We start from the raw sequence: 71,504 nt of genomic DNA on the forward strand, positions 1-71,504 counted from the left end.
TCGTGACAGTACCCCCCTCCTGACGCGCGGCTCCCGCAGCGCGCCGACACCGGCCTCGAGGTCGCCCCGGAGGACGAGGTGCAGGGCGATCCCGATGGAGGCGATGGAAATCCCTCAACATGGATGGATCCAAGATGTCCCCCACCGGTACCCAGCACCTCTCCTCCGGACCGTCACTCCTCAGGCCGGTGATGACGACCGCCGAGCGCCACCTGCCCGGGAAGGGGAAACACCCTCGGTCGGACTCGTGACAATTACGCACACCCGTCCCCAATTCCCACTGATTGCATTTGTATATATATGCCCTTTGGTTTCCATTGGGCTGTTGATAATTGTTACTATGTCCGTTGGTCGTGTGAGTACCTGTGCTGTGTGTTTTGGCTTTCGTACCATTGTGGATTGCACAGATGATTACGGGTCTCGTCCTGTGTGCTAATCATTGTGCGCTTGTGTTATTTATTCGAGGTACTCCTCACCCTTTTGTTTGGGTTTCAACCCTGTGTGTTGAATAGGTGTTTGTTTGGTCTTCGTCCCCGATTTACATGGCACACTGTAATTTGGGTGAAATTAAAAACCCTATTACGTATTCCTGCGCCTGCCTCCCAAATCATTCATAACGACGTGACAATTATTGGAGACTAGGTCTTACCATTTATTTGAACTTGCCAGTGAAATAACTTTAAAATAACTTATTTGATGCACATGTTCAATTCTAACAAATGGGCGCCAACATTTTCGCGAGCAAGATGCACAATACATAAATGTTGTTTTGGTATTTTTAAGTAAGAACATCACAGCTACGATATCAATCCAATTTATCATCACGGTTTTCAGACCTGTTTCTCCCCACCAAATGCTATGAGAACCAACAGACGGGTACCTTCCTCCTCTACAAGAGCCTCCACTGAGCGTTCGAGGTCCAGGCTCGTCAGTGGGACTGTTGCAGCCGCCATTACGCTGTGTCCTGCAACTGTGGAGTGGCGGCCAGGGAGGGAAATGAGGTTGATTGATTCAATTTGTATTTTTATTTGACCTTTCATAAATTTGTCTCATTGAGATTAAACATTGATTTTTACAAGAGAGACCTCTTGATGAAAATTACAGGCCTCTCTCATCTTTTTAAGTGGGAGAACTGACTAAATACTTTTTTGCCCCATTGTATATATATACACATCAGTAACCACATAGAAGATAAATATTTTTACTATTTAATTATAGGTAGCCATTTTCTTTTATTCAATGCTTTATGTAAATATTCTGCAAACGGAAATACACAATGGACAAAAAAAACATTTCAATTTCTCCTCATCACTCAGCCACATAATGCCAGGGTAGAAATATCTGATGTGCTTTCTGGAATAAGAGCAAGCGTATATCGAGGTAGAAAGGGCAATAGAGGATCAAATTTGTTTCATTCTCTATTTCTTTGAGGTTACAATAATTACATAGTCTTTCCTCGTCCATTTCACCACAATACTGACCTGTTTCAATACGCAGAGGCAATATCCCTTATCTTACCTGTTTCAATACGCAGAGGCAATATCTCTGATCTGACCTGTTTCTATATGCAGAGGCAATATCCTTGATCTGACCTGTTTCAATACGCAGAGGCAATATCCCTGATCTTACCTGTTTCAATACGCAGAGGCAATATCCCTAATCTGACCTGTTTCTATATGCAGAGGCAATATCTTTGATCTGACCTGTTTCAATACGCAGAGGCAATATCCCTGATCTGACCTGTTTCTATATGCAGAGGCAATATCCTTGATCTGACCTGTTTCAATACGCAGAGGCAATATCCCTGATCTTACCTGTTTCAATACGCAGAGGCAATATCCCTAATCTGACCTGTTTCTATATGCAGAGGCAATATCCTTGATCTGACCTGTTTCAATACGCAGAGGCAATATCCCTGATCACTGATCTTACCTGTTTCAATACGCAGAGGCAATATCCCTGATCTGACCTGTTTCCAATATGGATTTATTTTCTCATTTTGTCTGTCATAGTTGAAGTGTACCTATGATGAAAATTACAGGACTCTCATCTTTTTAAGTGGGAGAACTTGCACAATTGGTGGCTGACTAAATACATGTTTGCCCTCTCAGCTTGTAAAAACAGTAGAAAACTATAAGGATAACACAATACAGTAAATTACCTATTTTTATTTTGTGGTCCTTAAGGTGGTCATGCTGGTCATGGGTAACGGTCAGCTTCAGGAGACCAGGCCCCAGCTCTCTCTGAAGAACCTGGGAGGATATAACAGTGGGTCCAGAGGGACCAGCGGCTCCAGTCAGTATCGGATAAAGATCCATGAAAATCACAGTAGGTATTGGTTCAGTTAAAGTGATTACTTTTACTAAGTAGGTTTACCCATTCAGTTGTTGGGAGCATATATAGCTTGTGTGACTTTGTTTTTGTACTGTTTCTTTCTCGGGTAGTCAGCACCTCTACAAGCATTTTTGGGTATGCGTCAGCTCATGCTTTTTTACTAAAGTCATTACCACCACTTTTATGGGCTGTTTCCTCCCTCACTGTCTAGACAGGTTTGGGGATGTGTGAGTTTGTGAGCCCACTGAGCCCAATATTGAATGAAACGACTTTTACCAGTCATGGGGAAAAAAAAGTTCTGCTAAGGGCAATCTGCAACACTGTACGATTGATGTAATGTAATGTCCAACACTAGTTCTCCAGATAGAAAGATTTGGAGATTGATGTTGTTGTTGTTGTTGTTGTTGTTGTTGTTGTTGTTGTTTTGATGGGTTCCTATATGTACTGCACTGATCCACACAAGAAAACTATGAGTGAACTCTTTATGTAATAGGCAGTTTGCATAAAGATCTGTTAGAATTGGCGTCCGGGGGAAATAAAGGTTAACTCTTATAATATTTTATAACATATTTCATTTAGCAGATGCTGTTATCCCTTTTTATTCCTTTTGTAGTTGATCTTTCCATCTCGGGCCTTTGTGAGGGCGGACGTCAGTGATTGGGGGATGAGCCTGTCAATCAGAGCTCCCAGTGTGGACTACAGCAGTACCACGGGACTCTGTGGGACGTTCGACCGGAACGGTCACAACGACTTCCATGGACCTGATGGGACCACCTATGGGAGCACTGAACAAGAACGCTTTGTGCAGGAATGGACGTAACTATTAATGATTCTATATAGATCTGAGAGGGTTCCCCTGAGCTTGTAACTGTTCAGTGTACATTCCCCCACCCCTTTCCTTTTGGTCGTTTAGTTTGTAAGTGAATTGTTGTTCTGTAATAACCTTGGGTTACTTTTTCTATTTTAGCTGGCATGAAAAAAAAAAGCCTTTATCAAATTCTGTGTTATCCCCAAGGCTTCCTCTAATTCAGAGTCTGATGAGATAGCTCGTTGTCTGATCCATATCCCTCTGTTTCTTCTTTGTCAGGCTAGCCGCGGGGGAGAGCTTATTTGACACCGTGCCCCCTGTAATGGAGGTGGAGGAACTACGGCCTTTCTGTCGGTGTCAGGAGGGCTACAGCATGTCTCTGCATTTCACCACGGGCCACACCGGGAAATAGTCACGATAACTTTAACCCCTCGTCGCCCCAGAAACCAGGCCCAGTGCCAGTCGCACGACAATGTGGATGTTCACCCCTGGTTGGACACTACCTCTGAGTACATTAGGAGCGCTGAACCAGAACAAAGTGACCACCAGGGAGTGTCCATTCGGAAAAGCCCAGCTCTGCCTATGGAGATACACAAACAGCCGAGTTCCCAGGGCTTGGGGACCACGTGGATAAGAGTTAGAGAGAGATTGACCGGGAGCTCAGAAGAGACTTCCTGGTTGCCGTAGACGACAGGCCCAAGACAAAGAGACAGGTGTTCTACCTTTGTATTTTTTCTTCTCTTTTTGTTTATCTTGTTGTATCGTGTCCTTGAGTTGATTTGAATGACCCTTGATATTATTTAATCATTTTTCTATTGTTATTATTGTCATTATTGCTATCGTCATCATTAGGCGCTGTACGAGTTCCAGCCCATCTTCACCACTCAGTCCCTGAGCCAAGCGGACCTGGAGAGCTTAGCCTATTTCTTTCCTGAGGACCACCACCTGTCTTCAGAGCGACCAGTGGCTCAGCCTGTGTGGCCCACCCCGTGTGGGCTTACCTCGGTCAAGGCCCTGGAGGTGTGCCAGCTAGCCCTGGGGAACTCCATGGTGGGAACAGTGTGTGGAAGGGCTGCTGGGCCGGAGGCTGGATGAGGCAGTGGACCTGTGCATGCTGGACCTGCAGCTCAATGTTTTTCTGTTTGTATCTGCTGTCTGAAATGATGCCCTATTCCCGATATAGTTCACTACTTTTGACCAGAGCCCACATGGCTAGGAAATATGGTGCCATTTCGGACACTACTGTTGTTGATTTTGTAACTTGCTAGTATAGGTCTTGTCTGCCCTTTTGTCAAGCCAGTTGTACAGTATGCTCATGGATTTCAGTTTCCATTGACCGCAATGTGAGTGCAGTTGAACTTGAACTTCTTGAACTTGATGTTATAGGAGGACCTGGCCTGGGAGGAGACTCTGGTGCCCTACCTGGAGAACGAGTGTGAGAGGAGGCTATTGGAGGACTGGACCCAGAGGGCCCTGGAGCTGGGGGAGTCCATGGCAAGGACCGGAATGGAGGGGGTTGGGGGAACGTTGGGACGGTACTCACCGCACTGCGCTGCCCCAACTTCTGCAACGGGAACGGCCAGTGCACTGAGTGGGGTTGTCAATGCTATCCTGGCCACAGCTTCTACGACTGCAGTCTGGCTATCAGTGAGTGTTCACTCGCAAGCTGCTTAGAGGTTGGGTGTAATTTTGGCGTCAAAACAGCTCATCTTAAAATTGGATTTCATCAGCTCATTGGTCATTCTGTTGTTAAGTCTACGACATTAGACTACTGCACTCCCAAGTTATTTTTTATATTGGATACAGTGAGTAATCCTAATCCACATCCACAAAGGAGTGCTGATTTTGAATCAGGTCCCTATGGTCCATATAATTATAATCTAAAATACAAAACTGGCCCTAGATCAGTACTCCTACTCTGGTATGCTTTGTGAACACAGATCCTGATTGAGAGATGGGAGATAGTAGGATGCTGTTTATCATCAGGTAGAAGTCCGGGCATCCATCCGTGACCTCTCTCTGTGTGTTGTGTGATTTATAGTAGCTGATCTGGGATCAGGGTCCTTGGGGAACACGGCAGGGCACGCCAATACATCCAGCTAATAGCTCAACTGATCACAGGCGAGCATCAAGTCTCCCCCGGGGCCACAGCACAGATCAGGGAGGGGACATTGAAGGGGAATTGTCTCCTCTTTTTGTGTTGATTGTTTGTTGTTATGCTGTGGGGATAGCATCTTACCTTATTCAAGTAAATGCCACTGAGTTTAATATCACTTATGGCATTGTATTCTGTAGAACGTCCAATCAAACTGGAATCAAAGACGGCAGACGTACTAGTACTGTACTTTATGCAGACAGAGTCAAAGTGACTCTTTCCAAATGTTAAACTCATTCTGGCGGGTATTATAAAACAGTTTGCTGCTTCGTGACAATATACTTGAGCATGACCTCCCAATGCTATGACTTTGGTGTCCGGCTGGTGATGTGTTTATTGCGACCGTCTCTGTGAATTTACTAACTGTGTTCTAGTCAAGGACAACGTGCCATTTTGTCACGCCATACGTTATGTACACATGAGTGCCCTTGAATTGGTGGATCTTCCATTGTGGTTTGTCAGCGAGTGGGCTTGTATTGCACTAGACTTGCATACTGAGTTTTTCTATTTGGAGCTTCCTCACTTATTCCACTCCGTCTTTCCTCCTCTCTGATGATCTATCTCTCCGCTCCCCTCTCATCCCTCTCTCGTCCATCCTCAGGTCAGCCCGTGGAGTTGACAGACCTGGAGAACAGTGGTCTGTCTGTGTGACATCAGAGCGTTCGACTGTCGCAGCGTCCGGGGTCTTCGGCCTCAGCTTCATCGACTCTCCTCAACCCGGGCTGTCACCTCACACGACTGATGGTGAGAGAAATAACTCAGACAATGGTCACGGTCGTACAAGGACATACCCCAAAGTGTTGCCGTATTCATGAACAGAGTGGGGAACACAGAGAAAACAGACGAGATGCTGGAATCTCTCTGAGTATTTTTTTTTAATTGAAAGAGTTCAGCAAAACTATGATGCTCTAGATTCTCTTTTCCGATCATAGGAGGAGGACTCATTGCAGTAGTCCTTGTGATTATCCCTCAGACAGACTGGTAAACTGCTAGTTCACACCAGGACTCCAATATCCCAAAGTTTATTTTTTCCTGTGCAGTATACAATTTTTTTATACAGTGCATTTCAATCCCAGATGAAGACAGTAGGTTACTTAAGACAGAAACAATAGGAGGGAGGTTGGTCAGGGAGGAGGGGTTGGCATACAACATGAATGGCTCGCAACCCAACGGTTGTGTGTTCAAATCTGATCGTGGATAACTTTAGCATTTAGCACTTTAGCATTTTTGCAACTGCTTACTACTTTTCAGCTACTCTGCAACTACTTAGTATGTTAGCTAACACTTCCCCTAAACATAACCCTTTATCCTTACTCATAAACCTAACCTGTTAACTACCTAACCTGTTAACTAACCTTAACCCCTAAACCTAACCCTAACCTTAACCCCTAACCCTTAACCCCTAGCCTAGCTAACATTAGCCACCTAGCAAGACTACCTAACATTAGCCACAAAGAACAATTATTTGTGTAATGTACACAAATGCGTTATGATGAATGAAAATTGTGTAATACACACAAAATGCGGTGTGATAAAAATTGTGTAATGCACTTGCCTGTCACAATTTTTGAATAAGTCATTTGTGTCTATTTCACAATAAGCTGTGATAGTGTGTTGGCCTAACAAACTACCGCTCTACAGGACTGGCCTTCAGTCATTATCAACATTATAATTACACGTTAGACACACATTGTTCACATGCTCTGATGGTTATCTATCTATCTATCTATCTATCTATCTATCTATCTATCTATCTATCTATCTATCTATCTATCTATCTATCTATCTCCTCTAGAACCTGAATGGTGAGCGGAGGACCAGAGCTACCTTCCTGTGCTCCAAGGTTCTAGACTGTTCCGTCCCCTAACTGAATGACAAACCCTACACTCTCTGGGAAGTCAAGGTAAAGTTGTGTACGGTATTTCCCATCTGGTAAAGTTACATCAATAAAGTTAACTTATTCGTTTTACTAAAGCACATGGAAAGTCACCTCATCTCCTTGCAAGAACCTGTGATTATGGCTCACTTTTTCAAAGACAACTTGAAGTCTTTCCGCTTTGCCCTGTTCCTGACCTTCTCCTTGCCTCGTATACAGCCTATATATCATGTTCCAGCATGTCCCTGAGTGGTTTGGGATCGCTGTTTGTTTACTGCTGTATTAGAAGACATTAGCATAAATCTCAATGTAGGAGACAGAGCCGTGGGGCTTCTCTCCACGCCCCCAAGGTTAGCCCAAAGTCAGGTCTTTCTGGATTAGGTGAGCCTGGGTAAGTGGGCTTAGAAGATGAGCCCGATATTACCTACCTTAGTCCAGGCTCTGCCATTAATCTACAAGGTTTAGGGGAGTTTGAGTCACCCGTCCCTTAGGAATGTGAGGTATATTTGTATTGGATGCTGTGAAAATGTCCAAGTGTACATAAGCGTGAGTTTCAAATTGTTCTAATTTTTCTTTACAGCATGTGAGCTTCAAGCTTCTGAAATCATATTACATGATTTACTTAGCTAAACCACCAAACCATTTGACCATCCAAACCAAGCTCAAGACAAGGAAGCCCTCCTGTATGATATGAATGTCTTGAACTGGTTAGCACTAGAGTGTGTTGAGTATTGGTTGGCTACAGTGTTGTTCCTTCCTGTCTCAGGTGACCAATGACGGCTCTCAGTACAGTGAGCCTAAGGTGCTAACAATCTACGATGGCGTGCGCCAGGTGTGTGAACCAACCCACTCCGGACTCTGCAAGTTAAACCTAACTACCAGACACCACACAAACACACGCACACATTCATATTTCCCCTAAAAGACGCAGCGTATCTCCTCAAAAACCATGCAAGTTTAGGAAAACTCTTCACCACTGAGAAAGACATAAGATACTCCTATAAAGAGAAGTGAAAAGCAGGCCGTCTCGTCATGTCTGCAGGGTAGTTGCTGCTGAACATGGTGTCCACACAACATCACTTTCAGAGCTCCCTCGTCATGTCTGCAGGGTAGTTGCTGCTGAACATGTTGTCCACACAACATCACTTTCAGAGCTCCCTCGTCATGTCTGCAGGGTAGTTGCTGCTGAACATGTTGTCCACACAACATCACTTTCAGAGCTCCCTCGTCATGTCTGCAGGGTAGTTGCTGCTGAACATGTTGTCCACACAACATCACTTTCAGAGCTCCCTCGTCATGTCTGCAGGGTAGTTGCTGCTGAACATGTTGTCCACACAACATCACTTTCAGAGCTCCCTCGTCATGTCTGCAGGGTAGTTCCTGCTGAACATGTTGTCCACACAACATCACTTTCAGAGCTCCCTCGTCATGTCTGCAGGGTAGTTGCTGCTGAACATGTTGTCCACACAACATCACTTTCAGAGCTCCCTCGTTATGTCTGCAGGGTAGTTGCTGCTGAACATGTTGTCCACACAACATCACTTTCAGAGCTCCCTCGTCATGTCTGCAGGGTAGTTGCTGCTGAACATGGTGTCCACACAACATCACTTTCAGAGCTCCCTCGTCATGTCTGCAGGGTAGTTGCTGCTGAACATGTCCACACAACATCACTTTCAGAGCTCCCTCGTCATGTCTGCAGGGTAGTTGCTGCTGAACATGTTGTCCACACAACATCACTTTCAGAGCTCCCTCGTCATGTCTGCAGGGTAGTTGCTGCTGAACATGTCCACACAACATCACTTTCAGAGCTCCCTCGTCATGTCTGCAGGGTAGTTGCTGCTGAACATGTCCACACAACATCACTTTCAGAGCTCCCTCGTCATGTCTGCAGGGTAGTTGCTGCTGAACATGTCCACACAACATCACTTTCAGAGCTCCCTCGTCATGTCTGCAGGGTAGTTGCTGCTGAACATGTCCACACAACATCACTTTCAGAGCTCCCTCGTCATGTCTGCAGGGTAGTTGCTGCTGAACATGTTGTCCACACAACATCACTTTCAGAGCTCCCTCGTCATGTCTGCAGGGTAGTTGCTGCTGAACATGTTGTCCACACAACATCACTTTCAGAGCTCCCTCGTCATGTCTGCAGGGTAGTTGCTGCTGAACATGTTGTCCACACAACATCACTTTCAGAGCTCCCTCGTCATGTCTGCAGGGTAGTTGCTGCTGAACATGGTGTCCACACAACATCACTTTCAGAGCGTCCCTACACCCATGAATGTTTGTTCTAAACCACAGATGTTATGAATGTCCTCCCCACACACACACACACACACACACACACACACACACACACACACACACACACACACACACACACACACACACACACACACACACACACACACACACACACACACACACACACACACACACACACACACTCCACAATGATACAACAAACTGCAAGCAGCTATGGTAATCGTGATCGGCATGTAAGGTTTGAAAAAGGATCAACATCTTGACAATTGGAGAATATCAATTGCATATCCTTGATTCCTTGCGTCCTCTCTCCTCCTTTTCAAAAAACATTTGATGAGAAGGTCAGATGTCCCTCCCCTCTGACCTTCTCACCCAATGGGTTTTGAGAAGGAGGTGAGGAGAGAGGACACGAAGGATCAAAGAAATGCAATTCAGATTCTCCGCAAGACCAAAGTGGGAAGGTGAACATCTTGAGGAATGAGAGAAGGAAACGATAGATAGCGGTGTTCTTGCCACGGTCATTCATTTTCACTTGGAGGAGGGCTGACACACTGGTATAGAGAGGGGAGACAATCTCTCAATTTTTTCTCTCTCTCTCTCTCTCTCTCTCTCTCTCTCTCTCTCTCTCTCTCTCTCTCTCTCACACTCACTCTCACACTCTCTCTCACACTCACTCTCACACTCACACTCACACTCACTCTCACTCTCACACTCACTCTCACACTCACACTCACTCTCACACTCACACTCACTCTCACACTCACACTCATTCTCACACTCACACTCACACTCACTCTCACACTCACTCTCACACTCACACTCACACTCTCTCTCACACTCACTCTCACACTCACTCTCACACTCACTCACACTCACTCACTCACTCACTCACTCACTCACTCACTCACTCACTCACTCACTCACTCACTCACTCACTCACACACTCACTCACTCACACACTCACACACTCACACACTCACACACACACACACACATTCAATTCAGAGGCTTTATTGGCATGGGAAACATATGTTAACATTGCCAAAGCAAGTAAAGTAGATAATATACAAAAATGAACTGTAGACATTACACTCAAAAAGAATAAGAATAAAGACATTACAAATGTCATATTATGTCTATGTACAGTCCTCACCCTCTCCCTCCCCCCACCTTTCTACCTCTCCTCGGGTATATTTACAGTCTGCCTGCCGGCCTGCAACACACCCACCCACCCACCCAGGGCTACAGATGCTTCCCATATCTTTGCGCTGCATGGTTCACTTCATTAACACTGTCTAATAGGGATTAATAATGGACAGTCGGACAAGATTGATCATGATTGGCACAGGGCACCTTTGATGGAGTGGAGAACTTTGGAGTTTTATGAGTTTTATGAAAAAGGGGGTGATTCTCTTTTAGTTGAGTTATGGGTCAGGAAGTTTCATGTATGGGCTTTGAACAGCTTACCTTTGAAGGTTATATTGTTGGATTATACTTGCAAACACACCCATGCGCAGGCACACACACACACACACACACACACACACACACACACACACACACACACACACACACACACACACACACACACACACACACACACACACACACACACATATACACACAAATGAGAAAATAGTCTCTTAGTAGGCCTTGAACAGGCCCTGTCTTTCTCACTTCTCAAGGGCTGTGTGTTTCTGAAGCAGCCTGTCCCAGTTTTACTGTCTATGTCATTCGGTCTCAGCTCTGAGGAAGATGCCTGGTCCCATTAGCTGTGTCATCAGTCTCTGTCCCAGTGTTAGATCAAAGGAGAGCAGGCCATCTGCAGGGGCTGTGTTTCTATACCTGTCAGGAACGGTCTAACAGCACTCTGCAACAGAAGAGCCTGTCTTCACATGTCTCTGTGTCCCCGTAGAGAGACTTTAACCCTCCTTCTTCCTCCCACCTTTCATCCCCTCCATCTTCCTCTCCTCTCCCTCCCTGCATCCCAACCCTCTCTCTCCCTCTATCTCTCTCCCTTTCTCCTCTCCCTCCCTGCATCCCACCCCTGACACTAACGTGTTGTGACAGCCTTTTGGGGCTTCACAGTGTCAGTGATGCTGTCTGCAGTAGACACCAGCTCCCCCTCATTCCCCCTGTGTGCCTGGAACTACCCTCTCAAACAGCTGGAGTACAATAATGAATACCGTCTGTCAGCCACAGTTGATAAAAAGAGAACACTTTATACTGTTTTATCTTTTGTCTCTACCTCTATCTCTATCTCTCCGTCTTTCTCTCTGTCTCTCTCTCACTCTCTCTCCCTCTCCCCTCTACCCCCAGTCAACCAGCCCCCCAACCTGCACCAGCCTCAGGGGGGCCTCAGCACCTTCGCGGAGGAGAACTTTGTATTCCAGTTCACACCGAAGGACCCCGAAGGCTCGGCGCTCCTCTTCCTCCTGGAGCAGGGCCCCTCCCGACTCCACGCTCTCCCCCGCCGGCCTCCTCATTTGGAAAGTCCATCTGGTGGAGATGCAAGGGAATACTCGGCAGAGCTTCGAGTTCACGCTGTCTGACGAGTGCAATGCCCAGGGCAGCTACACCGTGAGAGAAGAGGGGGGGGGGTTGACAGTTTATTCCTACCTCCCTCATTCCCTCCCTACCTCACTTGATGGGTGAGTTTAGCCCCCAACGACTGAAAACAGACCTCAAACAGACCTCAGTCAGCATATGCATTCATTAAGGATGTCTCTTTCCACCCCATAGCTCCACACATGCTTATCCTCTTGTTGACGAGATGTATGAGCTGGAGAAGAAACTGGTTACCATGGGATGTGTGTGACAAGTTGACAACCCAAGGTTTTCACATTCCCAGGCCCATGCTCATAGTTGGTTAAGTGGTAATAAAACAGTCTACCCAAAAGCTGTGAGACAACTAAAGGATCTGCACCTTACCCTGTGAGCCCAGGTCTGGCTTGGGATGGACAGCCATACAGAAGACATTGATATGATGCTGATAATCACCCTCAACTCCCGCGGTATAAACCAGTAATACAAAGATCTCTGGGAGCAGATGGTGGTTTTCGGTCTGAGGGTATCGTTGAGTCAGAGTGGGTATTCATCTCTTTATTAGTTTTGAGAGGAGTTGAGGATCTGGGGAAAGTGAAAACAGCCATACGCTGTGTGATTAAGCAGACCATATGAAGCTATTCGGTTCCTGTAGCAGGCTGAGTGTGATGACATTTAATTGGCTGCGTGGAAAGCTATGTGTGGAACAGCTGTTTTTTCTGTCCTTCTGTCTATCCGTCCGTCCGTCTCTTCTCTTCAGGTGGCTGTGAAGCCTGGTGGGTGTTTGTGTGTGACCAACGTGGCCTTCCAAGGCGGGCAGCGGAGAGTAACTGTGTGTGTGTGTGTCCCCAGGGGATAGGAGGGGGCCTGTGTCAGGAGGACATTGACGCGTGTCTGTCGGCTCCGTGCGCGGTGTCGATGGCTTCCTCTGTGAATGCCCTGCAGGCCTGAGAGGTAAGGCTACAGGAACACTGGCGCGCATGAACACACACAAAGACAGAGAAACCCAGAAGTGTGTATTGACCCTGCCAGAGATCTGATACATGTCCCCCCTCCCCGTTCACCACTAGCAGAAACCAAGAGCCCAGAGTCTTAGTGGTGTTTGCTATGTTTTCATAACCCCTGCTGAAAACACAGATCTGTGCTCCCGTGGGTCAACAAACAGCGGTGGGCTAGATCCACACATCCTGATCACTCCCGCTAGGCCGTGTGTGTAGCTAGTACGCGTTGAAAGGTCAGGGGTGAGGCGAGGAGAGGTGGGGGTCGGGAGTAGCTAAGGGCCGAAAACAGTGACGTGCGTTGAGGTCTGACGGCGTGCAGGCACTTTCTATTGAGCTCCCCTGGTCCCCGTCACTCACTCACACATGCACGCGCACTCAGAGAGTGGATTTCTGCTACAGTGTTTATCGGTGTGACACGATCGCAAGGATAACCATCAAACAACCACCATCAAACAGCGTCAGGTAGGCGGGTTAACCATTAGACACATACATTCACAGGCCCTAATAGGTTCTGCCCCTCTCAGCTACTGCCCTGCACGAACAGGCAACTTTCAGCACCACGGACAGCAACCCAAATGCTACAAACACAACAAGCCTAGTAGTCAGTGCTACTGATTGAGAGATATACTGTACTTACAGAGTAGACATGTAATGTAATCATAGTAGACGGCACTACTGTAAATAAACACTTGCACTTGTATACAAAGTCCATCCGTCTAACCTTCTGGGTAAAGACATCAGTGACACTCATCCCTGTTTGCCGTCAGTTTTTACAAGTCGTTCTCGGTGCAATGGAGATGATGGCAAGGGATGAGAGTCGTCCTTGATCGGTTCGGTTTCGACTGTATGTCTTTATCCGTTTTAGCTTTCCAAAATGGCCTCTCAACGACTGCTGTTGTGTTTGGTACAGTGAGGACCAGCTGCAGTAACTTTGTCGACCTCGGGGACGGTCTGTTTCAGGTCATGCTGGGACCGAAAGCTGAGGAGCTGTCCAGGTTATTTGTCTCGTGACATTGTTTCCAATTTCTTTGCAGACCACTAAGCCAAGGAAATGAAGTTCAGCAAAGTGGTCAAACCTGACGTAGCAGACATGAGTCGGTCGTTGTGATGTGATGACGGAACCCTGCCTGCGAACTTCAAAACCAGTGTCTACCCTCAGGCCAGTAGCGAATATCCTATTGGTCTAATGGTCGAAGACGTAGGTTACTCCCGTGGCAGACCTTGGTTTGCATCCCGCGTGTTACACTAGCTCTCATCTGAACGTTGATATTGTCCATTATGTTATAGTAGATTAGCCCCCTCTCTACTCTGATCGACTGTTTACTATGAGTTTCGCTTTCTGCCAGGCCCAGTTCATTGCATCTCTGCTTGAGTCGCTCCTAGAAACTATCATAGGTTTGTCGCTGAGAAACAATTTTACATAGAAAATTCCATCATAGGCTATGGGTAAAAAAGAGATGTGGGTTGCTAACTGTTGAATCGTTCCACATAGTTGGCCCGGGGCATGTTTGATGAGCTGGCGCTCTCATCTTTGCCACGGAATGCCAACTCCTACCTAGGTAGCATGGCGTAGCATTATTTAGCTAGGCGCTGTCTGTTGTTCATTCATTGCCAAATGTTTTAAGAACTGTCTGGCTTTGGATATGAGACGCTCGCGATTTCTCATGCTTGTTGAGTGCTACATGCAAGTTTTTCGCAGTAACCGGCTCTTGTCTACACGCTGTCACTGGTGAAGACGCAGGCAGGGGAAGTAGTAGACTTGGCTGTTAGCATCACAGCCACAGAGCCAGTCTTTCTGTTGATACCACGCATATTGAAATGATAGTGTTCATTTCAGTCCCTTCCTTTGATGTAGGCCCCTAAGCTTAGGTGTTGGTCTTCCATCCCTTATCACCTGCTGTTTCCGCTAGAAGATCCAACTTTGAATACTAGCCATCCTGATCAGCTTACTTCATCTCGCCGTAAAACGAACGGAACTGGCAGATGACGTGTGACGTCCATTGGCGGGAGCTGGCTGTCCCCCTGCCTATCCCATACATTGTTTCACACCATTGTGCATGGGCATGTATTATTTGATTGCATGGAAAATGAATGGGACACAATGACACTTGAAAGGCAGTGAAGCTCTCTGCCTGCCTTTTGGCTTCCAGGAGCTGGCAGTATAAGGTAGAAACATGCTTGCACAAGTCATGTCCATGCCTGTTTGAGAGTGCGAGAGGCAGGAGAAAGGCGCGGGGCGCGGGGCGAGGCTGCCTTTCCCCTGGCCTCCTTGTGCATTTTCTACCAGATCACTGCAAATTTGGAAAGTGCTAGTTCAGAAATCGTTTTTTATCGTGCAGAAAAAAACATTTTGGATGACAAAATGATTATTGATCAAATGTATATTTATTTTTCATTGCCGTTCTTTTTTCATTCATTGTGCCTACCCTGACCGCACGTCACTGGCTGAAAATACATGGACTCTCTGTTTGTTGTTGTAATGGGCTTCCTTGGCTCTTATGTCTCTTTGTCCGTGAGCTTGGCTCATACCTTGTCTTTCTGTCTATGTGTCTGTGAGCTTGGCTCATACCTTGTCTTTCTGTCTGTGTCTGTGAGCTTGGCTCATACCTTGTCTTTCTGTCTGTGTGTCTGTGAGCTTGGCTCAGACCTTGTCTTTCTGTCTGTCTGTCTGTGAGCTTGGCTCAGACCTTGTCTTTCTGTTTGTGTGTCTGTGAGCTTGGCTCAGACCTTGTCTTTCTGTCTGTGTCTGTGAGCTTGGCTCAGACCTTGTCTTTCTGTCTGTGTGTCTGTGAGCTTGGCTCAGACCTTGTCTTTCTGTCTGTGTGTCTGTGAGCTTGGCTCAGGCCTTGTCTTTCTGTCTGTGTGTCTGTGAGCTTGGCTCAGACCTTGTCTTTCTGTCTGAGCTTGGCTCAGACCTTGTCTTTCTGTCTGTGTGTCTGTGAGCTTGGCTCAGACCTTGTCTTTCTGTCTGTGTGTCTGTGAGCTTGGCTCATACCTTGGCTTTCTGTCTTTTGGGGGTGTAAAGGCTACCTGTTGTAGTAATGGACTTTGTGTTGTCTGTTATAATGATGTCTGTCCGTCTCTGGGACTCTGTGTAGGCGCTACCTGTCAGAAGGATGTACATGAGTGTGAGAGGACACCCTGCATGCCTGGAGTCCAGTGTTTCAACATCTTCGGCTCCTATAGGTGTGGAGGCTGCCCCCACGGCATGCTGAGAGATGGGACCAGCTGCACAGGTAGGCATGGTCAATCAATGAAATGTATTTATCAACACTTTTTACATCAACAGGTAGGCATGGTCAATCAATGAAATGTATTTATCAACACTTTTTACATCAACAGGTAGGCATGGTCAATCAATGAAATGTATTTATCAACACTTTTTACATCAACAGGTAGGCATGGTCAATCAATGAAATGTATTTATCAACACTTTTTACATCAACAGGTAGGCATGGTCAATCAATCAAATGTATTTATCAACACTTTTTACATCAACAGGTAGGCATGGTCAATCAATGAAATGTATTTATCAACACTTTTTACATCAACAGGTAGGCATGGTCAATCAATCAAATGTATTTCAAATGTACAATTCTTCCTTTGGCCACCTCTCCTTCCAGTTCTCTGCTGCCAATGACTGGAACAAACTGCAAAAATCACTAAAGCTAGAGACTCCTACCTCCCTCACTAGCTTTAAGCACCAGCTGTCAGAGCAGCTCACAGATCACTGCACCTGTACATAGCCCATCTGTAAATAGCCCACCCAATCTAGCTCATCCCCATACTGTTTTTATTTATTTATCTTGCTCCTTTGCACCCCAGTATCTCTACTTGCACATTCATCCTCTACACATTCTACCATTCCAGTGTTTAATTGCTATATTGTAATTACTTCACCACCATGGCCTATTTATGGCCTTTCCTCTCTTATCCTACCTCATTTGCACACGCTGTATACAGACTTTTCTACTGTATTTTTGATTGTATGTTTGTTTATTCCATGTGTAACCCTGTGTTGTTGTATGTGTCGAACTGCTTTATCTTGGCCAGGTCGCAGTTGCAAATGAGAATTTGCTCTCAACTAGCCTACCAGGTTAAATAAAGGTGAAATATAAAAAATGTATCAACACTTTTTACATCAACAGGTAGACATGGTCATTCAAATCACAAGTGTTACTACACTACTGTATCAATTAGCCAGTTCACTTCCATAGAAACAGACTGTGGGCCTTGGTTATCAGTACAGAAAAAGGATTGATTTGATATGAATATAAGAAATGTCACAAAGATGTTCCAGAGGTACTTGCAACCTTCTCCCACCTGTAAAATGGAAGTGGATGGAAACGTAAAGCTGCATGGACCTGTAACTGTGGGAAGATCAGACAGTCACTGTTATCATTGACAAGACAAACCGAAACAATATGACGTTCCAGCACAGCAGTCCACAATTCCCATATCTGGATGTCATTGCACACACAATGATGGGAATAATTGCCACTGCACTTTGAACCACTCACATGATAACCAACAGGGATGCATGTCCAATGGAAACCAGAGGGTAGGTGATGAACCGCTCACATGATAACCAACAGGGATGCATGTCCAATGGAAACCAGAGGGTAGGTGATGAACCACTCACATGATAACCAACAGGGATGCATGTCCAATGGAAACCAGAGGGTAGGTGATGAACCACTCACATGATAACCAACAGGGATGCATGTCCAATGGAAACCAGAGGGTAGGTGATGAACCACTCACATGATAACCAACAGGGATGCATGTCCAATGGAAACCAGAGGGTAGGTGATGAACCACTCACATGATAACCAACAGGGATGCATGTCCAATGGAAACCAGAGGGTAGGTGATGAACCACTCACATGATAACCAACAGGGATGCATGTCCAATGGAAACCAGAGGGCAGGTGATGAACCACTCACATGATAACCAACAGGGATGCATGTCCAATGGAAACCAGAGTGCAGGTGATGAATCACTCACATGATAACCAACAGGGACGCATGTCCAATGGAAACCAGAGGGTAGGTGATGAACCGCTCACATGATAACCAACAGGGATGCATGTCCAATGGAAACCAGAGATCAGGTGATGAACCGCTCACATGATAACCAACAGGGACGCATGTCCAATGGAAACCAGAGGGCAGGTGATGAACCGCTCACATGATAACCAACAGGGACGCATGTCCAATGGAAACCAGAGGGTAGGTGATGAACCACTCACATGATAACCAACAGGGACGCATGTCCAATGGAAACCAGAGGGTAGGTGATGGCTCAACCCCCCCCCCCCCACAAATTATTACTGGTGTGTTTTTTTTCTTAATTTTTGAAGGTTTTATGGGGGTGGGGGGGTGTTGAGCTGAGATAATTAGTGAAGCACTTCGCCTCTGATGGGAGAGCAGAGCAGAGACTATCCTACCACCTGGCCTCAGGCTCAGAGTGCTGCCGCAGCACCTCAGGTGTGCCTCTCTCTGTTGACAGCTAACTGACAAAGGCCATTAGAGGTGAAGTGTGGGAACCTGGAAGGGTGCAGAGGAGGGAGCAGAGAGTAGGGCTGGGAGGAAGGAGCGTGGCTGAATACAGTGATGAGGTAAGGGGCCTGGCTAGCAGCAGGGAGATGGAAGAGGAGCATGACCTGGTGGAATATAGAGTGATCTATCGCCTGGGCCACAGAGCTGAGGCGAGGCAAGGTAATGTAAGGTGAGGTGAGGTGTTGGGGCCTGGGTGAATGCAGAGTGATCAACAGTACTCCCCGACCCCAAAGCTGAGGTGAGGAGCGGTGAGGGGGGAGACCATGGAAGGAGCACGACCTAGTTGAATACAGAGTGATCTAATGCCTGGGCCACAGGGCGAGCGGAACAGAGCTTGGGGGAGCAGAGGCTAAGCTGGAGCACCATCTATAAAACACACATATAACTGCACCTAGAGGGAAATGCAATTTTCATTCAGCAGACAATTGTTTCTGTAGTCCAGGGTAAACCACGGGAATTCTGCCGGAGTGCAGGCGAACCTGCACATATACAGTGTTTCTGTTTCTTCCTTTAAAAGTGTTGAGCTTTATGCCCCAACCGTTTGAGGTAGATTGTGGCAGATTGTGGTAAATTGCATCATTCTGGCAACTATGGCTGACACTTAAATGACGTGCCATAGAATTCTGCAGCACTCCGCAAGCTGTGCTGCAGTACGCCCCTACGTTTAAAGGAAGAACCACTGCACCCACACACACACACACTTAGTCACCATTTTGGTCCTAAAAAGCCATGCCATGTTTCCACCAAGCTCCGCGCTTTTCTTTTCCAAGCATCTTAGCCTTTCCCTCTCTCTAATCTTTTTCTCCCTCTGAGCAGTGAGTTTCGACTGAGTGGTCCTCTGCTTTGTTTATTACAGTGCCATGCTGCCTCGGCTGGAGTTACACTGCCAGGTTTATTTCACTTGCCATCGCTCCGCTCTGCCGTCATCAATCACACCATCTCTTTCTCTCTCTCCTCCTGCTCTGCTTTCCTTTCTACGTTTTTTTTTTTTTACGATTCTGTTGCTCACAGATCTACTGAGGAGCTGTGATTTCTAGCTGTGTAGGTGTGGGATGAAAAGTGTTGTAAAAAAAAAAAAAAAAGAGCTGATAAACTCATAAAGAGCTCATAAAAACAGTATTGGTTGTGTGACTCCATAAGACAAAACTCCCGGGGCTGAACCTGTGGTGTCTATCTATCTCTCTCCCAGCATCATACAAGCACTGAGGTATTACAAAGCCCACCTCTTTCTCTCACCATGTATCCTCATCTGTCTCTACACAACAGCACCTGTACGATCGATCCCCAATGTCCCCAGCATTGGACCCACCACTGTCCCTACCACCACTACCACCACTAAGACCTCGCCCAACAACAAAGCAGACAAATACACAATCAACCCAGGATGGACTCTGGCAGACCTGGACCCCCACAAACCAACATGCCTGGACTTCCAGAGACCAACGGGGCAGCTGCCAAGGCCCCAGCTATACATACACCATCTGAGAATGGACAAAAAACTGGCAAGAACTCTGGGTATACCAAACATTAGGAACACCTTCCTAATATTGAGTTGCACCCCCTCCTTTTGCCCGCGGAACAGCGTCAATTCGTCGGCACATGGACTCTACAAGGTGTCGAAAGCGTTCCACAGGGATGCTGGCCCACGCTGACTCCAATGCCTTCCCACGTTTGTCAAGTTGGATGGACGTTTTCTTTGGGTGGTGGACCATCCTTGACGCACACCGGAAACTGTTGAGCGTGAAAAATCCAGCAGCATTGCAGTTCTTAACATAAACCGGTGCGCCTGGCACTTACTACCATAACCTGTATTTCCCAAAGCCTCTGTCTAATCCTCTTCAGATCGCCTACAAAAGGCTGTTTAACACCAGGGCTCCTATAATAGTCCTTCAGGGGTGTCACATTACTCCGCGACTGAGTACCTCGTTGGCATTGGCAGCTATAGCCAGCCCAGTTAGCGGCCTGGCAAAATTGCCTGTCATCATCATCACACTAAAGGGCTGGAGATGGGATTGAAAGGCACGCAGCAAAATATGTCATCTCCCGTCGGCCCTGCAGTTCCGATAAAACCACCCATTGTCTGAGTGGATTCTGCTGCCCTCGTCGAAAATGAGACACAATTCACAGGCGATAAGCCGTGATATGTGGAGTCATAACGCTGATAAATCACTTCTTAATAAAAGACAGATGGTCCATTCTTTTTCCTCTTTTGTCACCGTGAAGACGAACCGCTTTATTAGCGAGGGAGAGAGAGAGAGAAGAATCGCTGTGCGGCACACGCAAATAGGAAAAAGAGAAGGGTTGCCAGTGTCACGTTTCAAAGCTTCTAACTGCACTACAATGACAGTCATTCGGTCTCCGTCTGCTCTCTTCCATAGATCCGTCACAGAATAGAGATATGCTGATAAATGTACAAGACCAATATAATACAGCAGAGTCACACTTTTGATGATGTGGTGGTTTGATGTGGTGCCTGTGCAAGGTGAGAAACAAAGGACAAAGTTATGGGACAAACTTAAAAGAATCCGTTTAAAAAAGTGCCAATGATACCAGCAGTTTTAGTTCTAAAGGACATATCTTTGTTTAAGACTAATAGGGCAATTGGCATTTTCATCACTCTTCTTTGTGGGTGGGGGTGAGAGGGGAGCCCAGGAGGGGAGTGAAGGCCTATGGGTAAAGAGAAGCTGATGCAGCTGGATTGGGGGTGAGGGCGGGTCTGGAGGTGAAGACGGGACACAGTCGGGGTCTCACACACATCTCTCTCTCTCTCTTGCTCCAAGGGGTTTCTGACCTTGGTAGCGTATCAATCAATTGCTCAGAGACATTCATCCTGAAGCACCGTAATGAGCCGCCTGCCATCAAAACACAAAGTGCCAACTAAGAGTTTCTCCACAGCCCTAATTTAGTTATAAAGTGCCTTTATATAATTGGTCTTCCAAGACTTTGCATTTTAATCAAAGACATTTGAGCAATTAGCAACTGTAGCAGCTTTGGATTTAACTGCGGGTCCTGCCACATAAAATTTGTCAGGCAATGTTGAATATATCACCCCGGTAGGCAGTGGTATTTGTGAGCTGTTTTCATCTACAGGGCTGTGTTTATTTGAGTTATGACTAATCATGAAATATGCAGATGAAGACAGCATGGTGTGGTCGATGCAGAGGCATTGACAACTGATTACAGCATCCCACTGAGCATAAACAAAGGGTGATCATCACTGTTCATGTGAAGGCTAGGGGAAAGGGAATTAATTGATAAATATGTACATTTCCTGGGGCTGATAACAGTGATTATGTGTCCCAGGCCTGGAGCGATCATCCCATGCAGGGAACAACAACAATGTGACAGATACGTGTGCCAGTCGACCGTGCTCCCTGGGGGTCCAGTGCATCGACCGACTTCCACCCTACGTGGGCTGTGTCTGCGGGCGCTGCCCACCGCCCCTCAATGGCAACGGACGCACCTGCACCAAAACCGCTCGAGGTAAGACTTCGGCTTGAAGTGTTAAACCCCCTCCCTGGCCGTAGTTACTAGCCTGGTCCCAGATCTGTTTGTGCTGTACAGCCAACACCTGTTGTTACCTATGCCAAGGACCACAGGAATCGGCAAGACAAAAAACAGATCTGGCACCAGGCTATCGAAATACGTTAGTACATGCACCACACATTGGCTTTTTAGTAGTTATTTTACTGTCACTGTTGGAAAACTATTTGAAAACAATCTGACGTGGTGTGAATGGTCCTGAAGTGCCTCTGTGCTGTTACTTCCCTATTCAACCTGGTCTCAGGGCAATTCGTAAGATTTGGTATGCAAACATGATCCCTGCATTTACTGTGGTATCTTTCATTATATTAGGTTACATTGTGAATGGAATAGCGGTTATACAATAGCGGACGAATTAGGGGACGTATAGCATCAAACGTCTTACCCAGTCGTACAATAGCATACGAATTGGATGAGTTATCATACTTCTTGATGGAAGTTTAGTATTGCATGTATTTTTCTGAGACCAGGTTGCTTGTCGCATCCTAGCAACCAAGGAGAGTTACGAAATGTGTATTAACGCCCCCTTCAGAGGACACAAATATACATTTGAGTTTTTTTGCTACATGTACATATATTTTACATATCACACTTTCCATATACATATCTACATTGTGGGTTAGGAGAACAAGTGACAAATGTTAGGGTAATTTATGGTAAAGGTGAACTTAAACAGGTTAGGAGAACTAAGGTTAGGGGAAGGGTGAGCTAAAATGCTACAGTTGTCCCCGACACGCAACCTTTGGATTGATAGACGGTCGCGGTATATGCCCAACCGTCTTCCCAGACCAACCTCCCTACTTTACTTTCTGTCTAAAGTAACTAGAACAGGGATCATCAACTAAATTAGGCCCCAGGAGGATTTTTCCTTGAGCGGATAGTTGCGGGGCCGGAACGTAGGCTGCAAATTGACCACAAGAATTCCAAACAAATGTTTAACTTCAAGCCTCGCTCTCTATTTTCCATGGGAATACTTGGGAACAGATTTCTTAGATTAAAATCACTTGGAGCTGATTTCCTGGTGTTTTTACAATTTATTACAATTGAAGTTTACATACACCTTAGCCAAATACATTTAAACTACAATTCCTGACATTTAATCCTAGTAAACTATCCCTGTCTTAGGTCAGTTAGGATCACCAATTTATTTTAGGAATGTGAAATGTCAGAATAATAGTAGAGAATGATTTATTTCAGCTTTTGTTTCTTTCATCACACTCCCAGTGAGTCAGAAGTTTACATACACTCAATTAGTATTTGGTAGTATTGCCTTTTAATTGTTTAACTTGGGTCAAAAGATTTGGGTAGCCTTCCACAAGGTTCCCACAATTATGTTGTCCCATTCCTCCTGACAGAGCTGGTGGAACTGAGTCAGGTGTGTAGGCCTCCTTGCTTGCACACACTTTTTCAGTTCTGCCAACAAATGTTTTATGGGATTGAGGTCAGGGCTTTGTGATGGCCACTCCAATACCTTGACTTCGATGTCCTTAAGCCATTTTTCCACAACTTTGGAAGTATGCTTGGGGTCATTGTCCACTTGGAAGACCCATTTGTGACCAAGCTTTAACTGATGTCTTGAGATGTTCAATATAGCCACATAATTTTCCTCCCTCATGATGCCATCTATTTTGTGAAGTGCACCAGTCCCTCCTGCAGCAAAGCACCCCCACAACATGATGCTGCCACCCCCTTGCTTCACGGTTGGGATGGTGTTCTTCAGCTTGCAAGCATCCCCATTTTTCCTCCAAATATAACGATGGTCATTATGTCCTAACAGTTCTATTTTTGTTTCATCAGACTAGAGGATATTTCTCATTTCTCTTTGTTCCCATGTGCAGTTGCAAACCATTCCAAACTGTTTGGAACAGTGGCTTCTTCCTTGCTGAGGGCCTTTCAGGTTATGTCGATATAGGACTTTTTTTTTTACTGTGAATATATAGATACTTCGGTACCTGTTTCCTCCAGCATCTTCACAAGGTCCTTTGCTGTTGATTTGCACTTTTCGCACCAAAGTACGTTCATCTCTAGGAGACGGAACACGTCTCCTTCCTGAGCGGTATGACGGCTGTGTGGACCCATAGTGTTTATACTTGCATACTATTGTTTGTCCAGATGAACATGGTACCTTCAGGCATTTGTAAATTCCTCCCAAGGATGAACCAGACTTGTGGAGGTCTACAAAAAAAATTCTGAGGTCTTGGCTCATTTCTTTTGATTTTCCCATGCTGTCAAGCAAAGCGGCACTGAGTTTGAAGGTAGGCCTTGAAATACATCCACAGGTACACCTCCAATTGACTCAAATGATGTCAATTAGCCTATCAGAAGCTTCTAAAGCCATGACATAATTTTCTGAAATTTTCCAAGCTGTATAAAGGCACAGTCAACTTGTATTTAAACTTCTGACCCACTGGAATTGTGATACAGTGAATTATAAGTGAAATAAACTGTCTGTAAACAATTGTTGGAAAAATGACTTTTGTCATGCACAATGTAGATGTCCTAAATCAAATGTAACTTTATAATTTTTTTCTCAGAAACAAAACCACCCGCGGGCCGCCAGTTGGGAAACCCTGAACTAGACCATTAGATCATATCATACGTCTTGGAGGTCCATAAAAATACAAATAGTATGCTTCGTATGGCTCTGAGGCCAGGCTGCCCTATTAATAAGCTTAATATGCTAATCATTGCGTTTTTGTTGTACATCAGTGAAATGTGGAAAGCTTTGCACTTCATCTTCTCCTCTCAGTTTGGTTTTATATCCTCCGTATTTGTCCCTTCTTGTTTGGACTCTGTCCCTGTGTGTCTGCTGTCCAAGTCAACAGCAGGCACTTCCAGATGACCAATTCATGTCAGTGGAATATGCTTTTCTCATGCATTCATCTTTCATGAGGATGTGAAAAAATATAACATATTTATTCTGAGTGAGCGTTCAAGTATTTCCCATGGTTAGTCAGTCCTTCTATTGAGTGGACGGGACCCATGCCGGGTTGTTTTGAAAAGCACAGACTAGTTTACAGTGTTTCAATATTTTTGGGCAGTGTTTGTCTTTTGTGTCTTCACCCAGCCAGTGTGATGACATTTTTCTTAATTGTACTAAATAAATCCTTTTAGTGCGTCTCATAATTTGTGCCGCCACCTTTCTAAATCACATTAGTGTATAATACCCAACCCCTGTGGTCATAACTTTCTACACAGTCAGTCCCCTTTCAGTCCAGCAGCTTCTCTGTGTGTGTGTGTGTGTGTGTGTGTGTGTGTGTGTGTGTGTGTGTGTGTGTGTGTGTGTGTGTGTGTGTGTGTGTGTGTGTGTGTGTGTGTGTGTGTGTGTGTGTGTGTGTGTGTGTGTGTGTGTGTGTGTGTGTGTGTGTGTGTGTGTGTGTGTGTTCGTGTGTGTGTTCGTGTGTGTGTGTGTTCGTGTGTGGTTTATAATTCCCTCACTGTGTATCCGATTCCTCTATGAAGAGATTTGGGCATCTTTTGTGAGGTTTCAAAACAGGCGATGTTTCCAGATAGTCTCAGTAGGGGACAATACATCAATGAAGTGTGGCGTCTCTCAATATGTCATTAACACTGGCATCGGGTAATATCTGTCTAGACCGCACACCCATAACACTTTTATTTAATTTCAATTCGAATTTGAATAACTTTATTGTTCCCATGAGCTGTCCAATGGCGGTCTTGATTCTGTTCCAACCATGTTCTGTGTCAACATCTGTGTTTGTAGCAGCTGTTCATTAGAATATATCATCATCTTTGTTTTGTTTTGCACTGTGTCTGATGCTGTAATTATTTTATTTGGAGAGTCCAGCTTGTCTACATTCCACTTCAATCCTAACCCTCAACCACAACCCTAACCCTACACTCTTTAAAAAAAGGTGCTATCTAGAACCTAAAAGGGTTCTTCAGCTTTCCCCAAAGGAGAACCCATTGAAGGACCAGGTAGAACCCATTTGGTTCCATGTAGAACCCTTTCTGCAGAGGAGTTCTACCTGGAACTAAAAAAGGGTTCTACCTGGAACAAAAAGGGGTTATTCTATGGGGAAAGGCAAAGAACCCTTTGGAATCCTTCTTTCTAAGAGTGTAACCTTATACAGTAGGTATAGAGTTTTTTTTGTGTGTCACATCATTATCTCTCCTCGGGTAACCCTCACCTGACCCAGCAGCAGCTGACACTAGCCAAGAGCAGCAAACCCTACCACCACAGCAACAGTAAAGTGTCCCAACTCCACCTTCCCACCTTGTCCCCCAGGCACACAGTGAAACGTCTCTCCTCTCTCTCCTCGCCAGTCTCCAGGGAAGCCTATCAGAGCCCCCCGCATCCTCCCCTCTCGCCCGCCCGAGGGCCAATCACTGGGTGGAGAGAGGCGGCCGCCCCTATGTCACCTGAAGGTTCCCACAGCCTTACCACAGGCAGTCATCATTCCATCAGTGCCCTCACTAGGACTAAAACAGGTGCCAATGCCAGCGCTACCACACTCAAGGTGACAACCAGAGAGTCTGTAGCTGTCGTGCGGAGTGCCACCTCTTCCAAGGTTACTCCTCCATACTCCAGCTACCCCAAGGTTACACCACCCCAATCCAAAGTGACCCCACCCCGTTCTTCAGCCAACACAGATTCCAGGCAGACAAGCCAGGGGAAGCTCATAGATGTGGTAGTGGTGCCCACCCTGACCAAGCCCTGGACCCTCCCTAAAGCTGTGGCCCCGCTGACCGCAGCCCTATCCTCCCTTACCTACTCCCTTTCCGAGTCCGAGTTCTCTGCCGAAGGAGCACTGACTGGACCTGGCTCGAACCCCTCTGACCTACCTGACCACCCACAGGAACCCCTGCTCTCCCTCACCCTCACCACCTCTGCCCGAAAGTACCCCCCCCTCCACCCCCTTACTCCCCCCCACGTCTCCCCACTTCCACCGTGGGACCAGGATCAGTGATACTGTGGCAGTATCACTGATCCTGGAGCGGCCTCTGACCTGCGCTGACATGCCCTGTTTCCCAGGGGTCCCCTGTGAACTCACCAGGGACGGGGGCTTCCACTGTGGAAGGTGTCTCCTGGGATACACCGGAGACAGACAAACATGCAGAGGTATTTTTATTGTATTTATTTATTTAAGATTACGGAACAATGTGATTATGAGGCAAAAAGGAACATGAGAGGTGCAAAAAATGAAGAGGCTTTGAAAAGTAGGTCCAAGGTTGATCCCTCTTCTTGAGAACGAGCTACTGCTTTGAGAAACACTATCTGTTATCAGTGTATCACTGCTTGAGAAAGAGGTACTGCTTTGAGAAATACTATTATCTAATGTCACCGGTCCATTACAGAGGCCCCTTACCATTGCTATTTACCGGCTGCATTGAATACCACCTGTGCATCAATCCTTTTCTATGAATGAAAGTGATGCCTTTCTCTAGCCTCTCCAAAAGGCATCCTAATGATGGTTGTTTTTCAAGCTGACTAGCTGAGTGTTCTCTGTACCAGAGCAGCGTGGGTTGACAGATGTTTCTGTACAGATGCAGTAAGTGAGGTTGGAGTTGAAATAGATGGAAGCAGCTTGTAATTGGCCCTTGGTGCTGCCTCTGTTTGTGTTTGTGTGTGTGTGTCGCCTGCTTGCCTATTATCTATAGCTGTGTGCAGGCATGTGTGTGGCAGGAACATGGAGTGTGCCGCTCCCAACACATGCCGCTGTAAACCAGGCTACACCGGGACCAACTGTCAAACAGGTAAAACTCTCTCTCTCTCTCTCCCTTGCTCTCGCTCTCCCTTCTCCCTCCCTCTTCTCCCCTCTTACTCTTACTCTTTCTCTCTCTCTCTCTCTCTCTCTCTCTCTCTCTCTCTCTCTCTCTCTCTCTCTCTCTCTCTCTCTCTCTCGCTCTCTCTCTTTCTCTCTCTCTCCCTTCTCCCTCCCTCTTCTCCCCATCAAACTCTCTCTCTCTCGCTCTCTCTTAGTCTCTCAAAATGCCACATCATCATCCTGATATGGTTGTTTTTGATTCCCGTGCATTGCTTAACCTGACAGGCCTTCCGAATCGTTTGACGTCCTCACAATCTTCTCCTCTGCGATCTGTAAACCTGAGTGTCGGAACGGAGGCCAGTGCGTCGCCCCGGGGGCGTGTGAGTGCCTGAAAGGCTACCACGGGGTGACAGGTAATTATACGCCCGCATCCCAAATGGCACATTTGCCTACCGGGATCTGGTCGAAAGTCGGGCGTAGCGTAGGGAATAGGGTGACTTATGGGCCGCGGCTTATCTGTTCTTGTTAGGGGCCAATCAGAACGGTCTCTGTGTCAGACTACAGACAGGAGCTCATCGTCACACAGAGAAAGCAAGCTCATCACGCAAAGACGGGAAGACACTGCTGAAGGAAGTCCGGTGTCCGGTACTGTACATATGGGTGTGTGCGAGCGAGTGCAGATCTAATGAAGCAGTTGTGGGCATTTGATAAGCCCTCCCTCCTTGAGCTGGTTTGAGACATTGCTGACAGAGGCTTGAAACACTACCGCCACCTACAGCTCAGAATCAGAGTCCCACCAATGCAATGGAGATGAGGTTAAACCAAGCTGTAGTGAGACACTGCTTCCGAGTACTAGCTGACTGATGGATAAATGTGTGGGGAAAGCCTGGCTGCGTATTTTCCCTGATTATTTTCCCGTTAACACTTTATTTGAAGGGTACCTACCTAAGAACTGCGTAACGCATTCATAACCCATGCGTAACGCATTCATAACCCATGCGTAACGCATTCATAACCCATGCGTAACGCATTCGTAACCCATGCGTAACGCATTCATAACCCATGTGGAACGCATTCATAACCCATGAGCAACGCATTCATAACCCATGTGGAACGCATTCATAACCCATGAGCAACGCATTCATACCCCATGCGTAACGCATTCATAACCCATGTGGAACGCATTCATACCCCATGCGTAACGCATTCATAACCCATGCGTAACGCATTCATACCCCATGCGTAACGCATTCATAACCCATGTGTAACGCATTCATAACCCATGAGTAACGCATTCATAACCCATGCGTAACACATTCATACCCCATGAGCAACGCATTCATAACCCATGCGTAACGTATTCATACCCCATGCGTAACGCATTCATACCCCATGCGTAACGCATTCATAACATCCCCACCCACAGCTCTGTGTAGTCTGCCCTGTGAGCACGGAGGAATATGCGTGGGACCCAGCACCTGCTCCTGTCCCTACGGCTTTGTGGGGCCCCAGATGTGAGACCAGTGAGTTCAGCGCACATCATCACAAGTCATTCATCATGCAAATTGAATATGCCATCACTCACAAATGAAGTAGGACCCACACACGTGACTGCTCTGCCACATACAGAGGGTAGTGCGAGTGGCCCAGTACATCACTGGGGCCAAGCTTCCTGCCGTCCAGGACCTATATGCCAGGCGGTGTCAGAGGAAGAAAATTGTAAAAGACTCCAGTCACCCAAGTCATAGACTGTTCCCTCTGCTACCGCACAGAAAGCGGTACTGTCTAGGTCCAAATGGCTCCTTAACAGCTTCTAACCCCAAGCCATAAGACTGCTGAACAATGAATGAAATGAAATGGCCACCCGGACAATTCTATTGACAGCCCCCCTTTGTTTTTACACTGCTGCTACTCGCTGTTTATTATCTATACATAGTCACTTTATCCCTACCTACATGTACAAATGACCTGGACTAACCTGTACCCCCGCACATTGACTTGGTACCAGTACCCCCTGTATAAAGCCTCGTTATTCTTATTTTATTGTGTTACTTTTCTAAATAATGTTTTACTTTCATTTATTTAGTAAATGTTTTCTGAACTCTTACTTGAACTACATTGTTGGTTAAGGGCTTGTAAGTAAGCATTTCACGTATTCGTATTCGTTGTTGTATTCGGCGCACGTGACAAATAACATTTGATTTGATTTGCAACCCTTAATTTGTCTTTTATTTGTGTCGGGGGGCTAGGGTCAGTTTGTTATATCTGGAGTAATTCTCCTGTCCTATTCGGTGTCCTGTGTGAATCCAAGTGTGCGTTCTCTAATTCTCTCCTTCTTTCTTTCTCTCTCTCTCTCGGAGGACCTGAGTCCTAGGACCATGCCCCAGGACTACCTGACATGATGGCTCCTTGCTGTCCCCAGTCCACCTGGCCATGCTGCTGCTCCAGTTTCAACTGACCTGAGCCCTAGGACCATGCCCCAGGACTACCTGACATGATGACTCCTTGCTGTCCCCAGTCCACCTGGCCATGCTGCTGCTCCAGTTTCAACTGTTCTGCCTTACTATTATTTGACCATGCTGGTCATTTATGAACATTTGAACATCTTGGCCATGTTCTGTTATAATCTCCACCCGGCACAGCCAGAAGAGGACTGGCCACCCCACATATGCTCTCTCTAATTCTCTCTTTCTTTCTCTCTCTTGGAGGACCTGAGCCCAAGGACCGTGCCCCAGGACGACCTGACATGATGACTCCTTGCTGTCCCCAGTCCACCTGACTGTGCTGCTGCTCCAGTTTCAACTGTTCTGCCTTGTTATTATTCGACCATGCTGGTCATTTATGAACATTTGAACATCTTGGCCATGTTCTGTTATAATCTCCACCCGGCACAGCCAGAAGAGGAGGTTTGGCCTAGGGGCCACCGTGCCCACCTGTAGCCTGGTTCCTCTCTATATAAATAAAATTTGATTGATTGATTGATTTTATTAGATGGTTTCTTCCTAGGTTTTGGCCTTGTGTTTCTACCTTGGCGTGATCCTGGAGTTTTTCCTGTAGGTTAGCCACCGTGCTTCTACACCTGTATTGCTTGCTGTTTGGGGTTTTAGGCTGGGTTTCTGTACAGCACTTTGAGATATCAGCTGATGTACGAAGGGCTATATAAATAAAATTTGATTGATTGATTGATTTTATTCCAAGATGGATCTTTGTCAGGTTACTCGCGTTTAAATTGGATTGGACTTGGCGAACCAATAGTGTTAATGTCAAGGCTGTGTCCCTCCTCACCACAGAACGAAATGCAGCTGTGTCCCTCCTCACCATAGAATGAAATGGAGCTGTGTCCCTCCTCACCACAGAACGAAATGAGGCTGTGTCCCTCCTCACCACAGAACGAAATGGAGCGGTGTGTCCCTCCTCACCACAGAACGAAATGAAGCTGTGTCCCTCCTCACCACAGAATGAAATTGAGCTGTGTCCCTCCTCACCACAGAATTAAATGAGGCTGTGTCCCTCCTCACCACAGAATTAAATGGAGCTGTGTCCCTCCTCACCACAGAATGAAATGAGGCTGTGTCCCTCCTCACCACAGAATTAAATGAGGCTGTGTCCCTCCTCACCACAGAATTAAATGGAGCTGTGTCCCTCCTCACCACAGAATGAAATTAACTGTGTCCCTCCTCACCACAGAATTAAATGAGGCTGTGTCCCTCCTCACCACATAATGAAATGGAGCTGTGTCCCTCCTCACCACAGAATGAAATGGAGCTGTGTCCCTCCTCACCACAGAATGAAATGGAACTGTCCCTCCTCACCACAGAATGAAATGGAGCTGTGTCCCTCCTCACCACAGAATGAAATGGAACTGTCCCTCCTCACCACAGAATGAAATGGAGCTGTGTCCCTCCTCACCACAGAATGAAATGGAGCTGTGTCCCTCCTCACCACAGAATGAAATGGAGCTGTGTCCCTCCTCACCACAGAATGAAATGGAGCTGTGTCCCTCCTCACCACAGAATGAAATGAAACTGTGTCCCTCCTCACCAACATAATGAAATGGAGCTGTGTCCCTCCTCACCACAGAATGAAATGACGCTGTGTCGCTAGAGTTAGAAAAGTGTATGACATGAACCACGCTAGTAATATCGTGACCTTGGAATTATATGGTTTTATCTGCCAAAATATGACTCTGAGATAATTAGCTGTAAAGTTCCGAACCCTCATTGATTTGAAAGGTGTGAGAAGAAAAAAAAAAAAAAATACTTGTATTATTTTTAACTTAACGACATGAATTGGGGTATACCATATAGGTGGAGAACATTGTCCAGAACAATGCTACGTCAATAACGTATATGGTATCTCTGTGTTGCTCACTCTATCCCATCTATCTGTTCTGCTGTGGTGTGGAACCGCCACAGTCACAACAGAGGAGAGTTTTTGTCCCCTGATGAGTGTGCCTGTCTGCCTGGACCGGACCCCCCTGTGAGACAGGTACAGCTCTGGTCCTGGACACTTTCTTTTAGTTTATTAGGATCCCCATTAGCTGTTGCGCATGCAGCAAGCTACCCTTCCTGGTGTGTTCATCTGTCCTTCTGCTTGCTCTTTGGGGTCTAGGTTGGGCTACTGTAAAGCACTGTGTGACAACTGTCGATGTATGAAGGGCTTTATAAACACATTTGATTGATTGATTGATTGATTGGTCAGTTGATTGGTTGACCGTTCTGAGTGTCTGTCCTCCAGCTGTGTGCTCCCCTATGTGTCTGAACGCAAGGACTTGTCTTCGTCTGAACACCTGTGTCTGTCCCCGGGGCTTCTACGACGCCCAGTAGAGGTAAATTGCACTCTTCATTTAATTGTTGCACTTAGGAGACACTTTTATCCAGCATGACTTACAGTAAAGTGGCTGCATACGTTTTTAGTGTCTCCACAACCTTGGCGTTGCTAGCATCACACTCTTACCAGCTGAGCCACACACACACAACGTTCAGTCTGCCCATGTCCTTGCCCACATACTGTCCTGACGACAACACAGAGTCATGGGCCTGCTGTGGGAGTTTTGACTTGTGCATTTACTTGTTGAATGAAAGGAAAACTAATCCAATAGATTGACAGAGGTTTAGGTGCATCTCTTTCTCTCGCTCTCTCGCGCTCTCTCTCTCGCGCTCTCTCTCTCTCTCTATTTCTCTCTCCTCACTCTCTCTCTCACCCCCATTGCTCCCCACCTCTCTTTATCGCTCTCTTTTTTCATCTCTCCCCTCTTTCTCTCTCTCTCTCTCTCTCTCTCTCTCTCTCTCTCTCTCTCTTTCTATCTCTTGCTGTTTCCCAGCTGTCTGCAGCCCTCCCTGTAAGAATGGGGGCGTATGCATGAGAAACAGCGTCTGCTCCTGCGCCGAGGGATACACCGGGTGGCGCTGTGAAAAAAGTGAATAAAGCCGCCACCTCCCCCTCCTCCTCCACGGCCCGCTCCTCCACCTGCTCCTCATTCACCTCCTCTTCCTCCACCCCCCCCCTCTCTCTTCATCCTCTACCCCTCCTCCTCATCATGTATTACCCACCACCATATGTGTGTCAGTCTGACAAAGTGCCCTCAACACAGTGGAGCCAGTTAATTCCAGAGCCGTGTTAATGTACAGCATATTGGCGGGTAAATTGAGCCATATGGATGAGGGAAGCATTTGATGGATGCACCCAGTAAGAGACGCCCGCCCGAGGGAGCAGGAACCAACATTTCAGAGCTTCATGTGGAGACTGGGTATAGTCAAATTGATGCTATGGAGTGCTATTGACTAAGAGTAGTGATGCATGCAGGGGGTTTTACGTGAAGGTTTTAATTTAGCTATACATTACCAACCTGCTACTAATGGGTTATTAGTGCTGTGATAGCTTCAGCAATGTGCTCATGGTTGTCCACCGCATTGATTACACCTATCAGGTGCAGTAAATGCGCGGGTCAGTTGACAATCTCTCTCTGCCGTGTGAGATACTGTGGATCGTTATTCTGGTTAATGCGTAGGAGCTGAGATGGTAAGTTCCAGTCGCTCCCTCTCCATCCCGCCCTCCCCCCTTATGCAGGTGTATGTCAGCCCATGTGCGTGAGCGGCAGGCGGTGCGCGGGCCCAGACTGTCCATCTGGATGGAGAGGAAAGCGGTGCGGTAAACGTCCGTGGGCTGCCGCAGGAGTTCCACAGTTTGCACCGCACCGCCACCTGTAAACAGACGCCTCCACGCTAGCTGAGGAGGCGTGTGCGTACGGAAACAATTAATCATGGCGTTTGGGATGTGTAGTGGTTCACCGACGGCAGGCGCTCACAAACAAGCATTTAATAGCAGCAGGTAGTCACCTAGAATGTTTAACCGCTTGTGAAGCGCTTTATGCAAAGGCCTGTTTATGGACGCAATATGGACACAATTACAACATGCCAAAAGATATTCTGGTGTCACTCTGTTTATTTCAATGGTTCCTATATAAGGACTTCATAACACATTCATAACGATACATTCAGAACGTTCATAAGCCATAAATAACACATTCAGAATGTTCGTAAGCCATACATAACACATTCAGAATGTTCATAAGCCATACATAACACATTCAGAACGTTCATAAGCCATACATAACACATTCAGAATGTTCATAAGCCATACATAATACATTCAGAACGATACTTTCAGAAAATTCACAAGCCATACATAACACATTCATTCATAAGCTACTCGTAACTCATTCATAAGCCAGAGTTAACTCATTCATCGGCAGTGGTTTGTGAATTGATTGATGTTGTGTTGTCGCTCCCCAGCCACTTGTCTACAGAAGTGTCTGAATGGAGGAGAGTGTGTTGGCCATAACACTTGCCACTGTCCTCCAGGCTGGCAGGGCATGCTATGCCAAGTCCGTAAGTACGCCTACATTCGCGAGCCTACATCCACACACTCACGCACACACACACACACACACACACACACACACACACACACACACACACACACACACACTCTTCCTCTCTGAAGAGAGTGGTGTGTTTAGGTTAATTATCTGAAATCGTCGGTTAATTGCATCCCACCACCCTAGTTCTTCTGTGGAGAGTGGAACTCTCTCTGTGACAAATGTTCTGTCTCCTTCCCCTGTTACGTGTGTCTAGTGTAGGCCATTGTGATGGCTAGAAGTCAAACCTGAGGTTTCCTTATGTTTGATGTGTTTGATACCATTCAATCCATTCCAGCCATCACAATGAGCCTGTCCTCCTATAGCTCCTCCCACCAGCCTCCTCTGGTTTTGACTCCTGAGACCAGCTCTACACAGTCCTGGGCTGGTTTATGATACCAATGAGATACCGATTTAGACAGTGGTTATTTCCCCAGAGTTACCGCTGATAAACATATTTATTTATTTATTTATTTTCTTAAGGGGTAGATCAGCTTTAATATTGCAGCTAGATTGTGGCTTCCATCAATGTAATTGTCTACATAATTTCCAATCCCCCATATATTTTTGGGGAATATACAGTACCTTGCGAAAGTATTCGGCCCCCTTGAACTTTGCAACCTTTTGCCACATTTCAGGCTTCAAACATAAAGATATAAAACTGTATTTTTTTTGTGAAGAATCAACAACAAGTGGGACACAATCATGAAGTGGAACGACATTTATTGGATATTTCAAACGTTTTTAACAAATCAAAAACTGAAAAATCAGGCATGCAAAATTATTCAGCCCCTTTACTTTCAGTGCAGCAAACTCTCTCCAGAAGTTCGGTGAGGATCTCTGAATGATCCAATGTTGACCTAAATGACTAATGATGATAAATACAATCCACCTGTGTGTAATCAAGTCTCCGTATAAATGCACCTGCACTGTGATAGTTTAGAGGTCCGTTAAAAGCGCAGAGAGCATCATGAAGAACAAGGAACACACCAGGCAGGTCCGAGATACTGTTGTGAAGAAGTTTAAAGCCGGATTTGGATACAAAAGATTTCCCAAGCTTTAAACATCCCAAGGAGCACTGTGCAAGCGATAATATTGAAATGGAAGGAGTATCAGACCACTGCAAATCTACCAAGACCTGGCCGTCCCTCTAAACTTTCAGCTCATAGGAGAAGGAGAAGACTGATCAGAGATGCAGCCAAGAGGCCCATGATCACTCTGGAAGAACTGCAGAGATCTACAGCTGAGGTGGGAGACTCTGTCCATAGGACAACAATCAGTCGTATATTGCACAAATCTGGCCTTTATGGAAGAGTGGCAAGAAGAAAGCCATTTCTTAAAGATATACATAAAAAGTGTTGTTTAAAGTTTGCCACAAGCCACCTGGGAGACACACCAAACATGTGGAAGAAGGTGCTCTGGTCAGATGAAACCAAAATTGAACTTTATGGCAACAATGCAAAACGTTATGTTTGGCGTAAAAGCAACACAGCTCATCACCCTGAACACACCATCCCCACTGTCAAACATGGTGGTGGCAGCATCATGGTTTGGGCCTGCTTTTCTTCAGCAGGGCCAGGGAAGATGGTTAAAATTGATGGGAAGATGGATGGACCCAAATACAGGACCATTCTGGAAGAAAACCTGATGGAGTCTGCAAAAGACCTGAGACTGGGACGAAGATTTGTCTTCCAACAAGACAATGATCCAAAACATAAAGCAAAATCTACAATGGAATGGTTCAAAAATAAACATATCCAGGTGTTAGAATGGCCAAGTCAAAGTCCAGACCTGAATCCAATCGAGAATCTGTGGAAAGAACTGAAAACTGCTGTTCACAAATGCTCTCCATCCAACCTCACTGAGCTCGAGCTGTTTTGCAAGGAGGAATGGGAAAAATGTCAGTCTCTCGATGTGCAAAACTGATAGAGACATACCCCAAGCGACTTACAGCTGTAATCACAGCAAAAGGTGGCGCTACAAAGTATTAACTTAAGGGGGCTGAATACTTTTGCACGCCCAATTTTTCAGTTTTTGATTTGTTAAAAAAGTTTGAAATATCCAATAAATGTTGTTCCACTTCATGATTGTGTCCCACTTGTTGTTGATTCTTCACAAAAAAATACAGTTTTATATCTTTATGTTTGAAGCCTGAAATGTGGCAAAAGGTCGCAAAGTTCAAGGGGGCCGAATACTTTCGCAAGGCACTGTATATATATATATATATATATATATATAGATATATATATTTTTTTATGTATATTTTGCTTTATTATGTTCCCCTAACCCTACCACCCCTCCCATAATTGGAGTGAACTAGTGGGCAACAACCCTTGGGCATCTACTTCCAGCTTATACATACTATATACATTTTTATGGACACAGTATATTTTACAATAGTTCTCTTTTATTGACGTTTATTGCCAGTTTCATACGTCTCTAAAACGTCCCCCGTCAGCTCACTCTCACCACCACCATGCTTAACAAGCTCTCCATTAACAACTTTTATCATCTGGTCATCGCAGCAGCAACAACAACCACCACCACAACCACGTTAACGATCCGCTGTGTGTGTTGGTTGCAGAGTATCACTAGTAGTTCCTGCGTGAGCTTGTTCAGCATCCCAGCATTAACCAGCCAACACATGACTTTGAAGAATGACTCGGGAGTCATGAGAGGAACGGAAGCACTTAACTCCCTTTATAGTGAAGTCACCGTACGTAAAGATGATTCATCATTTCTGTTTATCTGTTTACACTGCCTCGGCCCTGTTTATTTCTTTCTATCAAACCACTAATAGCTGTAAGTAAATCTCCCAAGTATACGGCGTAATAAAATCTATAAAATTCAGTCCACACAGGGGTATTCAAGTGTATAATAAAGTCATTCCTGCCTTAAAGGCAGTCCCAGTGTTCACATTTAGTTATGCATGGTAATGAGGTTGGATGGGAGGATTATGGCGACTGTGTTGTCATGGCTCCATTTTGGCCCCTCTCTGGGACTTACCCAGAATCCTCAGGATGGTAATATGAGTAGAGAGAGATTAGTGTCAGCTCTGTCATTATGACGATGCCATTATTAGGATGCTAGGCTGATTTAGGACTCGTCCCTCACCTGCTGCCTCTCTCTCTATCTCTCTCTCTCTCTCTCTCTCTCTCTCGCTCTCTCACTCTCTCGCTCTCTCGCTCTCTCTCTTCTCTGCATTGTGATTTTCATTTCAAATTTGTCATTTCTCCATTGTGATTTCTCTGTCATTTCTACAGCACTTTGTGAACAGAAGTGTCTTTATGGGAGCAGATGTATCCACCCTAATGTCTGTGCCTGCAGGAAAGGATATTCAGGGGTCCTGTGTTCCCATAAGGTAAGTAGATACATCTCGATCCTCATTCTGCATACAATCATTTCTTAACATGTGAGAAGAAATGTGGTTTGTGTAATGTCTATATTTTTAAAAACATTTTAGCTTTATTTAAACAGGTGACCGTTGAGATCAGGGTCTCTTTCGCAAAAGGAGCCCTGCACACACAATCTACACATGCAATTCATAGACCAAATCAAATGAAAATCAGAGAAACAAACTAAAATACAGCACAACAAACAATCAAGAAAACAGCCACATTCCACAGCAAATAGTTCCCCAATCAATATTTACATTTTCCCTATGCGGCATCAGAGCATCCTATTCCAGTGTATTTTGCAGTTGGTTCCAGTAATGAGGTGCATTAAAACTAAAAGCTGATTTACCTAATTTGGCCCGAGCAATCTCAAGAGTTAACCAACCATGGTTTGGTCTCTCATATATATATTTTTTAATACTTTAACAACAAAGTTAGGTAAGTTGAAAGCTTGTGTAGTAGGGCTTTGTGAACAAATAGGGAGTAATGACTTGATCTATGGGACTTTAATGAGGACCAGCCAACCTTTTGATACAGGATGCAGTGATGAGTATTAAAACTGTCGCCAGTGATAAAACAAATGTCCCTATGGTAGACGGCATCCAAAGGAGAGTAGAGTAGTGACTGCTGCATTCTGGGAAACAGTGTCACCATTATCAAGAACTAGCAAGAAGTGTTTTTACAGTTTATTACAGTTTAAGTTGGAAGTTTACATATACCTTAGCCAAATACATTTAAACTCAGTTTTTCACAATTCCTGATATTTATATCCCAGCAAACAATTCCTGTCTTAGGTCAGTTAGGATCGCCACTTTATTTTAAGAATGTGAAATGTCAGAATAATAGCAGAGAGAATTATTCATTTCAGCTTTTATTTCTTTCATCACATTCCCAGTGGGTCAGAGGTTTACATACACTCAATTAGTATTTGGTAGCATTGCCTTTAAATTGTTAACTTGGGTAAAACGTTTCGGGTAGACATCCACAAGCTTCCCACAATAAGTTGGGTGAATTTCCTCCTGGTGGTGTAGAGCTGGTGTAAACAAACCTGAGTCAGGTTTGTAGGCCTCCATGCTCACACACACTTTTTCAGTTCTGCCCACAAATTGTCTATAGGTTTGAGGTCAGGGCTTTGTGATGGCCACTCCAATACCTTGACTTTGATGTCCTTAAGCCATTTTTCCACAACTTTGGAAGTATGCTTGGGGTCATTGTCCACTTGGAAGACCCATTTGCGACCAAGCTTTAACTGATGTCTTGAGATGTTGCTTCAATATATTCACATAATTTTCCTTCCTCATGATGCCATCTATTTCGTGAAGTGCACCAGTCCTTCTTGCAGCAAAGCACCCCCACAACATGATGCTGCCACCCCCGTGCTTCAAGGTTGGGATGGTGTTCTTCAGCTTGCAATTCTCCTCCAAATATAACGATGGTCATTATGGCCTAACAGTTAAATTTTTGTTTCATCAGACCATAGGACAATTCTCCAAAATGTACAGTCTTTGTGCAGTTGCAAACCATAGTCTGGCTTTTTTGGCGGGTTTGGAGCAGTGGCTTCTTCCTTGCTGAGCGGCCTTTCAGGTTATGTCGACATAGGACTCGTTTTACTGTGGATATAGATACTTTTGTACCTATTTCCTCCAGCATCTTCACAAGGTCCTTTGCCGTTGTTCTGGGATTGATTTGCACTTTTCACACCAAAGTACGTTCATCTCTAGGAGACAGAACGTGTCTCCTTCCTGAGCAGTATGACGGAAGTGTGGTCCCATGGTGTGTATACTTGTGTACTATTGTTTGTACAGATGAACATGGTACCTTCAGGCATTTGACATTTCTCCCAAGGATGAACCAGACTTGTGGAGGTCTGCAATTTTTTTCTGAGGTCTTGGCTAATTTCATTTGATTTTCCCATGATGTCAAGCAAAGAGGTACTTTGAAGGTAGGCCTTGAAATACATCCACAGGTACAACTCCAGCTTAGCTGGAGCTTTTTAACTAGCTCATCCGTATGTTTTTTTTAAGTATTAAGTCTTTGTCAACCCGTCCAATGAATAAACACGTAGTCCAGCTGAAACATTCTTGTGAGAACTAGAGAACAACATATACAGTATTTAGTCCTTCCTGCAATAAGTCCAAGTTTTAAGCCAACCAAGGCTTTCTGTAAGGTAACAAGGTCAGATTGCAGCTCTAACACATAAAAAGGTGTGATGAATCCGCACTCAAAAATATGTCCCATAAAGCTTACTTTTATACATGAAGCTTTATGCAACATCATTTTTGAGTGCGGACCCATCACACCTTTTGTTTGTCTGAATTCACGGGTTTTACACAACAGCCGCGCTTCTGGAAGAGCGCAATGGTCCCCTTTTGCTTTGTGCAGCTCTAACAAAGCCTGGTCAACAGTTGGGGCAATGACGTACATGACAGTGTTGTTTGCATACAGATGAATAATACAAGTTTTAACAGATATACCATTCTCATTTACATAAATAGTAAAGAGAACAGGTCCCAGTACTGACCCCTGTGGTACACCTTTTGTCATATGCATGAACAATTTATGATCAAATCTGTGCATACCAAACCATTTATAAATGAGGCCCCTGGTAATGATGCTATGAGGAAGTTAGGGGGACAGGGGTTAGAGGGATGCCTCACCTAGCCCAGGGGCCACAGACATTCACTATGTGAGTCACTGGAGGTGGAGGATGAGGAGGAAATGGGGATTAAGCAGATAAAACCACCACCAAACCACATCAACTCTGAGCCAATTACGACAGGCTCCAGCAGCCTTTTGTCGTTGGTTTTCAAATCTCATTAAAATGAGTCTTAGTTGCCCTGTTTGAGCTCAGTAGGATTAGTCTTTTTGCAAGTCAGTTGATGTTTGCGTATCTTTGTTCTAATCCCCCGTACTCTGCATACGGGCAGCTAATTCTAGTTGAACCCAAGCAAGCAGCCTCTGCTTTTGAAATAGTGTTCCGAATAATTCTGTGGCAACCTCACTAACTCCTGGATGATAAATATCACGAGAAAGCCTGAGATCCACCCTCAGCGATTGTCTCTCGCGGTTAAAACTTTGAGAAGCGGAACAAACTTTGTGATGGGAAATGACTGTTGTATTCTCTGCTGTTTATCCCTCACAAGATGCTGAAAGATATGAGTTCATGGAAATGTGTTTCTTTTGGAATAACAGAATTGCTTGCATTAGATAAAAACACTGTTCATTTTGTCACAGACATGACCATGTATCTTCCTCTCCAACAAAATGTAGTCACAACTTCCCTTTCTGTGTCTGTCTGAATGTGTCTGTCAGACTGTCTCTGTCTGACTATTTCTGTCAGACTGTCTCTGTCTGATTGTGTCTGACTCTCTCTGTTTGACTGTCTCTGTCTGATTGTGTCTGACTGTCTCTGTCTGACTGTGTCTGTCAGATCCTCAACAGTTCTACAGCTGCGCCACTGAGAGCATCTTGACTGGCTGCATCACCACTTGGAATGGCAACTGCAAGGCACCCGACTGTAAAGGCGCTACAGAGGGTGATGATTCCGGCCCAGTATATCACTCCCTGCCATCCAGGACCTCTACACCAGGTGGTGTCAGAGGAAGGACCCCAAAAATTGTCAAAGACTCCAGCCACTCCAGCCATAGAGTGTTCTCTCTGCAACTGCATGGCAAGCAATATCAGTGCACCAAGTCTGGAACAAACAGGACCGTGAACAGCTTCTTCCCCCAAGCCATAAGACTGCTAAATAGCTCATCAAATCGCTACCTGGACTACCTGCAGTGACCCTTTTTCGCACTAACTCTGTTGCACTGACTCTATGCACACAAACTGGACTACCCACACACTCACACATACTTACCCTGAAACCCCAACACACACACACACACACACTTAACATGCGCACACATGCATACTGACGCCACACTCACTCACAGACAAACACACACACTTTCACACTAAACACATACGCTGCTGCTACTGTCTGTTATCTATCCTGTTGCCTAGTCACTTTACCCCTAGATATATATGCATAGCTACCTCAATCACCTCTTACCCCAGCACATCGACTCGGTACTGGTACTGCCTGTAAATAGCCATGTTATTTTGATTTGTTATTGTTATTCGTTATTCGCTGTGTATTTATTTATTTAATTTCACTGTTAACCTACACATGTTGTTTACGACGCGTGACAAATGTATTTTATTTTATTCTCCCTCTGTCTGTCTGTCTCTCTCTCTTTTCACCCTGTCCTCTGTTAGTCCCCAGTCTCACTGTCTGATCTCTCTAAACCCTTCATATTTACCAATAAAGTGTGCCTGTACACGTCTATGGGTGGTAATCAAAGTGATTTGGGAGGTGCACAGTTCCTTAGTGTTGCATAATGGTCCAGACGCAAAGGGGAGAAGCAACTGCTGCTAATGACCCGACTAACAGAAAGAAAAAGCTGAACTACACCTAACTACACCTCTCTTTTAGCACAGACAAACAAGCATGTAGGCCTGCACCTTGCTCCTTGAATCTCTCAGCCCCCTCTCGTTCTCCTCTCTCGCGCCCACCTCTTGTCGTTCTCTGCCCTATCCCTCTGCTCTCTCTATTCCCCCTCTCTCTCAGGAGCAGTTTGCCTCTGAGCTCTCCCTCTGTCAACAGTGTTAGTGACAGAGCTGCTGCGTCAAACATGTCACGCACTTGTCACGAGTAAGTCAACCAATGTGCTGTCACACACACACACACAGCCCACACACGGCTGACACAGCACCATTCCTGTGCATGTATGCCCGTGCCCACCTACACAAATAAAGGCTGTCAAAAGTACTTCTGTCAAAATGGCTCATAGTAGTTCCACACCAGTGCTATATTGCCATCTAGTGATGACATGCAGTCTATTGCTATATAACCCATAGTATTGACCTGAAATACCAAAACAAGAACACACATACAAATCAACTCCCCTCATTTTCATTTCCACAATTTATGCTTGCATTGATTAGCATCAGTTGGCCCTTTGAAATCATTCCAACCTATTGACATGAAATTGCTGTGATTAGAATTCTCTTTTCACACAACTTACATTGCTCCCGGGAACACAAACTGTTGCTGGTATCACGACGAAGAATCTTGGTATAATGATCTTAAAGTTGACTGAAGTAACACTATATAAGTGACTTGTGCATTGAAGATATTTATATCAAGGCTAAAGATGGCACAAGTTAATGGGGCGACAGCCATGGGGTGGAGGAACAGCTGGAGGGGGACTGATACACCTGGACTATTCACTCACGGTCCTGGTCGGAGGGCGCTGAAGCTGGTGTCATGACTCTAAGACCAAGGAGTAATTCCTTCACTGGGGTTTGAACTGAGTTTGAATTTGAGTTCTGAGAGTTGTTGACATGCTGTAACGAAGTAGCACTTCCCCACGAAATGCTTCCCCAAATCATACTGACAGGATTTCTAGGAACACACATCCTAATGTGAAACTGTGCAACGTGTTCTAAACGTCAGTGTCACTTGACTGACACAGTGGTATAATGTAAACCGGATGAATGTTTTCATTATGTCCAGATTTGCATTATCATCATTTTGTGACCTTTGCACCTTTGCGTGCAATAGAAGCTTGTGCGAATGTGTGTATGTTGTTGAGGCGTCCGGTAGTTGAGATGAAAGATGAAAGACTTCCAGGAAACAGGAGATGAGAAAATTAAGGTTTGTGATGAAGGAGGGAGTAGAGAGTCACAGCATGACCATGTCTTTACCTGGGCTGAGAGTGGGAGAAGGTTAATGTAGTGCATCGACACTGTCACACCCTGACCCCTGAATGCGTGCAGATCTGAAGGGGCTGGATAAGTATAAGCAGTGTAATGGTCAAGCTTCCACCTTACAGATCTGCAAACATGGAAGGGTTAGAGGTCAAGGGGCAGGGATTAGGAGCAAAGTGGGAGTGTGCTGGCTCTCTGTGGGGGGTGGGGGGGGTGTATATATATAAACCTCTAGCACCCAAAGAACCACGACAGGTGGCCTCTACTCTCTAGCCTCCACCTGTCTTTCCTTTTCCAGAGGCCGCATGCACGGTGACCGGGCCCAGAACGGATCCGTTATTCAAGAAATGGCATGCTGCTCTGCCAAGGGAATGGCGTGAGCCCAGTTAGCGCAGGATCCCCCACCCCCAGTCACCGGATCACACGGCGGCAGCTGGTCCCAGGTGCTATTTTCACTCTGCTTTTATAAAGTGGTTGGCAGCAGTCGGCTGCACCATGAAACAGACACAGTTGCAGCTCAGTCCCCCCGCCTTAGACACCCAGCCAGGTCCACCATGAAGTCCACAGGGAGCGAACAGAGTGCCACGCCGGACGGTTTCCCCTCCGACCTGGACGAGCTGGATAGTGGAAGCGAGGAGAGCTCCGACAACAAGTCGACGGGCGGCGGCTGTAGCCCCCAGGGAGGGTGCCGGGAGGGAGCCAGGCAGAGGGAGAGGGGGTGCAGCAGGCGTCTGCCGGGCGTTAGCAAACAGAGACAGGCAGCCAACGCGCGGGAACGGGACAGGACCCACAGCGTGAACACGGCCTTCACCGCGCTGCGCACCCTCATCCCCACAGAACCGGCCGACAGGAAACTGTCCAAGATCGAGACGCTGCGCCTGGCGTCCAGCTACATCTCCCACCTTGCCAACGTGCTGCTGCTGGGGGAAGAGTGTTTGGACGGACAGCCCTGTCTCAGGTACCACAGCATCCTGCAGAGCAGCACCAACATCAACAGCAGCAGCCCCCCGCTCAGGCCCATATGCACTTTCTGTCTCAGTAACCAGAGGAAAACGGTGAGTCCTCAAAATAAATCAGTATATATTGGTTGACAGGCTGTGGACTATGATGGAAGGCTGCACGTAATCTCATAAAATAGGATGGATGGATGGGATTTGGCTACATTTAGTAAACGGGCCAGTACTTTATTTAACATTGGAGCAATTCCATAACAGCCATCACAATGAATAGTATTTCAACGGTTTTATTTCAATGTAAACTACTACAATTTCTCTACCCTCACAGCTCAGAGATGGAGAAAAGCACACAGCCATCTGACATGGTCACGCACTACTGTCAAGACCAGGATGCATACCAAGTCACACGGATGTTTACATGTACCTACGAGTGAGAAAAAAAACCCCGATATAACTTTGTACATATTCTTGCTAAATCTTAGGACAACCCCCCACTGAAATGCACTTTCTGTTCTCACATGTGCGTCTTATCCACTGTGTTTTGGTCAAATTGTAACTCGAGCACAATGTGTAAGGTTCCACCTGACAGTGGGCTATTTCGGTATCAGAAATAGTAAGCCCTAGTGTTGCGCTCCTAAAAACACAGTCTCGCCTCCCCCATGCAGCCAGTCACATGGTTGTAACACAAGCCTAGGCCGTGCAGCGGTTGCTGTCAGTAGAGTAGTGGACTGGTTGGCTCGTCTCCTGACTGACTCATCTTTTGCCAAATGAGTAGAGGGTGCCTTGCTTGATTATTATGAATTCAAACTCAATTCAATAGCCCCAAATATACTTTGGTAGCTGTAAAATTGTATTCCATTTTAACCAGGATAGTCCACTTAGTAAATGAGTATAAGCCACTGCTTTCATGGGAGTCTTGAACTCTAAATGGGGGAGGCAAAACAAATATAAAATGTGCTTGAATCCAAATATTAAAGTGTTATATATAGCCCCCCCCCCTCTAGTACAGCAGAAGCAACCCCACTTAGTGTTTACAAACTTTACCACAACATCAAATCATATTCCATGTCAAATGTAACATGGTGTGGAACAGAAGAAAACGTAACATACATATATCTAATCACTGCTTTTGGGAGCTCAATGTTATACCATATGTTGAGAAATGTTTACTTGCATGTATTGCACAAGCCTTTTCACAATTCACAAACACACAATAGTTCTGCATGTGTGTCTGTGCAGTATTGGTTGCACCTTTGAAGGCCCTATGCAGCTGTTTTTATATCAGCATCAAATCATTTCTACTTAACAAAGTACCTTACTGTAATAGATTTCCATTAAAATAGGGGGAAAAACTTTCTCAAGCAAGAATTTTGCTAGGACTGTCTGGGAGTGGTCTGAGTTGGAAGTTTGGAACTCTTATAGGTCATGGTGTATTAACTGCATGGTGATGTCACAATGGATAGTCAAAACTCCCACCTGTGCAAACCTGCTGAGCAGAAGGTCCTGTGTAGATTGTATTTTCAACCAGCAACTACCAGGAAATAACACTGATCAAATGTTGTCATACTTTTACAGTGTTAGTTTCATCAGTACAATATAATTTAAAAGACCGGAACAGAATTGACTGCACTGGACCTGCAACACCTTTCAGCTTAACACAATATTTTTATTTTATGCATCGATTTGGGTATATATTAAATTACTTCAAAATCATGCAAGATAAAAATACAATATTTTTATGAATTATCCAAAACAAATAACTTGTTGCACACGGATTGCAATACACTTTTACCTCAATGAAGATCTCTGAATGTATTAACCTAATAGAATTATAGGCCTACCTCCAAGTCTATTGTAATGTGTAGCATTGTTGTAAACATACTTGAATTTCTCATAACTTATGGAAGACAATTGTCCTCTGCAGATAAACAATGAGAAGCTGTTTAAGAAAAAAAATTGTATTTTTGTACAATTAGTTAAAAATATATATTATTTGACTTGTAAACACAATCATTAAACTACTTTCAAAATAATATTGGACTGATGACTTGAATGTGCATGTAAAAAGACCCTTAGGCCAAGTTTACACAGGCAGTCCAATTCTGATTTGTTCCACTAACTTGACCAATCAGATCAGCTCTTTTGTCCATAATTGGGCAAAAGATCAGAATTTTTCTTCCTGTGTTAACACAGCCTTAATAAATATATATATATATTTTTTTTTAATCTCCCAAGACCATTTACTGTGGCTTGTGTAGTACACTCATCAGGTTTACCCAGTAATAACATTAAGCTGTGTCTGAATTTGGGACCTCAGGTGGAGATGTATAAGTACAGCAGGCAGCCATGTTAAAGTATAGTAATTGATTGCATTGCGACACACCAGACAATTGTATACCATAAATAATCAAAACAATATGAATTAGTCCTTTTTATTTCTTTAAAAAAAGTCAATTGGTTTATTCAGATTAAAGAAAGTGGTAACCAGTATTAATTACTTAGCTGGCAATTCATCTTCCAGAGAGGATGTCAGTCAGGTCAAAAGGTGGTTATACCAAGATGAGTCACTGCACAACGTTCATTTGATCACCAATTCAACTGTTCATTACAGGTTTGTCCAAAAGGCCAAGGTAAGGAAAGGAGCTAACATGAGGATAGGGCTACCGGTGAATCCTTTGGCGAGAAGGCAATGACTTGTCATTTTAGGGTGCCTTTAAGTCACGTGGCAAGAAGGCGCACTACTGCAACATTAACAGATACAGCAGTATCGGGGATATCATGGTTTATCAGACTTTAGACTGGATGCAGCAACATCAATAGAGTTTCTTAATCATCAAGTAGAATGAAATACTAATAAAAAAGGGGGTTCATTTCTGCATCTTTCCAAACAAATCAACACATCATTTGTTCATTTTATGATTGAGGTTTTAATTCACAATATATGTGAACTACTAAGGGTAAGTTTCAAATCAAATCTAATAAGGAGTGTACTGTGGACATCACAGCTCTTGAATTAAATGTAAATGTTGAAGTTGGAGAGGGGTAAAATAGAAAAACAGGACTGGGAGAGACGAGCACTTCAGTAACATTCTACTGCTCCTACTGTGCCATTTAAAATGCACACCCGGAGGGTTGAGTTCTCAGTTCTCGTCCTCCTCCTCGGACTCAGACTCTGGAAGAGAGAAAAGAGTGGACTCAAATCAGAACATTTCAATTTAACACATGAATATTAAGAGAACATGTGTTTTTCCAAAAAGGTGAGTATTTACTATGAAAACGTGTTTAAAAAATATATTTTTACCTTCCTCTGCATGCTTCAGCCACTCAACAAATTTCTTCATCTGCTCGAGGAAAACACTCTTTCCTTTAGCAACGTGGGCCTCTGTGTACCACTTAAGAATGGCCTCTTCACTCAAAACATCCGCTGTGTTGGAAGAGGGGGCGAGAACAAGGAACATACAAATGTTAGGTCAAAGGTCACGAATTCCTTAAAGGTCACCTCTTTAAGGAATACCTAGGATAGGATAAAGTAATCCTTCTCTCACTCCCCCCTTAAGATTTAGATGCACTATTGTAAAGTGGCTGTTCCACTGGATGTCATAAGGTGAATGCACCAATTTGTAAGTCGCTCTGGATAAGAGCGTCTGCTAAATGACTTAAATGTTAAATGTAATGAAAGCCAGGGGACCAGGGTTCATTGGGGCACAGCATAAAGCCTCAAAGGATAACGAAAATGAATGTTTCTTATTAGATAAGTCTGGGGAAGTCTCTGTCCCCGTTTCAGTCCATTTTCTTCGGTACCTAATGAAAATTACATGTCACATGAGAGCCATTGTGCCCCCCCGCCCCACAGTCGGTCCGAAATGGCACCCTATTCCCTTTAGTGTGCAGTACTTTCAACCAGGTCCCACACCTTTGTAGAGGAGCACCACAATCTTCTGGAAGGCCTTCATGAAGTGGATGTTGTCATAGCAGTACTCCTGGATCTTCACCAGCAGAATGATCTCAGAGGCTCCCTGGGAGGTGAATGCCTTCAGGAGAGGACTGTATTGCTGTGGAGAAGAGAGAGTATGAAAGACACGGGGTTAGGGTACAGGAGGGTGAGACACTAGATGATCTCAGAGGCTCCTTGGGAGGTGAACACCTTCAGGAGAGGACTAATGCTGTGGTGGAGAGAGGACCAATAAGTTTCCATGTATCCAATCTTTAATTTACTAATAGGCAAGTCAAATAAGAACAGATTCTTAGTGGCAATGACAAGATGTCAGGGGCAAGCACAGCAGCAATATAAGCACATACATTTCCATTTTAGTCATTAACTTCTTGACGCACCTATCCCATTAGCGTAATTTTCATCAACACCCGCTGAATTGCAGTGCGACAAATTCAAATTAAATTACTAAACATATTTAATTTTCATGAAATCACAAGTGCAATATAGCAAAACACATTTTAGCTTGTTGCTAATCCACCTGGCATAAACGCATAACAAGCATTTATGTAAGAACATCTCTCTCAGTAGACAAAATACTACAAACGCCTAGCAGCCAAGTAGATTGGTCACAAGTCAGAAAAGCAATAGATTAAATCGCTTACCTTTGATGATCTTCAGATGTTTGCACTCACGAGACTCCCAGTTCCACAATAAATGTTCCTTTTGTTCCATAAAGATTATTTTTATATCCAAAACAACTCCATTTGTTTGGTGCGTTATGTTCAGAAATCCACAGGCTCGAGCGGTCACGACAGACAAAAATTCCAAATAGTATCCGTAATGTCCACAGAAACATGTCAAACGTTTTTTATAATAAATACTCAGGTTGGTTGTAAAATATATATAATCGATAATATATCAACCGGGACTGTCGCTTTTTCAATAGGAGAGACAATGGCTGCCCCACTCTGTTGCACAAGCAAAACTCTGCGAACACCCAGCTATCCACTGACGCGATGTTATCTTTCTCGCTCATTTTTCAAAATAAAAGCCTGAAACTATGTCTAAAGACTGTTGACACCTTGAGGAATCTGGTTGATATCCCTTTAAAATGGAGGCAAGGCATCCAATGGAACAGAGAGCTTTCAGAAAAAACAGCATTTCCTTGTTGGATTTTCGCCTACAATATCAGTTCTGTTATACTCACAGAATATTTGGACAGTTTTGGAAACTTTAGAGTGTTTATCCTAATCTGACAAGTATATGCATATTCTAGTTTCTGGGCCTGAGAAATAGGCGGTTTCAAATGCGTACGTTTTTTTTTGCCAAAAACTAAAATCCTGCCCCCTACACTCAAGTTAAACCAATGCTCTTGTCCAGAGCAATTAGGGTTAAGTGCCTTGCTTAAGGGCACATTAACAGTATTTTCACCTAGTTGGCTTGTGGATTTGACCCGGCGCCATTTTGGTTACTTACCCAACACTCTTAACCGCTATACAGGGGGGGCACACTACAATCTGGCCAATATTAGTACCACACCACCCTCTTCCAATACTATACAGTTCCAGAAAACACTAATCTGAAGTTAATTTAGCAGCAACTAATTTAACCTTCATCTAGGTTTGTCTCATTGAGAAATGTTTGGCAAGAGACCTGTTCAATAACGCAGAAGTCTACAGTTACAAAGCTTTTACCTTCAAGTGTTTGATAGATTGTTCGCAGACCAGCTCTTCCTTCTTGTTCCATTCCACACAGCTCATGACACTGGACCACACGATGCCGATCATCAGTTGTTCAGAGATGCTGGTCTTCTTCATCTCCTCCCTGACGTAGGCAATTATCTAAACAAAGCAGGGAACATGTCAATGAACAGCTATCAAGCGCTCATATATATAAAATATAAACGCAACATGTAAAGTGTAGGTCCAATGTGGGGAAAATTTTTTATGTATGCACAAAAGGTATTTTAATTTGTTTACTTCCCTGTAAGTGAGCATTTCTCATTTGCCAACATAATTCATCTACCCGACAGGTGTGGAATATCAAGACGCTGATTAAACAGTATGCTTATTAAACAGGTGCACCTTGTGCTGAGGACAAATGGCCACTAAAATGTGCAGTTGTCACAATACAATGTCACAGATGTTTCAAGTTGAGGGAGCGGGCAATTCCTCTGCTGACAAGAGGCACGACCAGCAGAGCGGTTGCCAAAGAATTGAGCATTCATTTCTCTACCATAAGCCATTTTAGAGAATTTTGCAGTACTTCTAGCCTCAAATGTAGACCATGTGTAACCACGCAAGCCCAAAACCTCCACAACCAGGTTCTTTGCCTGCGGGATCGGTAGAGACCAGCCACCCGGAACACTGATGAAACTGACGAGTGTCTATAATAAAGTCCTTTTGTGGAAGAAGCTCATTCCGATTGGCTGGGTCTGGCTTCCAAGTGGGTGGGCTGATGCCCTTTCAGGGCCATCCATAGCTGGGCCCCTGGTCATGTGAAATCCATAGATAAGCCTAAGATGTATTTCAATTTACTGATATCCTTATATGAACTGTACAGCGCATTCGGACCCCTCGACTTTTCCACTTTGTTACATTACAGCCTTATTCTAAAATAGTTTTTTTCAAACATCCCATAATGACAAAGCAAAAACGTTAAACCCTTTACTCAGTACTTTGTTGAAGCACCTTTGGTAGCGATTACAGCCTCTAGGCTTCTTGAGTATTACGCTACAATTGTTGCGTGCTAGGAATATGGGACCAAATAAATTGACTACTTTAATACACAAACTAATTTGTCCCAATACTTTTGGTCCTCTTAAATTTTTATTTTTTTTTTAAAGTGGGGACTATGCACAAAAAGTGGTGTAATTTCTAAATAGTTTGCCCGATTGATGAAAATACCCTCAAATGAAAGCTGACAGTCTGCACTTTAACCTGTCATTGTATCATTTCAAATACCAAGTTCTGTATGCAGTAGAGACAAAATATATCATGTGTCACTGTCCCAATACTTTGAGCCCACTGTATAAGAATAGAGTAGCCAGGCCTCACATCTTTGAAGTTGTCCCCGCGGGCAATCATCTCCTGGAGCTCTTTCTGCAGCTCCTTACGGGACCCGATGGCCTCCTGGTTCCTGGCAAAGTCCGACAGCTCCTTCAGTCCCGCGTCAGTGAAGTACTTAGAAAAATGCTCACAGCTCCGCTTGTTGGCGGGAAAGAGTTCCTATGACAGATAGATACAAGTAATTAGTTCCCATTCAATATTTATTTTGTTTTAAATCTACAGACCTATATAAAAACTCTTGGTGCTGGTTCAACAGACAATCTCCATTGAACATGCTTTTTAGATTACGACTAGTCTTGAAGGGATAGTTCACCCAAATAACAAAATTATACTTGCTTCCTTACCCCTATGGATAAGGTACAACAGAAATCCATGCTTTAGTATCCCTCGCACAATTTCAATATGCTAACATTTCAGCATTTATGAACAAATCCCATTAAAGTCATGGGACCGATTAGCATTTTTCGCACGTCTAAATCATTCAAAATTCTCAAATTGATTGCGAAGCTCAAAAGTCACTCAGAGGATTTGAAAGTGGTGTGAAATGTTAATATTGGTCCCATGACTAGTGGGATTTGTGCCACAAATGCTAAAAATGCTAACATATGGAAAGGGATACTAAAACAAAGCATGGATTGCTGTCATGCCTTGTCCATAGACTGCTTACAGCAGGTGTATCAAACTCATTTCCATGGCGGGCCTGGTGCCTGCTGGTTTTTCCTTGCAATTAAGGCCTAGACAAGCAGGTGAGGGGAGTGCCTTACTAATTAGTGGCCTGGAGTCAATCAAGTACAAGGGACGAGCGAAACACCGCAGACAATTAGTAGGACACGGGGCTTACAGGGTAAACTATGTTTACTTACAAGCCCTTAACCAACAACACAGTTAAGAAAATAACGTTTTTTTTAAAGTAAGAAATAACTAAAGAGCGAGCAGCAGTAAAATAACAATATCGAGGCTATATACAGGTGGTACCGGTACAGAGTCAGTGTGCGGGGGCACCGGTTATAGGTAATATGTACATGTAGATAGAGTTAAAGTGACTATGCATAGATGAGAGTAGCAGCAGCGTAGAGAGGGGGGAGACACACACACACACACAATGCAAATGGTCTGGGTAGTCATTCAATTAGATGTTCAAGAGTTATGGCTTGGGGGTAGAAGCTGTTTAAAAGCCTGGGTCGTACGCACAAGCCTCTGTAGTGCCTTGCAGTCGGAGGCCGGGCAGTTGCCATACCAGGAAGTGATGCAACCGTCAGGATGCTCGATGGTGCAGCTGTAGAACCTTTTGAGGACATGATGACCCATGCCAAATCTTTTCAGTCTCCTGAGGGGAAATAGGTTTTGTCATGTCCTCTTCACGACTGTTTTGGTGTACTTGGACCATGTTAGTTTGTTGGTGATATGGACACCCAAGGAACTTGAAGCTCTAAACCTGCTCCACTACAGCCCTGTCAATGAGAATGGGTGTGCTCGGTCCTCCTTTTGCTGTAGTCCACAATCATCTCCTTAGTCTTGATCATGCTGAGGGAGAAGTTATCCTTGCACCACACAGGCAGGTCTCGGACCTCCCTACAGGCTGTCTCGTCATTGTTCAGGCCTACCACTGTTCTGTCAATGGCAAACTTAATGGGTGTTGAGTCGTGCAATCATGAGTGAACAGGGAGTACAGGGGACTGAGCACGCACCCCTGAGGGGTCCCCGTGTTGAGGATCATTGTGGAGGATGTGTTGTTACCTAACCTTACCACCTGGGGCAACCCGTCAGGAAGTTCAGGATCCAGTGATGAGCTTTGAGGGTACTATGGTGTTGAACGCTGAGCTGTCGTCAATGAATTGCAATCTCACATTGTGTTCTTGGGCATAGGGACAATGGTGGTCTGCTTGAAAAATGTTGACTGACAGGGAGAGGTTGAAAATGTCAGTGAAGACTTGAGTTGGTCAGCGCAAGCTCAGAGTACACGTCCTGGTAATCAGCCCTGCGGCCTTGTGAATGTTGACCTGCGGAGAGCGTGATGACAGCGGAGAGCGTGATCACAGTCGTCCGCAACAGCTGATGCTCTCATGCATGTTTCAGTGTTTACTTGCCTCGAAGCGAGCATAGAAGTTATTTAGCTCATCTGATAGCTGCTCAGTGACACAAGCCTCTCAGCTGTGCTTCACTTTGTAGTCTGTAATAGTTTGCAAGCCCTGCCACATCCAACGAGCGTCAGAGTAGTACGATTTGATCTTAGTCCTGTATTGGTGCTTTGCCTGTTTGATGGTTCTGAGGGCATAGTGGTATTTCTTATAAGCTTCCGGGTTAGAGTCCCACTCCTTGAAAGCGGTAGCTCTACCCTTTAACCAGGTGCGGATGTTGCCTGTAATCCATGGCTTCTGGTTTGGGTATGTACTAGAGGTCGACCGATTAATTCGGGCTGATTTCAAGTTTTCACAACAATCGGAAATCTATTTTTGGGCGCAGATTTCAGATTATTAAAAAAAAAAACATTTTTTATACCTTTATTTAACTAGGCAAGTCAGTTAAGAACACATTCTTATTTTCAATGACGGCCTAGGAACGGTGGGTTGGTTAACTGCCTTGTTCAGGGGCAGAACGACAGATTTTCACCTTATCAGCTCAGGGGATCCAATCCTGCAACCGTACAGTTAACAAGTCCAACGCTCTAACCATTGCACTCCACGAGAAGCCTGCCTGTTACATGAATGCAGAATTTGACGTATTATGACATAACATTGAAGGTTGTGCAATGTAACAAAAACATTTAGACTTAAGAGATGCCACCCGTTAGATAAAATACCGAACGGTTCCGTATTTCACTGAAATAAACGTTTTGTTTTTTTCGATATATTTCCGGATTCAACCATATTAATGACCAACGGCTCGTATTTCTGTGTGTTATGTTATAATTAAGCCTGATTTGATAGAGCAGTCTGCAGCAGGCCCGTAATCATTTTGCCAGCAGCTCTTCGCAAGCACAGCGTTGTTTATGACTTCAAGCCTATCAGCCTGATGGCTGGTGTAACCAATGTGAAATGGCGAGCAAGTTAGCTGGGTGTACGCTAATACCGTTTCAAAAGTCACTCGCTTTTAGATTTGGAGTAGTTATTCCCCTTGCGCTGAAAGGGCCGCTGCTTTTGTGGAACGATGGGTAACGCTGCTTCGAGTGTGGCTGTTGTCGATGTGTTCCTGGATCGAGCCCAGGTAGGGGCGAGGAGAGGGACGGAAGCTATATTGTTACACTGGCAATTAATATGCTGATAGAAATGAAGTAAAACTGATTTAAGTTTCCCATGCATTAAAGTTCCCAGCCACTAGGAGCGCCACCTCTGGATGAGCGTTTTCCTGTTTATGGTGGTATACAGCTCATTGAGTGCGGTCTTAGTGCCGCATCGGTCTGTGGCATCTATGAAAAACACACATGAAAACTCTACGTAGCTCGTGTGGTCTACAGCTTATCATTAAATACTCTACCTCAGACGAGAAAAACCTTGAGACTTCCTTCCTACAAATATACATAGACCGTCTTACCAGAGGCTGCTGTTCTATCCTGCCGATAGAGTATAACCCGCCAGCTGTATGTTATTCATGTTGGTCATTCAGCCACGACGACATTACATCACCTCGGTGAAACATAAAATTACAGTTAATACATGCTTTTAGTTCGTCCCATTTATTTTCCAGCGATTGCCATCTGTGCTGTTAGCCAACATACAAAGGCAGATTAGCCACTCGTCGCCTAAGGCACCCCCAATCTCCTTCCGCAAAATCTTTGTCTCTTTCTCCTGTTGTGAACGATAGGGATGAGGGCCTGTTCGGGCGTCTGGAGTAAATCCCTCTCGTCCAACTCATTAAAAGAAAAATTCTATGTCCAATTCCAGGTGAGTAATCGCTGTTCTGATGTCCAGAAGCTAATTTCGGTCATAAGAGACGGTAGCTGAAACATTACGTACAAAAAAAAAAAAAAAAAAGAGGAAATGAGTAAGGAATTGTAGCTTTACCATCAGCCTGTTGTCCATGCTGACTTTGCGGAGAGCCACAGCAACAGCGTTGATATCCCTTTCATAGATCCAGGACTTGAACAGTTTCACAGCAAAGGCTGCAGATACTCCTGCAAAACAGTCATAAAGCAACAGTCAAAGCCGCAGGTACCCTGCAATGAACAGCACTCAAATCACTCATTTGTATGAACTAAAAAACATTTCAGAGACATTGGATTGATAAAAAAATAAGTTGTTTGACTGAATACTGTGTCCATTTCAGAGACCATTTAACAAAAATCCAGTGAAGAGGGTCATGTTCATTAGGGCTCACCGTAACCAAAACATTTGTGAAAATGAAAACAAGCAGCTCTTATTGGACAGGTAAAGATAATAAGGTAAAGATAGTGGTGGGCTGGCAGACACTCACCCTCTTTGACCACGTTCTCATTGAAGAGACTTCCAATGACAGCGGCTGATATATTTCCATTGGCCAACAGAATGCCAGTGAGCATGGCCAACTTGTTGCGTTCGGATTCGGTGAACCCTTTTAAAAACAGCAGCAACTGTGGAGTAGATAAAATAATGAGCCTGCAGGGTAAATGTTTCAGTTCTTTGTTGCGAAAATAAAATCCCATTCAAACAGCTCATGCAGGTTCCATTATGTGCAACTTCCATCAGTGACAACTGCCAAGCAGGAGTTCAAACCAACTGTCTCACCTTCTTGATCTCCTCCTCAAACCCTTTCTCCAGGTACTTGTAACGCCGGATCAGCTTGTTAAAAACCTACAGGTTCAAAACAAAGTAAGATATGAAATTGTGGTAAATTCATTATACAGCATTGATTAGCTGGGTAGAGCTTCTTGACAGATGTATATCTATAGTTGGATATAGATACTTTGCCCTAAGAAATTATTTCCACATCCTCTTACCTGAGCATATGCTTGCATCGTCTCAAGGTCCTCTTGTGCCGTGAAGAGGCAGAACTCTGTGCGGGTCAGGTCGTCCGATATACTACCTCCTGGGGCTGCAGACAGGTGAAGGGGGAGAAAGAAAGTGTCATGTGTGCTGATCTGGACAACAGTGGTTTACCAAACAGTATGGAATCTGACCAACACTACACTTCCTCTAAAACTCTCCATGAATCCCCTTTCCTTCTCAAAAAACACATTGTTGAAGGTCCGATGGGTGGGACTTTGGAAGGAGGCAAGGGATCCCTGAAAGTTACGGACTTTCAACACTACTTAAAGATCTGTACTCACCAAGCATTCCGCCAGCCACCAGGATGTCAAAGAGTGTCTCTGCATACCGGCGGTAGTCAAGCTTGGCGCCAGAGGCATCAAGGAATTTTGCAACAGCTTCCAAATCAGAGCCAGTTTGATTCAAGCCTTGTACGATACTTTCTTGAAACTGAGTAGGGTCAAATCTCTCCTTTTCATCTGTTGAAAAACATGCCAGAATTTCACTGCCGGTAGCATTTTGACATAGAAAGGTGAAACCAAAATAGTGGTCAATTGGTCGACAATGAAGATGCCCAACTTACCTCTTTTCCTCGTTTTGAAACGCTGGCCGGTTAGCGTTGGCTTTTGCTGCTTTTGATTATTCATAAAAGACACTCTGGATGAGAAAAGTTTAACATTAACGTCTGTGATTGAGCACTGTCAAGATAACTAAACATTAGCAGGCTATGTATAGCTAGTTGGAAACGTGCTCTGCCCACCAGTATTTACCTAAAGTTAGGCCCATGCGAGCCAGTCAAGACTAATGCTATGCCTTGTTCTGGATATCTTTTAGCAAGCCACACCTGGTCATTTGGATAACTAGCAAAGTTGACATTGTTTAATATTCATCGTGACAAAGCTTGGTTACAATCAAACTGTAGTTAGGTGAAGTTAGCTAGCCTGCTTAGTTGCCATCCAATATGGGAGGCTTTAGTGTGAGCACGGGGACCTTCCCCCATGCGCCTGTTCAGCCAGGCCTTGCTTGTTCGTGTGGCACCTGCGAACCTCCCACAGCAGCTAACGTTAGCATTACAGGAAATTGTAGCTTGTTAGCTAACAAGACTTGGACCAAAGGACGTCGATTTGGCAACTAGGTGTCTCTACAGTGGGTCGTTAATTAAAACATGCGTTTCAACGTGCCATATCTAACAAAGTCAGTTCTTCCGACATGACAGCTAACGTTGTTAGCCATTTAGTTGCCTGAAAAAGAACTCCAGCTAGCCCATGTTAGTTTAAACAGACACGTGTAGATTAAATTTCCTACCGAATGTGCAAAGTATGCAGGTTACCTACCGAAATGTATGCAGATAAAAAAACGGTGAGAGAAAGAACTAATTCAAAACACCCTATTTCAGTTCTATCGACCTAACAAAAATACTATTTCCGGAACCAACCAGTGACCGGATTTCCCAAGTACGCATGCGTGTTTAAATACGGCTCTATAGTGTATATGTAAATGTTTCTTTGTCATGATGTAACTTTCTTGATAATGTGTGTAAATTATGGTCAAGTTCAAGCCATGTGACATTGGTCAATTCCGAAGGTATTTTAACTGCCACAAATGATAGTTCAGAGCTTTTGAGCAAACATCAATGATGTCATCCCACCAAATTGCTGTGAATTGATTTTCGATGTCATTGTTTTAGATGCCATTCCCTCAGGTGTTGCTATGTTATTCAGGACCATGTCAAGACCTGACCCTCAGAGCCTACCTTCTATTGACCCTGTTGACTCATCAGTAGGAAAGATTTCTTTCTCTTTTGGTCCATTCAACAACAGAGCGATACGATCCTTGTTTCAGCAGGATGTTGTATCTATCTATACCTTATGTCATGCTTTATTGGAATGGATTTATTGATTATATCTGTTGGGAAAAAGTTTGGATGTTGCCACACACATACCTAATTGTTAACCAAATGAGGGAAGTTGCCTTTAAAATTATTCATAAATATTATCCTGCCAACCACTATATGAAGAAGTTTAAGGAAAACATCAACTCAAATTTCTCCTTTTGTAATGACCACCAAGAAACAGTGTTGCATCTTTGTTTGCATTGTATTCATGTAAGAAAACTGTGGCAAGACATCAGTAGATTTTACACTATTGTGGAGAGATGTACTGTTTGGATTCTTTACATACAATAGAAATAAGCTGAAACATTTTTAGGTAATTCATTTCATTATTCTTTTGGCCAAATTTCATATAAACAAATGTACATTTACAAACAGAAAACCACATTTTCGTACCCTACAAATAGAAATTGAACTGTATTTTAAGACGGATAAATGCTCTACTAACAAAAAAGCTGTTCGAATTGTAGGTACATGCATGTATGTCCCTTAAGGTCCTTGTGTAATTGTAATGTGATATTGTACCCCCTAGCTCGATTGTCCATTGTTTGTAATCTATGTATGCTTGTGTTCCCTCATGTGCTTTATGTATTGATTTGTTGTTAATATAAAAAATAAAAAAAATTGATGTCATATCAAATCAAACTTTATATGTCATATGCGCCAAATACAAGTGTAGACTTTACCGTGAAATGCTTACTTACAAGTCTTTAACCAACAGTGCAGATCAAGAAGAGTTAAGAAAATATTTACCAAGTATACTAAAATAAAAAGTAAAAATAAAAAGTAACACAATAAGAATAACAAGGCTATATACAGGGGCACTGGTACCGAGTCAGTGTGCGGGGGTACAGGTTAGTTGAGGTAATTTCTACATGTAGGTGGTGGTGAAGTGACTATGCATAGATAATAAACAGCGAGTAGCAGCAGTGTACAAAAGGGAGAGGGGAGGGAGGGTCAATGTAAATTGTCCGGTGGCGATTCTATTAATTGTTCAGCAGTCTTATGGCTTGACCACAGAGAAAACAGTCTATAACTTGGCTGACTGGAGTCTGACAATTTGATGGGCTTTCCTCTGACACCACCTATTGTGTAGGTCCTGGATGGCAGGAAGCTTGGCCCCAGTGATGTACTGGGCTGTTTGCTCTACCATCTGTAGCGCCATATGGTCAGATGCTGAGCAGTTGCCATACCAGGCAGTGATGTAACCGGTCAGGATGCACTCAATGGTGCAGCTGTAGAACCTTTTGAGGATCTGGGGACCCATGCCAAATCTTTTCAGTCTCCTGGAAAAGGTTTTGTCGTGCCCTCTTCACGACTGTCTTGGTATGTTTGGACCATGATAGTTCTTTAGTGATGTGGACACCAAGGAACCCGCTCCAGTACAGCCCCGTCAATGTTAATGAGGGCCTGTCCCGGCCCACTTTGTCCTGTAGTCCACAATCAGCTCCATTGTCTTGCTCACATTGAGGGAGAGGTTGTTGTCCTGGCACCACACTGCCATTTCTCTGACCTCCTCCCTTTAGGCTGTCTCATCGTTGTCGGTGATCAGGCCTACCACTGATGTGTCATCAGCAAACTTAATGATGGTGTTGGAGTCGTGTTTGGCCACGCAGTCGTGGGTGAACAGGGAATACAGGAGGGGACTAAGTACACACCCCTGAGGGGCCCCAGTGTTAAGGATCAGGGTGACAGATGTGTTGTTGCCTACTCTTTAAAAAATAAAAATAAGGGGTGGATCAGCTTAATATTGCAGAAAGAATGTTGCTTCCATCAAAGTAATTATCTGCATAATTTCCAATCCCCCATATATTTTTGGGGTAAATATATATATCCATACACGCATGCATACATATATATACATACACATACCTATATAGACATACATACATACATACTTTTTGAAGTATATAACTTTATTATTATTCCCCGCAAACCCTACCACCGATCCTCCAATTGGAGTAAACTAATAAACACTTCGGCTTTTACCTTCAATTTATACATCTTATACACAGGTGGTAAGAGTTTCCTACTCTTACCACCTGGGGGCGGCCTGTCAGGAAGTCCAGGATCCAGTTGCAGAGGCAGGTGTTTAGTCCCAGAGTCCTTATCTTAGTGATGAGCTTCGTGGGCAGTATGGTGTTGAACGCTGAGCTGTAGTCAATGAACAGCATTCTCTAATAGGTTGTTTTGTCCAGGTGAGAAAGGGCAGTGTGGAGTGCGATTGATATTGTGGATCTGTTGGGGCGGTATGCGAATTAGAGTGGGTCTAGGGTGTCCGGGAGGATGTTGTTGATGTGAGCCATGACCAGCCTTTCAAAGCACTTCATGGCTACCACTGTGAGTGCCATGGGGCGGTAATCATTTAGGCAGGTTACCTTCACTTGCTTGGGCACAGGGACTATGGTGGTCTTGGAACATGTAGGTATTACAGACTCGGTCACAGAGAGGTTGAAAATATCTGTGAAGACACTTGACAGTTGGTCCACGCATGCTTTGAGTACACGTCCTGGTAATCCAGCGGATTTGTGAATGTTGACCTGTTTAAAGGGTTTGTTCACATCGGCTACAGAGAGCATTATCACACAGTCATCCAGAACAGCTGGTGCTCTTGTGTATGCTTCAGTGTTGCTTGCCTCGAAGAGAGCATAAAAGGTATTTAGCTCATCTGGTAGGCTCGCGTCACTGGGCAGCTCGCGTCTGGGTTTCGTTTGTAGTCCGTAATAGTTTTCAAGCCCTGCCACATCCGACGAGCATTAGAGCCAGTGTAGTAGGATTCAATCTTAATCCTGTATTGATGCTTTGCTTGTTTGATGGTTCGTCTGAGGGCAACGACATCATCGATGCACTCATTGATGAAGCCAATGACTGCAGTGTAGCATTCGCATGATCTGACCACTTCCGTATTGAGCAAGTCACTGGTATTTTCCTGCTTTAGTTTTTGCTTGTAAGCAGAAATCAGGAGGCTATAATTATGGTCATATGTGCCAAATGGCGGGCGGGGGAGAGCTTTGTATGCATCTGTGTGTGGAGTAAAGGTGGTCTAGGTTTTTTTTCTGGTTGCACGTGACATGCTGGTAAAAATTTGGTAAAACTGATTTAAGTTTGCCTGCATTAAAGTCCCCGGTCACATTGGCGGTGCCACTTCTGGGTGACCATTTTTTTATTTGCTTATAGCCTTATAGAGCTGGTTGAGAGCGGTCTTAGTTCCAGCTTCGTTCTGTGGTGGTAAACAGACTGCTGCGAATAATATCGATGAGAACTCTCTTGGTAGATAGTGTGGTCTACAGCTTATCATAAGGTACTCTACCTCAGGCGGGCAATACCTCGAGACTTCTTTAATATTAAACATTGCGCACCAGCTGTTATTGACAAATAGACACACACTCGTCTTACCAGAGGGGTGGCGGTCTGTTTTGCCGGTGCATGTAAAATCCCGCTAGCTCTATATTGTCCGTATCGTCGTTCAGCCACGTCTCGGTGAAACATAAGATGTTACAGTTTTTGATGTCCTGTTGGTAGGACAATCTTAATCGTAGATCATAAACAAAAATCTCCAATGATTGCACGTTATCAAGTAGAACAGATGGCAGTGGGAGTTTACTCGCTAGCCTACGGATTCTCAGAAGGCTGCCCGATCTGCAGCCCCTTTTCTTGCTTCTTTTCTTCATGCAAAAGGCGTGGATCTGGTCCTGTTCCAATGAAAGCAGGATATCCTTCTCGTCGGACTTGTTAAAGGAAAAAGTTTCTTCCAGTCCACGGTGAGTAATTAATGTTCTGATGTTGTCACGTTCTGACCTTAGTTCCTTTGTTTTGTCTTTGTTTAGTATGGTCAGGGCGTGAGGTGTGGTGGGCTGTCTATGTTTGTTTTTCTATGTTGTATTTTTCGTTTGGCCTGGTATGGTTCTCAATCAGAGGCAGGTGTCGTTAGTTGTCTCTGATTGAGAATCATACTTTGGTAGCCTTTCCCACCAGTGTTTCGTGGGTGATTGTTTTCTGTTTTCTGTTGTGTGTCTGCACCAGCCAGAACTGTTTTTGGTCGTTTCTCTTTGTTATTTTGTTATTTCCGTGTTCATTTAATAAATATGGACACGTACTACGCTGCACCTTGGTCCTCACCTTCTTCCACCAACAACAGCCTTTGAATATGTATTGTGTTTGGTCAATAAGTTACACAAAACACAAAAAACTAACAAAATAGCACAATTGTAAATGGGTAAAGAAGAAATTATATTTTTCTAATATGTGACTATGACTGTGTTCACACAGGTAGCCCAATTTTGATATTTTGCCCTATTATTGGACTTTTGACTAACCAAATGGGCTCCCGAGTGGTGCATTGGTCTAAGGCACTGTGTCTCAGTGCTTGAGGCGTCACTACAGATACCCTGGTTCGAATACAGGCTGTATCACAACTGGCTGTTATTGGCAGTTGGCCATGTGCCGTCCGGGCTTGACCGGTGTAGGCCATCATTGTAAATAATATTTTTTTCTTAACTGACTTGCCTAGTTAAATTAAGGTTAAATATCTATATATTTTTTAATCAGATCTTTTGCCAATAATGGAGTAAAAGATCCAAATTGGGCTGCCGGACTGCTTATCCATATTGGATCAACACTTTATTTACTCTCCATTAGATGTTGGTTTGACCATTTATGCTGTACTGGTCTTTTGGAATAACATTAGGCCACATTTTAAAACTGCAGAGGGTTAGGGTTAGGGTTAGGGTTGACATTAGTTCCAAATTAAATTGAATAATAATTGTCATGCAGTTGTCTGGTAAATATGTATTGTGTTTGTGATACTTTCTATTATTTCTATGGTTAGTATGAGGAAATCATATCACTTCATCACTGTAAGAAAATATTAAACAAAAGGCTGCTTTCTAAAATGTATAATTTTCTGAAATATTTTATTATGCAGTATTTAATTTATTGATGCATATTCCTCCAGTCCTCCCACCTCAAAATGTTCACTTGATTGCACATGATTGTCAGCAGACTGATACACCAATATCCTGATTATTGTCACAGATAGTACCATAGATTAGATGCAGTGAGTATGACATTCTCAAGCCACCCGTGATATCATTTTGACTCTCCAGGGTCCTTTCCTGTCTCCAGGGACTTTCCTGTCTCCTGATGTAGATATGCCTTGTTACTGTTTCCTCACAGACAGAGGCTTGGTTGTCTTAGAATAGATTGTGGTGTGTGATGTGATGTGTGTGTGTGTGTGTGTGTGTGTGTGTGTGTGTGTGTGTGTGTGTGTGTGTGCGTGCGTGCGTGCGTGCGTGCGTGCGTGCGTGCGTGCGTGCGTGTGTGTGTGTGTGTGCGTGCGTGCGTACATTTCAGATCTTAGAGAGGAATGCCGATCCAGAGGAGGTGCTACTCAAATTCCTCAGAAGGAAAGGTACTTTTCCTCAACAAAATAACAACACCTTTTTTATGTAAATAAACAGCACATAATGTCTATGTTCATCAAATCTAATTTCATTGGTCACATACACATATTTAGCAGATATTAGTGTAGCAAAATGCTTGTGTAGCAGATATTAGTGTAGCAAAATGCTTGTGTTCCTTGCTCCAACAGTGCAGTAGTATCTAACAATACACAAATCTAAAAGTAAAAGAATGGAACTAAGAAATATATAAATATTAGGACGAGCAATGATGGAGTGGCATTGACTAAATACAGTAGAATAGAATACAGTTAATACATATGAGATGAGTAAAGCAGTAAGTAAACATTATTAAAGTGACTAGTGTTCCATTATTAAAGTGGCCAGTGATTCCATGTCTATGTATATAGGGCAGCAGCCTCTAAGTTGCAGGGTTGAGTAGCAGTGAGTCATTTCAAAATGCTTAGCCAAAATCATCTACATGTATCTCTTCCCTATATAGTGCTTTTAACTGGGACTAAGTATGGTTGTGGAGGGGGTGGCTGTGGAGCCTGCACAGTCATGGTGTCCAGACCAACTCCACAACAGAGTTCTATATCCTTTCATTCTAATACTGCCCTCGCCCTCGCATCTATATGTGGGAAGAAAAACATTTAATATTTTACTAAATAACACCGCCACAAAATATCATGACTGAGAAACACAGTTTAGGGGTATAATGACTGGAATCTTCTTCAGTTTGCGTCACACTATTCTATTCCATTTGAGACGGCACTGCTTATAATATCCTTGACCTCTGATCCTAGCCACTACACTGTTAATGCCTGTCTGCAGCCCATCTGCACACTGCATGGGGCTGCGGTGGCAACAGTGGAGGGTATCGGCAGCACCAAGACCAAACTGCATCCGGTTCAGGTAGGTCCTACTATAGGGTTATATAGGGTTTGTGATCCTAAATCCTACAAGTGGATCTCACCATTCATTGTAAGGGAAGCTGATCTATGTTCTTCAAGGAGTGTATAGCCAAGGCCCACGGATCTCAGTGTGGGTTCTGTACTCCAGCCATGGTGATGTCCATGTACACTTTACTGAGGAACAAACCACAGCCCAACATGGAGGACATCAGAGAGGCCCTAGGAGGTCATTTCTATATATTTTATAGATCAAATATAAAACATAGGCTATTATTCTTATTTTTATAATATTGAGTAGTCCGAAGGTCTCTACAAAAACATTAGCTGTAGGTGCTAGCTATTTTCGAACATTATTGACAGTTTTTTGACCTCCTCAAAGGAAACCTCTGCCACTGTACTTTCTGTGATGTGAGAAATGCCTTTAACCCATTTCCCCAAGCTAGTTGTTTGATTCAAAGCACATGTCTCTTTAACCAAAATGCACATGCTTTCTCTTCTGATTACTTTGGCACATGTTCTGTAAAATGCATGTGTTACATATCACTAGGTATCAGAGAATGAAGAGGGATGTTGCCGCAATGGAGAATCAGGAGGAAAGTGCTGTATAGAGAATGGAACTAAGCAACCAATGAATAGTGATGTGAGTTAAATACTTTACATTTTAACCTAAGGAATTCCAACCTTATACTTGAGCAAGATGCGTTAGGGAAGGGTATTGTCCCCTTAACCCAACGAGTCCCAACGTAACGCTGGCGTGTTTTGGATTTTTAACACCTTTTAAACATTGTGTGTTTGAGCTACAGACTTCTGGGGTGAACCATTGGCTTTTTATATTTCTTCTGCATCCGTTAGACTTTGTGATTAATGGGGGCTGAGCTAGAGTGGTGTTTGTGAGACAAGGGCGGATCCCGAAGGGGCACGGGGCTGGGTCTTTTACATAAATGTCTGTGGAGTTCGAATGGTTTCAGCTACAAACTACTAAAAGCTGAGACTCGTGTCGTGGCTGAATCAGAATTAGTTAGGTAACATTGATAAATAAGATGTTTTATTTACATAACAATGCGTATGTGAGATATTTGTCATTAGGATGTCTTCTTTCGGATAATACTGTTGGCAGTTTGCAGTTCTCCTTTCTCACTAGGGGCCCAGAGAGGGGAGAGGTCAGGCTTGTCTTCATATGTCATTGTATCTGTTAAACCATGTAATGCTATGAAGAATATCAGAAGGGGAGGAGGACAGAATGGAGGCTTGTCTTCTTATGGGAATGTGTCTGTAACTATTTTATGTCCCCTCTGAGGTTGCCCTTATCTTGATTTAGTATATGACCTAAGAGGCTCACTGTCTCCGTGAGCTTGTCCAGGAGGGGGTGTATTTGAGATGGGAGTATCTAGAATTGAAAATTGATGTATGCCATTGGATAAGGTAATGTTTTGGTCCTAAGCTCTCGTTTTAGGAGAGCAAACTGAACGACAATTTATAGCTAATGCTATCTAGCTATGGGATAGTCCTCTTTCAAGTAAAGGGTTCTTTGTGAACTGTTCCTGAGATCTGTGTTTCGTCATGTGAGTTGAGATGGGTGTGTCTGGGCTATAAATGATACTAAGAACTGTTTTGTAAGTACTCTCAGAGAATTCATTTATATACACTGAATTGATCTGAGAGTCACAGGGCTATGGTGAAGCTCATATAATTAAAGATGGACTTTATAATATAACTCTGACTTGTGTGTGGTTTGCTCTCTCAATGTTTAGTAATACAGGAAATTACCATGACACTCGTAAATATGAAAGTTTTGTGTCTATTGTGACTTAGTCTAAAATATTATAATAAGCTCACATAGTTGCTGTCACAAACTCCACACAGTTGTCACTGACTAGTTGGATATTCATTTCCCAGTGAGCAAACTATTTCTGCATTCATATAAATTCATTTTTTATCAGGTTTTTGCTTTGGCAGACCTTATTTTATGTCAATAAAAATCAGGAATGCAACTGTTTATGTCAAATTGTTTTGTGTACTAGTCTACTTGTCGCCCTGGTTGTTGTAAAAGATAAAATGGTAAAACATTTAATTGTCAGGCTAAATATAAGGGCTGGACATGCAGATAAATGAAAGTCCCACAAATGAAAAGCAGATTTTTGCTGGGGTTTCGGAATGAATAGGGTTAACATGGCCCTAAGGGGCAAAGTAGCTTTTTCAATTAAGGTCACAGTTATGAAAACTTAGGACACTAAAGAGGCCTTTCTACTGACTCTGAAAAACAAAAAATGAAAGATCCCCAGGGTCCCTGCTCATGCCCAGGGTCTTGTTATACAAATATTTACACATGACAGTGAGAGGACGTTTCTTTTTTTGCTGAGTTTAGACCCATACGTTGTATACGGTACAACAAACATTCATCCTGATGACTACTAAGCCACATTGTATCTATTATGCGTGTATTTATTTTGAGCAGGACCAAATATGCAAGTGAAAGGAGTCCATCATCCTCTCACCTTCTACGCCGGGAGAGTTTCAGATTTACATACTGTGACGTGGGGGAAGGAATGGTAGGTTTAGATGTGTATTTATTGTCTGTTCATTTCAATAACTTTTCAGCTTTTCGTCATCTACTTGCTGTGTGTTCGTGTCCATGCAGGTGTAAGTGTGGTGGCTATCTGCACCCTGTCCAGTCTGAAGGAGGAGATGGAGAGAGCTGTGAGGGAGATGGAGGCAGAGAGAACCAGGGGGTACCAGGCCCTGCTTCAGACCCTGCAGTGTCTAGCAAGGAAACAGGTCCGCAACATGGCTGTAAGCCCTATAACTGTTGCCTACAGATACAGATGTTCTATCATAATTTGACCAGTTTCTCACAGCAGGAAAGTAATCCTGCAGCAAAAGGACACTTTAATTAGTATGTGGATTATAATTAATGGACATGGTTTTATTGGCTGATACATTTTTAGTTAAGGTAAATCAAGTCGGACATTTTAAATGACCAACTTTAGAAGCCTTTTTAAACCTTGTGTACACTACAATTTGCATTTCCTCCTGCACAGGAAAATTCTCTGTGACAACAGAATGATCAAATTAAGAACGCACACCTGTATGATGTCCCATGTCTACAGACCATTGGATATATCCTCAGTGCCAACCCAAAGTATGATCTCAATAGTGTTCTAGCTGCATTGGACTGCATGCTACAGGTCCAGTCTAAAGGTACTGTTTGCCAAAGCATTGATTCTCCTTGATTTGATCCTTTTCTTTCAGTTCGTGATCATTCAATATCACATGACCTAAATGGGAAGGACATGGTTAATCAACCATGAGTGATGCCTAGATTCATAGTATGAAACTGTCTTTTTGTTGTAGGAAATGGAACAAGGGAGATCACTCTGAATGAAGAGCTCTTCAATGGCAAGACAGAGCTTTGACCATATGAAGTCCTCCTGTCCATTGACATCCCTTACTCCAAACCAGTGAGGAATAACTGCTTTACTCTCTCATTCAAATACCACTCTGGATATTGGTGACGACCTTAGTTTAACTCATAACTCCAACCTCTTTCTGTTGTGAATGTGATGTCAGCACAAAAGCATTATGCTTTATATAAAGCTTTGGGTACTGAGGATTTGGTTAATTGCTAAGTGAACATGAATAATCTTTTGAGAGGATTCCAGGTTGGAGTAATGGTCTGTTGACTGTATTGAGGATGACTGTTGATTATTGACTGTATTAAGTCTGTTGACTGTATTATGTCTGTTGACTGTGGCACAGTATTTATTTTTACTTTGATCTCTGCAGTGGGAGATTGTGGCCGCCTTCCGTCAGGCCCAGAGGAGGGAGTTTGCCTTCTCCATAGTCAACGCTGGGATGAAGGTGGTCTTCAGTGAGGGCACGAACATAGTGGAGTCTCTCAACATCTACTACGGAGGAGTGGGACCCACACTGGTCAAGGTTGGACGCACATGCCAGAAGCTTGTTGGACGGTATGTAGACTGACAACAACATACTTCACAGACATTGCAGACCTGGGTTCAAATACATGTGTATTTGATTATTTAAATACTTATTTTCAGTGTATTTGAGTATTTTCAAATAATGTGGCCCAAATCATCTGCAATTTCCTATAAATAGCCTACAATTTGAACGTTTTTTCAAATACAATATTCTAAATACATGGGTTAAATGCATGAAGGTGTATTTCATTCAGTGTATTTGAGTTTTTTCAAATACATGCCAATACTTTCAACCTGGGCTCCGGGGTAGACGTAGCATAGTTAATGTGGTTCTGGAACACTCTAATTAGTATGATATGTTACGTTTCGTATGGTATTTATTAATTTGGGAATGTCCATAATCCATTTTGTATAATATTTTATAATTTACAATTTGTATGATATGTAATGAATTGTAATTTGTATAATATATTACAGAATGCAATTCTTATAATATGTTACAAATTTGCAAACGTATGATATGTTACGAATTCCAGTTTGTTGTGGCTAATGTTAGCTAGGTGGCTAATGTTAGCTAGACTAAGGGTTAGGGGTTAAGGTTAAGAGTTAGGTAAAGGGTTAATTTTACATTTAAAGTTTTATTTTTTATTGAACTATTATTTCACTAGGCAGGTCAGTTAAGAACAAATTTTTATTTACAATGACGGCCTACTGGGGAACAGTGGGTAAATTGCCTTGTTCAGGGGCAGAACGACAGATTTTTACCTTGTCAGCTCGGGGATTCGATCTAGCAACCTTTCTGTTAGTGGCCAACATGCTAAGTAGATGCAAAGCTGCTAATTAGCTTAAATGCTAAAGTTGCCCGTGATGAGATTGGAACACACAACCTTTGGGGTGCTAGACTTCATGTTATACTCCTGACCCAGCACCCTATCGTCGTAGAAATTAATTAGTAAGGAGTCAAATTCAAAGTAAATTAAGTAATCTTTATTATCACAGCCGGAGAGGTTCAAACTCAATACAAGCTTCCCTTTCAGTCCTTATAAATTGCTACACAAACAAGTCATATAAGCATGACTTACATTGATCATTATTGAACTTGGTTCCTGCATTTGACTGATTGATACCTCACAAGCCTTCTCTCAAAGATGAAACCTTGAAACTGAGATGCTCCTTTTGGTTCCCAGAGCAATGTTCTGAGCATATTGCCAAATTGCTTAACAGTATGGGAAAGGGATTCCTCCCATATACAATCAATCAGTCACGCTCAAGAACCCAACCAAGACAGGTTATTAGAAAAGCAGCATTATACTAAACATACGATCTGATACACAGAGAAATTTCCATCACACTCCCTCCTTTTATCACTCTGTGATAATTATTGTTACATATTAAGGTAAGCATTAGATTATGGCTTACACTAATCAAAGAAGGTTATATCAAAACACTTCTATTAAAAGTGAAACCAGACACTTTATCCTGTCAAACCCTTCACTCTGGGCTGTACAATCTAACTAGTAACCGATCCTTATTCCATACAATCAAATCCAATTATATTGGTCACATACACATGGTTAGCAGATGTTATTACGAGTGTAACAAAAGTGCAGCAATATTTAACAAGTAACATCTAACAATTCCCCAACAAATACCTAATACCTGACCTCAACACAATATAATACCTCAATACAATCACCTGACCTCAACACAATTGAGATGGTTTGGAATTAGTTGGACTGCAGAGTGAAGGAAAAGCAGCCAACAAGTGCTCAGCATGTGGGAACACCGTCAAGACCGTTGGAAAAGCATTCCAGGTGAAGCTGGTTGAGAGAATGCCAAGAGTGTGCAAAGCTGTCATCAAGGCGAAGGGGGACTACTTTGAAGAATCTTAAACAAATCAAAATAGATTTGATATTTTAACACTTTCTTTGGTTACTACATGATTCCATGTGTTATTTCATAGTAATGTCTTTATTATTATTCTACAATGTAGAAAATAGTCAAAAATGATGAAAAACCCTTGAATGAGTAGGTGTGTCCAAACTTTTAACTGGTACTGTATGTAAATGTGACATTTCAGTTTTGTACTATTATGCACTGTATATAGTTATAAACATACTAAAACCGGCTCTCGTCAGTTTCCAACCGTCCCTCATCTGGAACAATGATCACTCACATGTTCCACGCCACCTCGAGAACATATTGACTTGTAGAGGGAAGATAGAGAATATTCTGTTGTTTAGTAATAATGTTTAATCATTTCACACCACCCTTGATGAGAATGAGATTGGGGCAAGGACCGCAAAGCCTGTACTATCAATGTCCCAATTATGGTTCGCCCAAGCTTCAATCTAGTAGGTTTTCTGATAACCTCCCAAAACTCCCTGGATTCTTAATTCATTTCAGAAGCCACCTGCAGGATGAGCAGTGCACCCTCCCCTCACTTTGTGCTCTCCTCACAGTTTAAGGGCAGCGCTCAGTCTCTCCTTCTCGCCTTTCCGAATCATAAATAGAACTATTGCTAAATTATCCAACCCAAATTTAGAATGTCAGTCCCTAGTGCTTCACGTTGAGTCCAC

At 44.0% G+C, this 71,504-nt stretch overlaps 4 protein-coding genes across 8 annotated transcripts in view; 3 read left to right on the plus strand and 1 right to left on the minus strand.

Moving 5' to 3' along the window:
* LOC127916597 (von Willebrand factor D and EGF domain-containing protein-like) overlaps positions 1–5,948 on the plus strand; it is a 33,671-nt gene extending 27,723 nt beyond the window's left edge. The window contains 9 exon segments of the mRNA XM_052498893.1: positions 2,187–2,332; positions 2,977–3,150; positions 3,422–3,496; positions 3,586–3,778; positions 3,995–4,207; positions 4,209–4,274; positions 4,529–4,633; positions 4,669–4,789; positions 5,899–5,948. Coding sequence (XP_052354853.1) covers positions 2,187–2,332; positions 2,977–3,150; positions 3,422–3,496; positions 3,586–3,778; positions 3,995–4,207; positions 4,209–4,274; positions 4,529–4,633; positions 4,669–4,789; positions 5,899–5,948 — 1,143 coding nt within the window.
* A 25,735-nt stretch (positions 5,949–31,683) lies between these two features.
* On the plus strand, positions 31,684–42,459 carry LOC118370161 (von Willebrand factor D and EGF domain-containing protein-like). Of its 4 annotated transcripts, none has more exons than XR_008095468.1 (6): positions 31,684–32,642; positions 33,138–33,233; positions 34,609–34,704; positions 37,318–37,449; positions 37,997–38,094; positions 41,559–42,459. XR_008095468.1 is itself a non-coding variant. In XM_052499092.1 (6 exons), the coding sequence occupies exons 2-6, from the start codon at positions 33,176–33,178 to the stop codon at positions 41,598–41,600; spliced, it is 258 nt and encodes an 85-aa protein (XP_052355052.1). In that variant the 5' UTR covers positions 31,684–32,642; positions 33,138–33,175; the 3' UTR covers positions 41,601–42,459. The 4 variants fall into 4 exon arrangements, 3 of the variants coding, with proteins under 3 accessions (XP_052355052.1, XP_052355051.1, XP_052355050.1); XM_052499092.1 differs by lacking the exon at positions 37,318–37,449 and having other exon boundaries at positions 37,997–38,029; positions 38,066–38,094; XM_052499091.1 differs by lacking the exon at positions 37,318–37,449.
* A 1,691-nt stretch (positions 42,460–44,150) lies between these two features.
* LOC118370163 (transcription factor 15-like) lies at positions 44,151–45,333 on the plus strand. Its single transcript, XM_035755016.2, has 2 exons — positions 44,151–44,940; positions 45,170–45,333. The coding sequence occupies exons 1-2, from the start codon at positions 44,440–44,442 to the stop codon at positions 45,200–45,202; spliced, it is 534 nt and encodes a 177-aa protein (XP_035610909.1). The 5' UTR covers positions 44,151–44,439; the 3' UTR covers positions 45,203–45,333.
* Positions 45,334–47,259: 1,926 nt separating this feature from the next.
* On the minus strand, positions 47,260–58,271 carry LOC118370162 (eIF5-mimic protein 2-A-like). Of its 2 annotated transcripts, XM_035755014.1 has the most exons (12): positions 58,118–58,271; positions 57,367–57,440; positions 57,086–57,262; positions 56,756–56,850; positions 56,544–56,609; positions 56,254–56,389; positions 55,845–55,954; positions 51,832–52,002; positions 50,470–50,616; positions 48,755–48,893; positions 48,143–48,265; positions 47,260–48,013 (listed from the first exon to the last, which is right to left on the minus strand). In XM_035755014.1, exons 2-12 carry the CDS (start codon positions 57,428–57,430, stop codon positions 47,982–47,984), a joined length of 1,260 nt encoding a protein of 419 aa, XP_035610907.1. In that variant the 5' UTR covers positions 57,431–57,440; positions 58,118–58,271; the 3' UTR covers positions 47,260–47,981. The 2 variants fall into 2 exon arrangements, with proteins under 2 accessions (XP_035610907.1, XP_035610908.1); XM_035755015.1 differs by lacking the exons at positions 56,756–56,850; positions 57,367–57,440; positions 58,118–58,271 and having other exon boundaries at positions 57,086–57,163.
* Positions 58,272–71,504: the final 13,233 nt, after the last annotated feature.

Source organism: Oncorhynchus keta, chromosome 37 (assembly GCF_023373465.1).
Source record: "Oncorhynchus keta strain PuntledgeMale-10-30-2019 chromosome 37, Oket_V2, whole genome shotgun sequence".
NCBI classification, from domain to species: Eukaryota; Metazoa; Chordata; class Actinopteri; order Salmoniformes; family Salmonidae; genus Oncorhynchus; species Oncorhynchus keta.

What these genes read in the sequence shown, in the direction of transcription:
- LOC118370163 (XM_035755016.2), top strand. Translation starts at nt 44,440, where the DNA reads ATGAAGTCCACAGGGAGCGAACAGAGTGCCACGCCGGACGGTTTCCCC. An exon ending in TCAGTAACCAGAGGAAAACG is followed by an intron (nt 44,941 to 45,169) that starts GTGAGTCCTCAA and finishes CTACCCTCACAG; the next exon opens with CTCAGAGATGGAGAAAAGCA.
- LOC118370162 (XM_035755014.1), bottom strand. Translation starts at nt 57,430, where the DNA reads ATGAATAATCAAAAGCAGCAAAAGCCAACGCTAACCGGCCAGCGTTTC. An exon ending in CGATGCAAGCATATGCTCAG is followed by an intron (nt 56,610 to 56,755) that starts GTAAGAGGATGT and finishes TTGAACCTGTAG; the next exon opens with GTTTTTAACAAGCTGATCCG. An exon ending in GCTGAAGCATGCAGAGGAAG is followed by an intron (nt 48,014 to 48,142) that starts GTAAAAATATAT and finishes TCTCTCTTCCAG; the next exon opens with AGTCTGAGTCCGAGGAGGAG.
- LOC118370161 (XM_052499090.1), top strand. Translation starts at nt 34,633, where the DNA reads ATGGAGGAGAGTGTGTTGGCCATAACACTTGCCACTGTCCTCCAGGCT. An exon ending in CCCTTTATAGTGAAGTCACC is followed by an intron (nt 37,450 to 37,996) that starts GTACGTAAAGAT and finishes TCATTTCTACAG; the next exon opens with CACTTTGTGAACAGAAGTGT. An exon ending in GGGTCCTGTGTTCCCATAAG is followed by an intron (nt 38,095 to 41,558) that starts GTAAGTAGATAC and finishes TGTGTCTGTCAG; the next exon opens with ATCCTCAACAGTTCTACAGC.